The 72,089-nt window shown below is 43.8% G+C and overlaps 3 long non-coding RNA genes across 6 annotated transcripts; 1 reads left to right on the top strand and 2 right to left on the bottom strand.

The window, feature by feature from the left end:
• Nucleotides 1-3,217: 3,217 nt before the first annotated feature.
• LOC123369274 lies at nt 3,218-12,561 on the bottom strand. Its single transcript, XR_006578974.1, has 4 exons — nt 12,428-12,561; nt 4,114-4,270; nt 3,832-3,939; nt 3,218-3,742 (listed from the first exon to the last, which is right to left on the bottom strand). It is a non-coding gene; the product is annotated as an uncharacterized LOC123369274 (long non-coding RNA).
• A 4,911-nt stretch (nt 12,562-17,472) lies between these two features.
• Nucleotides 17,473-36,352, bottom strand: LOC123369275. Of its 3 annotated transcripts, XR_006578976.1 has the most exons (4): nt 36,272-36,352; nt 21,732-21,850; nt 20,123-20,207; nt 17,473-17,978 (listed from the first exon to the last, which is right to left on the bottom strand). It is a non-coding gene; the product is annotated as an uncharacterized LOC123369275 (long non-coding RNA). The 3 variants fall into 3 exon arrangements; XR_006578977.1 differs by lacking the exon at nt 36,272-36,352 and having other exon boundaries at nt 17,473-19,830; nt 21,732-21,964; XR_006578975.1 differs by lacking the exon at nt 36,272-36,352 and having other exon boundaries at nt 21,732-21,964.
• LOC123369276 lies at nt 26,385-69,034 on the top strand. Of its 2 annotated transcripts, none has more exons than XR_006578979.1 (3): nt 26,385-27,157; nt 44,100-44,257; nt 68,485-69,034. It is a non-coding gene; the product is annotated as an uncharacterized LOC123369276 (long non-coding RNA). The 2 variants fall into 2 exon arrangements; XR_006578978.1 differs by lacking the exon at nt 68,485-69,034 and adding an exon at nt 51,039-51,284.
• Nucleotides 69,035-72,089: the final 3,055 nt, after the last annotated feature.

Genomic DNA, 72,089 nt, shown 5'->3' with positions numbered 1-72,089 from the left:
TGACCCCCTTCTGTACCCCAACCCCCTGCCCCAGCCCAGACCCTCCTCCCACACCCCAAGCTCCTCATCCCCAGCTACGTTGCGTCGCAGGCATAAACAATTTTCTTCAACTGCGTGACCAGAAAAAAAAGTTTGAAAACCACTGCCTTATAGTAATAGACTCAAAGAGCTCAATCTATTTGGCTTAGCACAGAGAAGGTCTAGGGGTGACTTGATTACAGTCTATCTATAAGTATCTACATTGGGAACAAATATTTAATAACGGGCTCTTCAGTCTGGCAGAGAAAGGTATAACACGATCCAATTCCTAGAAGTTGAAGCTAGACAAATTCAAACTGGAAATAAGGTGTACATTTGTAACGGAGTGAGTAATTAACCATTGAAACAATTTGCCAAGGGTTGGGGTGGATGCCCCATGACTTGAAAATTTCAGATCAAGATTGGATGTTTTTCTAAAAGAGATGCTCTAGGAATTATTTTGAGGAAGTTCTATGGCCTCTGTTATACAGGAAGTCAGACTAGATGATTCCAATGGTTCCTTCTGGCATTTGAATCAGAGAATTATAGAATCACAGGGTTAGAAGGGGCTGCAAGGAACATCTAGTCTAACCCCCTGCCAAGATGCAGGATTTGTTGTGTCTGAAACATCCAAGACGGATGACTATGTAGCCTCCATTTATAAATCTATAGCTGTACAGTTAATTAATATAAAGTGTGTCATCCACTGGCATGTAAAAATATGTAGCACAGATGAGAAGTGTTGTAATACACTTCAAATATCTTCCTGATTGTAGCTCTTTAGTCTCCTGCCAGAAGTGACCTCCCACACCCAGCTTTCAGACCTGTGTGCTCGGAAGAGATTCCCTGATTCTACCCACCAAGTCCCCTACTTCAAGTCCCTCCCTAAAACCTGTTTCTTCCTAAAGTTTTTACTATGTGAGTCTCTTCCCCATTAATATCTATTCACCATTCCTTAAATGAATTGGGATCCTATGTTTTACCTTCTCTGTGTCAGACACTAAGTGCTTTTGGGGTGGGACAATGTGTCTTAGAAGTGCTGTGTGCACTTATAGCATTGTATATTTTCCATTAGTTACTAGTAATAATCAATAATTCATTATTCTTCCTTGAACCGCTTTCACATTTCCCTTCAGACCCTGTATTGTATTAGAAATTGTTCCAGTTGATGGTTACCAATGTTATTCCAGCTTCCCAGCTGGTGGAAGTCAATGTATCTCCATTGAAGATAACAGAGCTACGCCAGTTTGCATGACAGAAGCTGCAGTTTGAGACAAAGTCAAATTCCTGCCAATGATAAGCTGTAAAGCAAAATCAAGTGTTTCTGCCGTAGAAATGTCTATGAATACCAAGAAGATTGTTAGAAATCAGTAGAGTGGGTACAGGAAATACAGTAATTGGACAATAACAAAGGATCAAACAAAACAGGAAGCCACCTTAAAAAGAAAATAAAAAAAAAATCAGCAAAGTGACTGTGGCTACAGAATTAAATTCAGTGTTTGAAGAATCAGAGCATAGGAGTCCTAGAGAAGTTCTATTGCAAAGACAACAGAACCAGTGATTGATCAAAACCAGAATCCAGAATCCCTACCTCTTCAAATTTAAGCTTCAAAGTAAACTTACTCAGAATTGGTTCTAGGTCAGATCTAAAGTAGATCCTTTCCCCCCGATCAGATCTGAAATCTAAAGCTCATGGGGAAATGTTTTAGCAAAACATTTTTTCATCAAATCCAAAACTGCTCACAGGGAAGTTCTGATGAATTTCCCAATTCAAAAAAGTTGATTTTTTTTGACATTTTCTAAACCAAAAAAAATCAAAAATTCATTTCAAAATAATTTTTTGTTTAAAAATTTAGGTTCAATGATAGCAAAACATGCTCCCCCCCAAAAAAACATGAAAAGGCCAAAATCAAAATGAAATATTTTAAAATTATTTAAACTAAATGTTCAGGTTGATCTGAGCCAAACAAAATTTTGAATGTTTGGTTTGTGAAAATGTTTGAGATTTTGATTTTTCATCTCCATTCAGAATAGGAACAGTTTTCTTAAACTTTTTTTAAAAATTAAGAATGGGAAAATAATTCCCTACCCACCTCTACTGAAATCTTTTGAGAAGAGTGGTAAATCATGAGATTTCTGCCAAAAATGGCAGAAATTTTATTAAAAAACCTGCAGCTGATTGCATGATACTGCGATCATTTTTAGGAGGGCAGAAATCTTGCAAGATCAGTTGTTCTTACAAAGTTACCACCATTTGAGGGATTTCAGCAGTAGTGAATCCAGCCTGAAACCCCTGCCTAAGTCAATTCCAGATCCAAATACCACTTCTCTACTTGCATCTATACACAATCTACACTTAGCAATGTGATTTGTGACAAAGTTAAGACATGATCCTGGTCACAACCCAGTTGTAATGGAAGTTTTGCCATTGACTAAAATAGGAGCAGAATCAGACCCTTAAGCAGAAGACTAGCTAATATGACTTCAGTTTAGGTTTATAGCCATCTGTCAACCAGCTGACAACAGAAAATGACTTCTGGTCCATGTGAGGCAGTGCAGGAGCCCAGTGAGATTTTTCTTTCATCTGGCCAGGATTAAGTATTTTGTTTTTCTCTTTTGCATGTGTTATTGGGAACAAAATGCCACCAAGGGACTGTTATTATTTCATGTAAGGATATAAAAGAATTTCCAGAGCTTCAGTGGATCCTCAGCTGAGGGTATTAGAAACTGCACTGTGCTCAAAAAGGGGTGATAACCTCACTGCCAACTTCCAGGCACAGAGTGAAGTCATCCAGCTGTCTCTCTCCAAGGAGGAAGATAAAGCTGCAGATCACTCCAGAGGTGGGAGGTGGAATTCAGAGAAGAAATAGTGAATATGAATGGGAAATATTAGCTGATTCAGAGTATGTTTATTACAGAATCAGGGAAATCAGGGAGGGAAAAATATTGTATTAGGTCAATTTATCCATCCCTGCAACCCATGTAGGAGTCCTTCCCTACATTGTGTACTTCAAACTAGCTTTAACCTTTGGAGGATCCAGAATGAAGGTCACAGCTCAATCCAGAACAAATGTGCTCTCTTTCCCTCTCCACAGCAGCAGAGGCCTCGTCTTACCTTCCTAATCAACCTACCATCTCTCCTTCACCCCCCTGTGAGAGCCACAACTGGGTCTCCCCTTCCAGGCCAAAAGAAAGGTCAAGAACTAGTAGGGCAGACCACCTGGGGAATGCAGACTGGAGGTTCAGTAAGCGTGGTTCTTATTCCAGGCAAGAATCCTGCCCTTCTCCCTGCTGCCAGAAACCCTGCTTTTACTTCCCAATACCTGCTTCTACATTCACTTAGCAATAGGTAGTAACCCAATGTTATCTACCTGGGATCTATCTGGTTTCCTGAGGACAAAGGCCCACGAACAATATGACAAGAAGGTCTTACATTCAGCAGCAAGGTCCCTGGGCTCTGCAGCTTTCCAGCACAACAGGCTGGAAAATGTGTTGCAGCTCCATGTAAATTGAAAAAAAAAATGGAGAAATGTAATGAATTAAATATGGAAATGAATAATACACTCAGCAGAGTGTCCGCTGTGTCATGTTGAGATTCAATTCATTTTACGCTGTTTCCACATGATCAGTTTTCAGTATGCTGCAGATTTATGTCTTGGGAATGCAGATCTGCATCGTAGAAGTTGTCAGGGAGGAAACTGGAGGTTTAGCCGTCTGGTAGGACCTGGGGAGGCATTGGAGACAGTTTGGAATCTGGGAAAATCACATTAGCTGGCAATTTCTGCTAAAGTGATCAGTGTTACCAATGCTCACATTCAAACTGTCAGCTTTAGGTGTTAGACTTACTATCCCATTGTACTGAAGGGTGCGGGAGGTGAGCTCAGACCTTTCAGAGTTATTGTCCCAGTCTCTCTGCAGACTCTGGAAGATAATGTGGGATCAGTTTTAAAAAATGAAAGCATAGGTTCTAGAGCTGAATTATGCAGAGTGGGATGGATTCTGCAGCAAATGGTACTGCCTCAGGATTGTGGAAAACATTGGGTCCCAGGCCTGAAGGTAATAACTGTCTGTCATAATGGGGATTCCAACACCCACCTTAAACTCCTTTTGACCATCCCAGGTAATTCCATTCCTCCTTAAGGGCTGTTCCGCGGAGGAGTTGAATTCAGCAGGAGTTGTGGCTGTTCACCATCTCTCGGGATCAAATCCTTAGCGCCTTTGCTGATATCCATGGCAAAATTCTTACTGGTTTCTGTGCAAGGACATGGTAACAGGAGTGCTAGAACAATTTCTATAGTGGGGGTGCTGAGAACCGTTGAACCAAATGTATATGATGGAAACCACTTCAAGCCAGAGGATGCAGCAGCACCCCTAGTTTTACCATGTATGCAAGGTCATTGATGTTGATAGCTGGAATTTTCAAAGGAGACTAAGAGAGTTAGTCAAATCCCATTGAAACTCAAAGAGCCTAACTCCTGTGTGGCTTTGAAAATCCCTTCAAATATTTGTAAGTATAATCTTCCCTCTACCCCTAAATCCATGAAAGGAGCTTTACTTACTTATAAAGTACCCCCACTGCATGGTGTGAAACCCTTAGTTAGGGGCAGAGATGGAAGGGGAAACCCCCTGAAGCAGGACATTGGGTAGGCTGACTATTAAGTGTGACTTTTTCCTCAGGGGTGGACAGCAGGGTGAATCCTGCCCTGCAGATGGGAGACTTCCCAGAAAAGGGGTCTCCCGTCTGAGTGGGTCTTTCTTAGGGAGAATGGAGCCTTTGATTAGCAGCAGGTGTTGCAGGTTGCTATTGGGGAGATGTATGGAGGAAGCTTTCACATAACCCGTCTGCACTATACCACGCCCTACCCAGTGCTATCAGTCTTTTAGCGCCTTCCCAGCCTTCATTCCACACTGACCTCCAATCTCTGACGTATATGCAAGTTATCTGTATAACAACAGCATGTCTCATGGTTTATATGCCTTGTCCTTTGATAGCCACCTCCTTGCCCTGTTTTGATTGTCCTCTCTTGATGTGTTATGTCTAATTTAGATTATAAGAGTCCGGGGACATGGTTCTGTAATTTTTATAATTGAGAATGGAATGTCATGAGCCTCTCAGCAGTGTTTATTATTTATACCACACCATAGGCTTTGCATTCCAAAAACTCAGGCCACAGATTTTTAAAAGGGAGTGTCAAGGCGGCCTTGAATACATATCTGAGCAGATGGAAATCAGTGCATGACGTCACTGTGACAGTGAGCCGTTGCACTTGTAGCAACTATCTTCCAGTCTGTCATTACAGCACTCCATCATGCAAAAGCAGGCTCCCTGTATCCTGGGACACCAGCTAACATAAAACCCATCACAGCAAGAGGCTTCTTCCACACTGAACAAAACAAACTGTATATTTTGTCATTCATTGCTCAGTCAGATTCTTGTGGAGAAGCTCTGGGATGACTAAAGCTTAACCATCCTCTGTTGGTTTCTATGGAGATGAGGGTCCCCATGTGGGGATCCACTAGTGAGAACTCTGAGGGCAGAGGCCTGTCCCCTAAGTGCAGGAGTGGGACCAGAAGTCTGCATAGGCTAGCAAGATGTTAGATGTTAACATCAAATATGCAAATCCAGACCTTACGTCATTGACATAAAATCTCCAGATTTCTGAGATTTCAGCCTTGACCATCCTGCCACAGAGTTACCCCATCTCATCTCCAGGAGGAAAACCAATGGCAACATGTGAGCACTCGCAACAGGGCTTAGCTTTTTAGGTGCACGATGAGCATCCAAATCCTTCATCTAACTTCTTAAAAGCATGCAATAACCGCAGCACAGCCATGGACGTGACTTGTTTGTCAGCCATCTTTACTCAGCTGTCTCCTATGCACACTCACCGCTAGGTGGCAATATAACACCATGCATGTCATATATTCCACTTTGGCAGAGAAGTCCCATGCTAGTCTCTCTGCTGCCAAGAATTGTGCCCTGAATCCAATCCAGGCTGGAACACAAACTCAGTTCATGTTCATGGGGTCCAGAGAGTCTGCAGACAATACTCTTTCAGGGTGGTGCCAAGTCTCTGTCACCAGGACACAGAAATCCAGGTCTCCTTGTCATCCCAGGGCTATTCTCAGAGTCCATTCTAGGTGACCCTTGTAGACATCCATATGATAATGTCACGCATGACTGCTGCAGAGAGGTGCCAGGGCTGAGCAACAGCAGTCCTCTTTCCAGGGTAGCCATTTTCCCTAGGATCTGATCCTGACAGCCTTACTCACACTGAGCAGCACCTTCCTTGGCAAATAATAGTCTGACTGAAGGAAACAGGACTTTGTGGAGTGAGGCACTACCTCAGCATGAGTAATGGGGTCATAAAATGCCAGCTTTAGATTGCACATGCTTTACATTAATGTAAGAGGAGTGGGGGAGGATGGTGGTTGAATATGGGATGTTGCCATCAATGGGTTGCTTTTCTCCATTTAAATCCAGCAACCAAAGAAATAAGAGCCAATGAGATATATAACTTTAGGCTTCTTCTACAATATGGGCTGGAATTTTGTGACTTATCCCCAGATTTCAATACCTCCTCCACGGCGTCTCTTCTGTCTTTTACAATAAAGATTTGCTTGCCAACTTCTTTGATGGGGGACAATGAGCCAAAAAGGGGCTGGAAGGCACTGTGCAATGCTGTGCTGTATTTTGGGAAGTCCTCCTTGATAATCTGTGTCCCCCTTCAATCTATTCATCTTTGTGGGGTTCCCCCACTGACGTTTTGTGTGCTTGCTTGAGGTACCTTTCTCAAAAGTCTAGTGCAATCTAGCATGGTAGTGTGTGAAGGGAGTGCCAATTCCTTTAATTAGTCAGGCTAGGTTCATGATGTAAGAGTGAAGGGTGGTTGTTGTTATGAAGGAGTTCTGTCTTCTTCTGGAGCATTGGGTATTGGTCATGTCTGGAAGCAGGACATCAGCTTAGATGGACCCAACAATCCAATCTGGTATGGTAAATTTTAAGATCTTTGAAGCCTCTGAGGCGATTTCCAAACCACAAATTATTTCCAGAAACTGGGACGCTCTGGTGAACAAGAGGAGGGAAAGCCAGCACATGGCAAGCTTGACACAGAAGAAAAATCCTTTGCAATGAAGTCATTGCAGAGAAAGTAAACTGCTCTCAAGCCCTTTTACCAGAAGAGTTTGAATCCAGAGCTCCCTGAATAGGCAATTACATGCAACAGATACTGTATGGACTGAAAGGGTATTAAGCGGGAGTTGTCCATGGGAAGGTCTGAGGCCTTCCACTGAAACCTGTGTGTGAGGGAGGGAGAGGAGGAGGGGAAGGAGAGAGGGAGAGAGAGAGATATTGACAGATTGAGATTGATTCACTGGGAGGATCAGTCCATGTAGCCCCTGTTCCAGAGCCAGGTTAAAGGAAGAGTGGAGTTTTTCACAGAAAATAGAGTCAAACCATTGCTTTATCAGATTTGCCGTTCACTAAACTTTGCTTAACTTGTGCAACAATTCCTGGCTCCTCTGTCTGGCCTTCACCTTTGAATAGTACTGATTAGCTGGTACCTAGCCTGGCATATGAGCTGCATCCCTGTTAGATCTTTCTCTTTTTTTATCTAATGGAGTTGGCTATTTTAACCCTTTGTTTGAGAAATCCACTCCTCTGGTCATGTGGGAGACTCCTCTGAAGTTTCTAAAATAGACAGTCTTTTTAAGGTGGGGAGGAAAGAGAAGGAGACTGCAGATCCTCCAGAGTTTAGCCTTAACGCTTCAGTTATTGGTGTTGCTAACGATTTGTGTTATAAGTAGCATCTTGAAGGCCACCCCAAGCAAGATCCATTATGGTAAGTGCAAGACAAGCACAAATAAGGAGAGACAGCTCCTACCCTGAAGAACTTACCAGCACAATAGACAAGACTGAGAGAGTGTGTGGGGGGAGGGGCAAAATAGAGGCATACAGAGAGGTGAAGTGACTTGGCTAAGGTTATCCAGCATGCCAATGACAGCTCTGCAAATAGAGCCCTTGTTGTGCAAATATAATCTATGTTTCCAATGCAGTGCCCTACCCAGGGGTCACACTGCCTCTAGCTTTTTATGAGAGTGTGCAAACCATTGGCTTTTGATTCACAAATTGGTTAGTGCCTATTAAATTAAAGAACCAAGAACTTTGTTACACAGAGTTAAGATTTGCGCTGTGGTACTTCATGCCCTTCCAGAATGCGAAGAATGGCAAAACATAATGGTCTGAAGACCAGGAAATGAAGAGTTAAGGTATCACACATTTAAACCTCTGCAGACTAGGAACATGCCACCCCTGCAATGCCTCCTTAACTCTGCCCTCTTTGAGCGCTGCCCCAACGTGCCAGCAACACACTTTGTAGCACTCTGTCTTCACAGAACTCTGGGAAAAGAGCATATGAGAACTGTAGGACAAAGCCTAACATCTTCTCTTTGCTATGGCAAAAAGCGGGTTTAGGTGAAGTGTAGCAAACAGGAGCTACCTATACTTGTCCTGCACTCAAACACTGAGCCAATTCTATACAAACCACTGCAGGCTTACTAAATGTCATCACTCTTTCACCTTCACTCTTGCCCTAAGGAGTCCTGCTGAGACATTGCCTTCACTTACTCCTCCCTAAACCCTGGAGACCAGTGTCCTATGGGCCACCAGATGGCCAACAATCCCCATGGCAAAAAAACAAACAAACCCTTGAGCACTTCTGTGGCTACAACCTACAAAAGACAGTGCTGAAGTGAGGCATAATCAATGCCTCAAGGTACATGGGGACCTCTCATTACCTCACAGTGATAGCTCTGCCAAGTTGCTCCAACCAATCCCTCCACCAGTCAGTACAGTGACATCTAACAGTGAACGCAGCTGAAGTACATGCAGATAAATGCTGCAATTCAACTCCGTAGATCATATCAAGCAATAACACATTCTATTACTGCTTCCTCGTACGTCCTTATTATAGATTCATAGCCAGAAGGGACCGATAGGTCATCTAGTCCAACCTCCTGTGTGATACAGGCCATAGAATTTCATCTAGTTTCTGTTGTATTGAGCTGAATACCTTGTGGTTAGCTAAAGAATCTTCCGGAAAGACATGACTTGTATTCTTGTCCAAAATCCATCATTTTGAATCCATTTATAAAATGCTGGATTCTTGTTTTGTGGGTGAATGAGGTGGGCTGTATCTGAGGAATCCCTTCCTAAGCAACCCCAAATTTGTATTACTAACACTACCCCCATGAGGCATAGCAAAATTCAGGTCAATCCAAAGAAGCATACAGATTTTAGAGCTCTTAGAAGCGTCCACCTTTAAATTGAAAGCAATGGTCAATTGTAACTCAGGTGGAGTTTGTGCATGTTCATGCTGGTGGCATATGGATTAATTTAACTGAACTTCCCTTTCATTTTAGTGGAAGGTGGTTTCTTCAGGTCATGGTTTGGGGTCCATTGTGAAGCAGACTGTGCAGAAGACCAGGAACAAAAGACCATGGAAACTGAACTCCCCTATCATTACTTGGAGAGAAGGTAATCCCTCTAGGGCAGGGTATAAAAATTCTCTCTAGTGGGTGTGGAAAGGAGACCCATATTATGTCTGCCTCTCTCATGCTTTTATCTAGCATGTGAATAAATACGTTTATCTCGCTGGTCCTCGTAGTTCTTCACTCAGCAATCTATTCACCACTCAACCTCCTCCGCAAAAAGTAATCAATAAATAACTATACTAGTGATTCTGATTAAATAATGCAGGGATTGCATTAGTCTGTATACCCAGCGATAGCCTTCATAGGCATTTTCAGTAAGCGGCCACATGGGGCATCAGGGCTGAAAGGACACTCACATCTCAGTGCCTCCCAGGAGAATAAACTTCTTGTTAAGGCCTGGATTGTGACTTGGGAGACCTGGGGTCAGTTCACAGCTTGGCCACACACTTCTTGTGTGCCCTTGGGGCAGTCATTTAATTTCTCTGTGCCTCAGTTCCCCATCTGTAAAAGGAGAATACCAGTCCTTCTGCCTGTCTTGTTTGATTCTATTGTAAGCTCTTTGGGGCAGTGACTGTCTCTCACTTCGTATATGTACAGTGCCTGACAATTGAATCCTGATCTCAGATGGGACCTCTAGGTGCTATCGTATTAAAAAGAATATTTGATCATTGTTCTGCCCCCTTAAACCAGCAGTTATGGATGTGAAAAATCCGCCTTTTCCTGATGCACCATACCTCAATGCTAGCTTTTGTTTTTCATTAAATAGTTAGTGTGATTTGGCTAGTCAGGGAATTCGTGCTCTCATGTTACCCAACAAAGCTTCCTATTAAAGCTGGCTGAAAAATTCATAATGAATAAATTATTTGACCAATGTTTCCCTTTTCCTGTGCACAAAGTGTGAGGAATTTCCCAAATGTGTTCATTGTTCAAAGTTGTTTGTTGAGTCAGTCATCCAAACAAATTGCAGCCTGTGGTTTACTGTCAAACTGAGCACTAGAATTAGCAGTTCAATGTGATTGGGTGCATAAGTCACATGATATTGTTTCCATTTCCTAATTGGATGACTGGAACTTCTTAAAAAGGAACTTTTTAATAAGTGGCAAGTAACAAAGAACAAACAATGGATAGTGAATAGCTTCCTCATGCATGAATATTATCCAGATGTGAATAGAGATATTTCTATAATGAACAACATCTCCACAAATATTTGTGTGAACAGAGACTGAACTTCTAAACACTGAAGGAAAGATGAACAGCAAGTGGCAAAACTATGGCTGAATAAAATCATTTGCAGAATCATTTACCCATCTGCCCCTCATCATAGTAGCTCTGTACCTCACAGTCATTAATGGATTTTATCCTCCCAACATTCCTGTGAGGTAGGGAGGCATTATCCCTATTTTGCAAGGGGGGAACTGCAGCACAGGCAAGACTAAATTACTTGCCCAAGATAATGGAGGGAGACTGTGTCTAAACCTGGAACTGAACTTGGGTCTCAAGGTCCGGTCCAGCAGCCTGTCCTCTAGACCACCTTTCCTGTCCCCCCTGAATACAGTTTCCCATTATTTCAGCATCTCTGCCTCATACTAACATGATTCCTTTTGGGGACACAAGGTCTGTTTCCATTGTGAACAGTACACCAAAGCATCAGTGGCCATTTGACCAACCAGCAAAGACCTTCTCTGATATTTTGGGGGGTGGCTTAGCATTTCTTGCTTTTCATTGTGGTCTCCACCAAACAACTAAAATGCTAAACTCCCTTTGCACATGTTACATTTGTACAAAATGTTTCTCTTAAGCCTATCCTTATTAGGGCAATACAGCTAATGGAAGTTGTTCCCCTAGAAGGAACAGAGATTGATTGATCAATCTACCTACCCAGTTATTATTTAAAAGGTACCTACCACCTTCATATCTGAGAGCCTTCACACCAGATCCTCAGTTGGTGTAAATTAGCATTGCACAATTGACTTGAGTGAACCTATGCTGATTTAAACCAGCAGAGAACCTGACCCTTAGTATTTAAGAAGTGCCAGGACTAGAGAGAGAAAACCTAAGAGGCTGCCTCCAGATCTTAGGCTCAGAGACTCATACATTTTAAAACAAGAAGGGACCATTATGGTAATATAATATGATCTTTTGCAAAAGACAAGTCATAGAATTTCTAATAGTAATTCCTGCCACCATCCCCATAACTTGTGGTTGAATTGGAGCAGATGCTAAGGCATCATGCAGTAGATACAAAAGGCCAACAGGTGGGCATGTGGAGTGTGTTGAGGGCAGGGCAGTGGGAAGGGGGAGGCTGAGTGGTACAGACTGAGTGGCACAGAGCTTTGCTGCAGATTGGGATTTGGTTTTCAACATGTCTCCCTCTATTTTTGGCAAGAAATGTCAGTGTGAGTGGATGCCGGAAACCCTGATCATTCCTCTGTGCAAGTCTGGATATGTTCAGTTTATTCTTGCCAAGCTTGCTGAATGAAAATGACTATCACACGACCCTCCCTACCATCCCCGGACAACAATTTGGCACCCAGCCTCTTACAATAACGCAGCAGCATACTCAAACGCTACCTGGGGGTGGGGGGCATTTTCTTTTGATCAACCCTCCCTATTGCCCAAATTGATTCTGTGTAGAAATAATTGTTTATTTTCCAGCCCTGGGTAAATTCGGTGCTGCTGAAAAGGGCTGGAAAGTAAAGTCCTTTATCCATTGATCAGGTACAGTATGGGCAGCTCTACATTACCCCATTCCTCTAACATCATAGAGGGACCAGCTCTAGGTATGAGAGTAGTTCAGATTCTATGGTCAAATCCATTCCTGGACTCTCTGCCACAAGCTACAGCAGAATTAACTGATTCAAGGAAGATCAGATAAGTTCCCTCCATTCTGCCTTGCTGACTCCAGCAGGCCCCCTACCTCTGCTGAAGTTCAGCTTGGGCCTCCGTTAGACCTGACAGTCTCTTCTGTGCTGGCTAGTATCCTCAGCGTTTACCAGTTCCAGGGCTGCTTCAGTCTCATGAATTCACTCTGGGGCACCTCTGACCCTGGAATGCTCTATAAAGCACAAAGCCATGATCACAGTGCCATTATATAAATCCACGTCTTGAATGCTGCCTGTAGTTCTCGTTGCTCTATCTCAACAAAGATATATTAAAATTGGAAAAATGCAGTGAAGGGCAACACACACGGTTGGGAATATGGAACAGTTTCCATGTGAGGAGAGAGTAAAAAGACTGGGACTAGTCAGCTTGGAAAAGAGATGACTAAGTGGGATATGATGGAGATCTATAAAACCACGAATGGTGTGGAGGAAGTGAATAAGGAAGTGTTATTTACTCCTTCACATAAAAACAAATAACAGGGGTCACCTGATGACATTAATTGGCAACAGTTTTAAAACAAACGTAAGGAAATACTTCTTCACACAATGCATAGTCAAGCTGTGGAACTCATTGCTGGGGATGTTGTGAAGGCCAAAAGCATAATTTGGTTCAAAAAAGAATTAGATAAATTTATGAAGCATAGATCCATGAGTGGCTATTAGCCAAGATAGTCAGGGATGCACCCTCATGCTCTGGGTGTCCCTAAACCTCTGACTGCCAGAAGCTGGGACTAGATGACTGGGGATGGATCACTCAATAAATTGCCCTGTTCTGTTCATTCTCTCTGAAGCACCTGGTACCAGCCACTGCTGGAAGATGGTATACTGAACGAGATGGACCATTGGTCTGACCCAGTATGGCCATTCTTATGCTTTTATGAAACTATGACTTAGGACACTGCTTGTCAGAAGCTGTATTCTGATTGGTGAGTTAGCTCTTTCTGATGATGTCACACTCATGCAACAACTCTCAATGGTGCACAACAGGGACTTCATCACTGAACACCCCGGTCTATGTCTGACCGTAGCTTTGTCCAGAGTGGAATATCATCTGGTGGGGTGTGTGTGTGTGTGTTTGAAGGGCTTAGAGCAATGGTTCCCAAACTGGGGTTCATGAACCCCTGGGGGGTTTGCAAAATATTACGGGGGGTTCTTGGGAAAAAATTCACTAGTGGCAGACAGAGCTGTCCCTAGGGACCCCAGCACAGGAGCCCCTGGACTTCCAAGAGCTAAGCAGATTAAAGCAAGCCTCTCTATCACACTGAGGAGATTTAAACTTCAAGACTCCTTATAAGAAATGGAAAGGGAGGTGGATATTTTTTGCTGTTTTTAAAATTAAATAGGCAGATAGTATTGTTTTTAAAATATTATGAAGAACAAGTTTAAGCTTTATGTTGTTTGCCTGGCCTGCTCAAGACCTGAATGCTTCTGTAGGAGGAACTCTTCGAGTTGGCTTCTTAAATACCTTCATACTGTCTCACATCTCATACTCCTTGATGAAACATAGGAGCCTTGTCTTATAACAGGCTTATTCAAAGTGACACAAGCTACAAAAGTGAGATCTTGGAAGAGTGTTGCCATTTTCATAATGTAATAAAAATACTGTAATGATAAATAATAATAATAAATAGTGTGTAATAAGCATGTCATAAAAACAAATTTTATATTTCCAAGATCACTGCTTTTATAATTTATACTCAGATAAAGGAGAAAATCCCTGGAAATATTCATTTTTAGGAGGGGGTTCGCGAGACTTGACATTTTAACAGGTTGTTAAAGTTTGGGAACCACTGGCTTAGAGTAACAGAGAGAGACTTGGAAATTGGGGAAAGTGAGATAGGAGAATGAGAGGTGTGTAGGAGGGAGTAGGAATTCTTTGGATTGGGAAGAGGAAGATAAGTAGATGTTCAAAAAACTGGTGACCTTAGATGTACTTTTGGCTGCTTATCCAAACAGAAGTAAAACTCTCTAACTAGTGCTGGTAGAAAAACGGATAAAATTTTCATGAAAATGTCATCCCTTTTTTTCCATCTAATTTCAAATGTCGCTGACATTTTGAATTTCAATTTTCAACTTGTAGCTGTAGCTTTTTGAAAAAATGGTGAAAATTTTCATGATAATTTTATTGGTTTTCCATTGAAATTTAGAAATGATTAATTTTGAAAATTTCACCAAATCCTATTCTGAACTTTTGTTTGTTCCATATATCTATTTTACCACTTGAGGTATAGTGAATTCATTAGACAAAATGCCATGTCTCTCTAGCCCTAAAGAACACTATCTGCTCTTCCTTCTACTTTGCATCATACAGATCCATCTGGGACCTCCAAGATCCGTTAGAACTAGGCAAGTAGAACATTTACCGCACCTAGGTGGAAGAGAAGGGTTTGACTAACTGGTAGTTGCCAAATGGCCCAACCAGTTGTAGAAAACTAATTGTTAAATATCATGTCCTCTATACCTGAGATCCACAGCCCTCTGAATTTAATGGAAGTCTTTCCACTGGCTTCAGTGGGGTTTGGATTAGGCTCTGAAATATGTATATAATTAAAAATGCCAACTGATGGGGAAGAAGAGGCGAAAGTACAGATTGGTGGTGCTTATATTTTATTTGTTTAATGTTTCCTGCATTTTGCCAACTGAGAAGAGGAACCTGGCTGCTGATCTGCAACCACGAAGGGTAATTAATCTCAGCTCTGGCTGGTTTAAATTCTGGCCAGATGAACAGGGGAAAGATTATACATAGTTCTTAATACTGGGCACTCCCCAAACCAGCCAATAGAAATGGGTCTACTGCTACCTAGCTGAGCTTTGCCTGGAATAAGAGGAGCAAGATGACCCTCGATATTTTGCCAACTTCCTGCCTGCAGAAAAACTCAATTTGCTGAATTGGAACCTTTTCTACACCATTATTGCAGTGTTTTGTCAAAAGGTCTTAGCACTTTCCCATTACTTCACATTTTTATGTTAATGATACCTCTGGCCTTTTTGGAAGTTTCTGATGGACAAATGTGTTGGTCTTATTAGCAGACTTCTGCCCCCTTTTTTGTGAAGGACATCTTCATTAGAGAACTGCATGTGATGGAAATCAGCACGTTTTATGCAATTATGTGACAAACCCATTGAATAATTTTATAAGAAAGGTCTTACACTCAATTCTGGATATCACTTGACTCTCCCCTGTCCCACTGCCTACCCTTTGATTCCTCACCCCCAGTGACAAATGCCTAAACTTTAATAGATGCAATTTACAATTGTCTCCTTGAGCGTAATAAATTTCTCCATCACACCCTGAACAAATATGCTTTTTTATTTGTTCTTCTGAACCTTCTGTTGAACAATCAGTTCTCTCCCAACTGCCATGTTTCTATTTGAATCAAAGACAGATTCTTGTGAAAATAGGGGGGTGGGGAGGGAGGTTGTTTGTTTGTTTGTTCGTTTGTTCTTTTTTTTATTTCCTAGAAATGCTGAGATTTGGCTGCCCCTGAGGACTTTCCTACTGGAGTAGGTTTTAAAGGCAAAGCTGGGTGGCCCATTCATTTTCAACTTTAACTGCTTCATTGTTGGCACAGCAAATCTACCCCTCCCTGCACCCCACCCTCGGCGAGGGGGAAAAAAAAGTCCTATGCATCTCTCACTGTATTTGGCACACCGGGCCTGAACTAGTAACTTAGGTACAAGTGATCATCATTTGATAAAAAGTGCAAGCAAAATAAAGTCCAGACGAGTAATATATATTCTTGGCACTTTAAAAGGGCCAATTTCACAGAACTGTGAAAATAATTATCATCCAAATCATCTGGGAGGAAGAAATTCATCAGAAAAAAAGTGAATGATAATTGGGAATTGTTTAAGAACACTTTACTAGATGACCAAAAAGCAACAATAAAGGAAGAAGGCCGTATTGGTTAAAAAACTGACCTGGTTTAGAGAGGAAGGGTTTGTCTACACTACCGCGTGGGTCAATCTAAGCTATGCAAGTTCAGCTATGTGAATAGCGTAGCTAAAGTCGACGTACTTAGCGCTACTTACTGCAATGTCTTCAGTGCGGTAAGTCGACAGCTGACGCGCTCCTGTCGACTCCACTTGCGCTTCTTGTTCTGGTGGAGTACCGGAGTCAATAGGAGAGTGCTCAGCAGTCGAGTATAGACGCGATAAATCGACCCCCACTGGATCAATCGCTGCCCACCGATCCGGAAGGTAGTGTAGACAAGCCCGAAGTAAAGGCAGCTATAAAAAATTAAAAAATAATATATATAACAAATGGAAGAAAAGGAAAGTTGATACTAATGAATATAAATCAAAAGATAGGAGTTGTAGAAAATTGATAAAGGAAGCAAAGAGATAAAGGAGAAATCTATGCCCAGCAAAGTTCAGGATAGTAAGAAGAATTTTTTTTAAGTATATTAGGTAAAAAAAAATCCTGAAAATAGTCTTGGTGCATTACTAGATGGAAATGGTAGAATTATCAATAATAATGCAGAAAAGGCAGAAATGTACAATAAATATTTCTGTTCTGTATTTTGGAAGAAAAACAGATGATATGTCATATATGATAACACTCTTTCCATTCCACTTGATATCACAAAAGAATGTTAAACAGCAGCTACCTAAGTTAGACATTAAAAAATCAGCAGGTTTCGATAACTTACATCCAATGTTTTCGAAGAGCTCCCTTGACCATTAATGTTGTTTTTCAACTAGTCTTGGAACACTAGGGTAGATCCAAAAGACCGGCAAAAGCTAATGTTGTGCCAATTTTAAAAAAGGTAAATGGGATGACCTGGTAATTATAGGCCTGTCAGTCTGATATTGATCCTGGGCAATATAATGGAGCAGCTGATACAGGACTCATTTAATAAAGAATTAAAGGAGGGTAATATAATTAAAGTCAATCAGCATGGGTTTTTGGAAACTAGACCCTGTCAAACTAATATGATATCTTTTTTTGATGAGATTACAAGTTTGGTTGACAAAGGTAAGAGTTGTTGATGTAATAGACTTCTGTAAGGCACTTGACTTTGTACCACAGGACACTTTGATTACAAAACAATAATGATATAAAATTAAAATGGCACACAATAAATGGATTTTAACCTGACTAACAGATAGTTATCAAAATGTACCTGTAAATGGGACTCATCAGCAAACAGGTATGTTTCTAGTGGGGTCTCACAGGAATTGGTCTTGGCCCTATGCTCTTTAACATATTTATTAATAACCTGGAAGAAAACAAATAATGAAGCGGAATGGTCATTGATCTGGATCGCTTGGTACATTGGGCACAAGCAAACACTATGTGTTTTAATACAGCTAAATGTAAATGTACACATATAGGAACAAAGAAGGTAGGCTATACTTACATGTTGCGGGACTCTATCCTGGGAAGCAGTGACTCTGAAAAAGATTTGGGGATTGTGGTGGATAATCAGCTGAACATGACCTCCCAGTGTGATGCTGTGGCCAAAAGTCTTATGCAATCTTTGGATAAAGAGGGGAATCTTGAGTAGAAGTAAAGAGGTTATTTTACCTCTGTATTTGACACTTGTGCGATGGCTGCTGGCATATCATGTCCAGTTCTGGTTTCTACAATTCAAGAAGGATGTTAATAAATTGGAGAGGGTTCAGTGAAAAGCCCCAAGAACGATTACATGATTAGAAAAGATACTTTATATGATAGACTCAAGAAGCTGGAAGCTGAAGCTAGACGAATTCAGACTAGAAACAAGGCATACATTTTTAATAGTGAGAATAATTAATGATGATATGTCATTGAGTAGTTGCTCTTGTTCATGCTTCTTTGTTTCTCCTGCAACAGTAACCCCAAAAAAACCAAACAAAACCAAAAAAACAACCCACGGTATTCTCACAGTTTTTCATAGTGTGGACCATATCTTAGCAGACAGAATGTCTTATGGATACCTCCCTCCCACTTGCAATCATGTAGCATCTCCATGTGTACAGCATATCCCTTTATATATTAGGGCTAGTCAAGAATTATTCCATGTAATGTTTTTTTTTACTGGAGAATACCAATTCATCCAAATCAAAGCTGCAGGAAAGGGGCAGTTGTGACAAATTTCCTATTTGAAAAAAATGTTGTTTTTTTAAAAGGTTCAAAATTGTTGAATGTTTCAACATATTCTAAGCTAAAAGATTCTGGGGTTTGGATCAAAGAGACTTTTTGGTTTAAAATTTAAGTTAATTTATATTTTTAAAAATGTGTTTTAAAAAAAATTTAAAAAAGGTAAAATTGAAACAATATGTTTCAGTTGACCTGCCCCAAATTTTTTCTCAGATTTTCAGTTAGTGAAAATTTGAAGATTGAACGTTTTCTTCCCAGTTCAGGATGGAAAACATTTTTGAAAGCCAACAGTGTTGCCAACTCTTCTAATTTCATCCCAAGTCTCATGATATTTGGTGTTTTTCTTAAAGCCTCAATTCCTGGAACAAGGTTATTACTTGAACATCTCAGCTTTATTTAAAAAAAAAATTCTAGCCCTTCTGGGTGCAGAACAAAGCTTGATGAAAACCCTAAACATTATGACATTAGGAGGAAAATAAAAAGGATCCTATTCTGGCATATATTTTATAATGTAATTTAGGAGGTGGTAACATGGAAGAGAATTAGAACTATGTGATGATCACCTGGTCTCAGCAGACCATCAGTGGCTCACAGATTTCCCTGGGGGCATTACTGATATACGATATTGTAGAGAGCGTGGGCTGAATGGCAGCAGTTGTTTCTCCATCTATGGGAGAGTTCTGCCACCCCAAGTTTCCCTCCTTTAAGGGCGTCTTGTATGAGACTGGCAGCAGAAGTATCTCTCCTGAGACCAAGACGTGCTGTACACGTTTGCAGTGATGTTTGCGTTGGTGAGATATGCAGTCTAGAAACCTTAACTCAGCGTTAACAAAGTTTTGAGGTGAGGTGCGGGAGGGAATATATAAATTCAAAGAGTAAAAAGAACATGTAAGATTTATCATAACAGATCAGACTAATGGTCTGATAGCCCGGTGTCTTTAGCAGCGGCCAGTACCTAATGTGTCTGACAAGGGTTAACGTTAGAACTGTCTAGAAGATGACAATTCCATTTTGCGGCAGCTCTGGACCTTTCTTTTCATTCCACATTGAAATGAAGCCAAGACCTTTTGAATATTTTCATGAAAAGCAGAATTGTGTCATAATGTTTGGTTTTGGTTTGAAACTTGAGTTTTTCGATTCGTGAAGAGAGGTAGTGATGTGTCTCTTTTTCTAGCTTTGTGTTAGGACACCAGTCTGGGTGTTGGAAGACCCAGGTTAAGAGCAGTTTTTTTTTTCATTCCAGATGACTGAATGAAGCAGGGCAGAGATTTAAACCTGGGTCTCCCACATCTCAGGCCAGTGCAACTGGACTATAAAGCCTCAGGCTCACACTCCCTCTTCCTCCAAAACAACCTGCCGGAGGAAAACGTCATAGAAATCGATAGATCGCCACACAAAATTGCATGTAATGACAAAATGATGTTCCAACCAGCCCTAGTTAAAACTCCTCCATTTCCCACCTACTTCCTTTATCAACTCCTGCTCACACCCAACATACTCCTGTGGTCTGATTCCTCCCCCACAATATATCAGCCCTTTGGTTGAGTTCCCTGACCTGGATTGCTAGTAAGTCCCCATTCTCTGTTCCTCTCTTTATCTCCTCCCCTCCCCTGCCCCTTTTCCTCTTCCCAGAAGGGATCCCTACCTTTGTTGATATTCCAGTTGCAGGACCTCAGCAGATGAGGCCCAGGCTGGCTGCAGTGGCACATCAAGTACACTATGGTGTGAACCTAGTGATGCCACAAAGATGAGATTTGAAGACAGCATCTAGCCCAGGAAATCATGAATGTTAACAGGGCTTTGGGGGGTCAGAATGCACCTTGGATCAAGTATCTAAACCTTTAAATAGGTGCAAGTGCAGTATAAGGGTTGGGTTGAAATTCCATTTCTTATTTTTGCCCAAATTGCTCTCCAGTGCTCATAGATGCATAGGTGAAAAGTTTGTACATTTAGCCACTGCATCAACTGGCCTGCTTGTAAGAGCCATTTTGGGAAAATTATCAATGGCTATTTGTAAACTTTTCATTGAACTATACAATCAGCTTTCTCCCTTTATGTACATTAACCCCTGTTCTCACTCTCCGTTCTTGATGTTAGAGGAAGCACAGAACTGCCTTGCAGTCTTGTGAAGCATAAGACATTTCAGCAGATGGCACCCTTTCTATACACATTTATACCTATCCAGGTGTGTGTGTCTAACTGTGGTAAAGGTCACATTTCAGCATCATTCGGTGACAGGCCATGATTTTTAACCTGATTTTAATTAGACCGCTAACTTCCACTGCCAAAGAGAATAACATTAAACCCCAAAGCAAAATAAAAGTGTGATTGACCCAGCCCTTTAGCAACACAATGAAGTGAACTGCAGTCTCTCATACTGGTCTATTTTACTATGTCTGTTAAGGATGGGCAAACTGGAAATGGAAAGCATAGACTAAAGCTGCACAAAAAAAACCCCTTTTTGTTCTTTTTTTTTAATTATCCAAAAGTCTTTAAACCACTTTCAGGTTCAAGTTCCAGATGTAGGCTGGGTAGAATGGAGGTCAGATCTTGGTTTTACTCCGGGGTATATACAGTTAACAGAGATGCTGGAGTAGTTCTTACAGGTACTGCAACAGCATCATATATTCAGGAAGTCATCTGGAAGTGGATGGGGGCAGCCAGCACCAGGCCGAGGAGGGAAAGCAGGCTCAGCTCCAGATGTCAATGAACCTTGGTTGCTTTATGGTTTGCTCCAGGTGAAACGGATAGTTTTGGCTGAGTTTTGCTTTGCATTTTTGGAGTTTGGTTTTAAAACTAGAGATAAGCTGAACCAAAACCAAGGATCCAAGTTTCATGCCTCTTTAATGGGGAAAACCAGTCTCCTGGATCCAAATACTTCAAACTGGAGGGTTCAAAATTTTTAGTGACTCAAAAATACCTTCCAAACAAGCTACCATGTAATTTGCAAGAATAACCAGAGGTTATGAGGAAATACTAAGAAAATAAACAAGAGTTTGGAAAGGGATATAAACCTTCATGCTTCAGGGCATAAGTTCAACTCTAACTTGTGGGGCTTAGGAGGAAACTGTCCTTGGGGGCAGGTCACCCCATAACTGCCAAGTGAAGGGCTTCTTACACTTTCCTGTGAATCAGCTGGTACTGGCCAGGGTCAGAATCAGTCAGAACACTGGACTAGATGAAGCTCAGGTCTGATCCACTATGGCAAGTCCCAGGTTCCCATGTAACATATGTGCATTAGGTTCCCAACTTACTGCATGCTCATATTATTAGCACCTTTCTCCTCCCTTTGCATGCCCCCTCTGTGTTGTCATCTCCATATACTGTTCTTGTTTACACTATATTGTAAACTATGAACTCCTGGGGCATGGACCTATACAGGGAATAAATAATAACATAAAATAAGTCATCGTCATAAATAATAATAATAATAAATACTGTAATGATACACCATTAATACATTCAGTTAGTAATAAACTTTCCCCAAACTTTCAGGTATTTAGAATGAGTTTTTGGATTCAGACCATTATACACTTTTGTGCTGAAAACTCGAATCCCAAACCTAGATCAGGATCAAGGGATTTGGCTGGGGATCATCCATACTTAAAAAACCATAGTGGGTATGGGGTTTGGAAGCCATCCCATTAAGAATGATTGAAACCCAAGAAATTGTTTGTAGGAATTCCAGCAGAGCAGAACCACCAAGTTTCCAACAGCTCTAATGCCTTTGAGGCAGCCTAGCCATTTACTTCTTGTGTCACAGCAGCGTGGTTAGGCTCAGGGTGGAGAACAGCTCTGTAACCCCAACTGCATTGTGGATTCTTTCAGCCTCTATGAAAACCTCACTGGTCCTTGACCTATTTTGCCTTCTCAAAGCCTTTTAAAAATATCGTATGTATAGTTATTTTTCTTGTTCTCTATCTATACCATGTCTGTATACTTTATATTTGGGAGCCTTCACTCTTGGGCACTGTTTGTGAATAAATCTACTTGTTGGTCTCATAACCTTTTGGCATCTAGTGTCCCCACCAAATTATCACGCAAATGACTTGCCAAAAACATCTCTGCCCATAGCCCCTCTTTAAGCCACCTTTGTGTTTCCTTTATTCTGGGGCAATGCATGGGCCTGCCTAGCCTCTAGTGTAAGTTAGTCTCAGGTATCCTCTAAATGATGCTCTGCATCCCATGAGCCCCTGTTGGCCCTAGGAAGCAAAGAATGGATGAACTGCATGGCTCTCTGGCCATGTCCCCAATGCCAGAAGCTGGGCTAGTGTAGGGAGCTTGTGCGAGCACTTCACCAGTTGCGGTGGGGGATCCTCAGTGCAGGGGTTTTTCTTAAGTGGCTGTTTCTGCCTCATTTAAGGCCTCTTTACGCTGTGGCTCCTCTCTCTGCACCCTCTCCTCAGGAAACTCTACTTTTTCTTTTCTTCCTACAAATCCAGGTCCTGACTGCTACCACGTGGATTCTGATCATGAGAGGTGCATCTGGCTATGCTTGCTATCTTCTGGTGCAGGTCGCAGGCTTCGTAGTAGCTTGCCACCAGAGGCCAAGAGCAACGCTGCACTGTTTGAGCCAGGGCTCTGCTTTGGCCAGACCTCTGTTTTGACAACTGTGTACAACCAACAGTATTTCATTTCTTTACAGAGTACCATTTACAGAGCAACTAGCTCCATCTTTCTTTCCATCCTGGAGTAGGCATGCACCCTGAATAATATCCTGTAAGCCAGGGCATTAAGTAGCTCCCAGAAGTTCAGTATCCCACAGGGTAGGGTGACCAGACAGCAAGTGTGAAAAATCGGGACAGGGGGTGGGGGGTAATAGGAGCCCATATAAAAAAAGCCCCAAATATCGGGACTGTCCCTATAAAATCGGGACATCTGGTCACCCTACCACAGGGGCACACTATCTGCTATAGACCCTGCCACTTCCCACAAACTTGCCCATCAAGCCTTTTGTTTCCCTCCACCCCTCCCCCAGTCTGCTTTTCCTCTGGGAATTCGCCATTGCAATTGTCTCTGTGGCACCTGGGTATGTCACACCATCTTTTGGGGAGCTATATGGCCATCATACTTCTTACAAAGGCCAGCTTTTGAGTTTCTCTGCTGTACATTTCTTTAGGCTAAGAGCATTGTCCAGTGTCTTTAATTTGCCAAACTGTCACCATTGCTCCCTCTAGCCTGCTCCATCCCTGTACTCTTGATAGTCACTCCTTCTGTGGTCACTTTTTCTGCACCATCTAGCTTACATGCATTACTAGATCTATCTCCTTGGATGTCAAGTTATAGTTATCAAGGAAAGATGTACAAAACAGACTTCGCCTCTGTGCTTCACTCCCTGGGAGCAGAATAATGTTATGGTATGTGTCTGTCTTGTACTTCCCTATCTGGCAAATTCCCTTTTGGTCAACTTTCTATGTGCGCATTTGCATTTTGTCACAAAACCTTTAGGAGTCTTGCTCGCCATTGGCTTGGCAGCACTGGCTGACTTTATCTTCAGCTAATGCTTCCTTGCCTATGTCCAGGCTTCAAAAAGCCAGAGCTCTATCAGCTTTTCATATTCTGTTATATGAGCTGGAATATTGCTCCCTGACCCTGACCCATTTATTAAAGAGCTTTGCCAAGCAGTAAAGCTTGTCAGAAAATGTACCCGTTCCCCCACCCCCATGGAAAATTTTGACAAAAATTAAAAAAAAGTTTGTTTTCATAGACATTTTCATCAGAAAAGTTCAACTTTTCATCAGAAAACCAAAACTTTTATCAGAAAATCAACAATGTTTTGGTTGTGGGACAAAAACTTAAAAAAAACTTTAAAAATTTCAAGGAAGGCAGATACTGTCTGCAAAAAAAAAATCATTTGCCCCAACAACTAATTTTCCAGCAAAAAAAGTTTCAACAGAGACTTTGTGACTAGCCCTAGCAAGTGGCTCAATTCTTCTCTGGGGATTTCTGTGTTGCTAATCCCAGCACTACCACTGGACGGTCTTTGTGTTGGTGTCACTATTCTTGGCAGGATTACCTCCTAGACAACTTTGTGCTTTCAGCTCATCTAGGAGTGTGATGGGACGCACTCCCATCCCACTTGTGCAAAAGCTAACTAGCATGCCTTCACTCAGGCAGCGTCAATTAGGCACACCAGCAGAACATGTAGGGTGACCAGATGTCCCAATTTTATAGGGACAGTCCCGATTTTTGGGTCTTTTTCTTATATAGGCTCCTATTACCCCCCACGCCCTATCCCGATTTTTCACATTTGCTATCTGGTCACCCTAAGAACATGGTCCACCTGGAGAAGTGAGACTGGCCACAGAAAGTGAGGGGGAAGGGGAGTTTTCCCAGGAGAAGGGAAGCTGCCAGGGACTGCTAGTGAGCTCCAGTAGCAAGGGGAGCTCAGCCTGAGGCAGCTGCTAACCTTTTACTTCAACCCCTTCGGTCTGGGGTAGATTGACACTACGAGCTCAATATAAGCAAAGGCCTTGGAGGGCTGCTTCCAGCCAGCACCCTGCTGTGGGTCTTGGGAAGTGCCACCAGGGGCACGAGACAAGGGGACTGTAAATTGGGCTCTGAAAAGGTCTAGGAGTGACCTGAACTTCTGCCAGGAACAGTCAGATTGCCCAGGAGTAAGGGGTCCCATAGGGGCCCAGGGGCAAAAGACTCAAAAATACTATGGCTGAGCCAGAGCTGAGGATCAGCAAGATACTCCTTGTATCATGTGGCCATCTTAACATTCCTGCCTTCTGCACCATTCCGAGCGTGATATGGTGTGAAACACATCACTCCACTATTCCGTGCTTGGATGCTGGTGTTGTCCCCTGTCACCCTCTCAGATATAGTGAGGCAGCACTAATTATTGTCCTTGGCTATCAGCCAAGTCACCAGAAGTTCCTTTATCACCATGTCAGCTGATCTCAAGTCACCTGTGCCTCTCATATCCTTCTCCTATCACCTCTCAGCCTCCTTCCACCTCCTTTCTGTCTTATCCTTGTGAGAGTTGCCTTTTTATTCTGACTAAGTCCCTTGGGTGACCGATTATCAATGGCGGTCTTCAAGGATTATTTCTGAAGGTACATAGAATCATAGAATATCAGGGTTGGAAGGGACCTCAGGAGGTCATCTAGTCCAACCCCCTGCTCAAAGCAGGACCAATTCCCAACTAAATCATCCCAGCCAGGGCTTTGTCAAGCCTGACCTTAAAAACCTCTAAGGAAGGAGATTCCATCACTTCCCTAGGTAACCCATTCCAGTGCTTCACCACCCTCCTAGTGAAAAAGTTTTTCCTAATATCCAACCTAAACCTCCCTCACTGCAACTTTATGCCATTACTTCTTGTTCTGTCATCAGGTACCACTGAGGACAGTCTAGATCCATCCTCTTTGGAACCCCCTTTCAGGTAGTTGAAAGCAGCTATCAAATCCCCCCTCACTCTTCTCTTCCACAGACTAAACAATCCCAACTCCCTCAGCCTCTCCTCATAAGTCATAGGAGCAGGAGGGAATGTTACGACTTGGGTTCTTCTTTCTCTCCAGCACAAAGACTGCTGTTTTCCTCTTCAGGGCTGGAGTATAGGGGTATTGTCACCTCAGACCTTTGGTTAGACTGTTTCATTCTTCAATTGGCAATCACTGATTTTACTTGGGGCATGGCCTTGGTTAGTCTTTAGTCTGAGTGCATCATTGCTAGCCCCTCCAAAAGATGCATCCCATTCTTGACAAAGTCCTTCATTGCTATTGCTGTTGCAGAGTGCTCAGAAGCCTCAGAGGAACTGAAAGGCTTCAGAAGCTTGGAAGTCTGGCTGAGAGTGGACAGAGAAAGATGATCTCTGGGAGGGAGGGAGGGAGGCAGAGAAAGAGAGCTCCATAGCCAATCAGGATCAGGGCTTCATTGTGCTAGGTGCTGTTTGTGCACAGTCAGGAGACAGCCCTTACCCTGATGATCTTACAATGTAAAGAGTCAGGACAGACTAAGGAAGTATTATTATCCCCATTTGACAGATGGGGAACTGAGGAAGTTGCCCAAGTTCAGACAGGCAATCAGTGCAGAGCCAAGACTTGAATGCAGGTTTCCAGTCCTGTGCCTTAAACAATAGACCATCCTTCCGCGTCAATCCAAGCTCATTTCATAGTGCCATGTGGTCCCCAAGAAAGCCTTCGGCATTTGTTACCATTTCAAATACAAAGATCTAGTGCAGGGCTTTGTTTTTATCCAGGCAGCGGCGTCCATCTAGCCCAAGGGGTGAGGCATTATATTGCTTCATGCTCATTAGACAGCGCCCAGTTGTGAACGTGTGAGGAGGTGGAGGATCAGATAAAGCCTGGAAACGTGCCATATGTGGGACACGCTCAGGAAGCCCCTGGGATCACTGGAATTAAGCTTTAACATATTCTGAGCAAATATTGTCCTAGCCTGGTTCTGAGAATTCTCTGTGTGCCTTTTCTTGTGGAATCAGAGGCATGGAGCGGGCACCCAGCCAGGTGCTCTGGCTCAATACGCTGGGGCTTGGCAGCAGGCTCTTTTCAAGGATTTGGACCTATGGCTTTAGCACCCAGTATCCTCTTCTGAATTGGTCTCCAAATGTAATCCATTCATTTAATAACAACATGGCCTCTTCACAAGCTGCTGCCACTGCAAGGAAGACCTTGAAAGCCACGTTCCTGAAAAACAACACTTCTCATAGGTGTTCCAGGTAAGAGATTACCCCCTTCCTTCCACACACACTCTTTTGGATTTGTTTTGACACCCCAACGTGCAAAACTTAAAGGAAAAAAGTGCCTTTTCCCTGCTGCTGAGCTGTATGTGTTTGCTGCAGTCTGCCCACTCTATGGCATCACCATTGTCCCAGGGTGCCTGAGCCTGTTCGCGCTCCATCTCTGCTGGCCTATGGAAGATATAATGGCTCAGAAGTGGCTTAGCTCCCGGAGCTGAACTCATAGGGACAGACTGAGCATTGCAAAGGAGTGGGAATTAAGGTGTCTCTCTCTCCCTGCATGCACACACACTCATAATGAATAACACTGCCAGAGAGGGCCTCTTCACCAGCTCCTCACTGGAACCCCTACTGCAGGGGTAACTTCAAGATGGAGTGGGGGGTATAGTGAAGGTAGAAGGGGGATGGATTAAGGGCAGAGGAGGTGTGACCGGGGCAGTCTAGTGCCCAGGTGATTGTTGGTTGCAGCAACAAAGAAGGGAGGGTAGTTATGAGCACAAGTTAGGGGAGCCTAGCCTGTGCCAGTGTCTGATCCAGCCCCTGGCTGCTGCTGAATAGAGAAAGCGCAAAGCCTTCTATCTCGGTCCATGCACTGGCCATAATGCTATGCAACTCATGGATCAGTATGTGTTATCTGTCCCTGATCCACAGAGAATGGGACTCTATTAAAGCTCTCAGCAAAAGAGGCTGTCTCCTTAGCTGAAGCCATAGATGCATGTTTTTTTAGCCCTGGAGGTCCACAGTTCAATTCCTGGTGTCTGCCATAGGAAGATTTTCCTCTCCACTCCCTCTCCATGTCTTGGAGGCACTCAGCTACTGCATCATCTCCTTCCTCCTGCCTCTTCACTGGCTGGTGACATGGGGACGACTCAGGTGGTAGAATATGAAGTGAGACCAGCAGGAGGAGCAGGTGACCGACTGGGGAGTTTCTAGAGTTCTAAGCCTTTCCTTCAATAGGTGGAGCAGCACTGGCAACTGCTGGACCAAGCTGGCAACTGCTTGTCCAAGCTGGACAATCCCTTTCTGCCTCCTTGTGCAGGAAGATTTCTTCTCTCACTGATTCTCCCTGTCTTTCAGGGGGGAAAAAGAAGCTGGGGTTCTAAGTCTTCTCCAATCAGGACATCTTTTACATAAAGGATCTGCTTCCTGCCAGCACCTCTTTCACATATAGCTGAGATCTGGCCGGGCCCCATCTCCCACTTGGCAAGGTGGGAAGGGCAGGGCAGTTGTGACCTCCAGGCAGAGAACATCTGTTTCCCTCTCATATATTTTCATTCACTGTTCTCCTGCTCCTTCTGTTTCTTTCTATGGCTGTGTGGAATCAGATCATCACAACAAAATTAAACCTTTGAAAATAGATTTGTTTAATTTCAGTTTTGAAAAACTGGTCCAAAATGTCATTTTGGTTGGGTGCCATCTGTTTGCTGCTGTTGTCTGAAAAAGGGTGTCTTATTATGTCAAATTGGAACATTTAATTGCACATAAGATTGAAGAAGTGCTATTTTCAAGTGACTCTCTTGAAATTTAACGAAAATATATTTTGAAAATTCTTTCTGGGAAACCTGAGGGGGTTGGATTTTTTTTGCCACAAACAGATGCAAAATCTTGAAATTTGATTTGGAAACTGCCATTTGCTAAAAATGCCATTAAAATGGCCTGCAGCAGAATTGCAAGAAATAATTGTAAGGAAAGATCATGAAGGAAGAACATTGCCATGTTCACACAGCCTTACTTATTTTCCCCAAGTGAGGGTGCTTTGGTAGGTATTATTACATCATAAACAGGCTGAAGAATAGAACTGGCTGAACTCTGCAAAAATAGTGATGACCAATATCTCTTCAAATTCCAAACTCCACTTCCAGTCAGATATGTTCAGAGCCATGAATATTCACTCTTAGGAAACATTCTTCACATAAAATGGGTTTTGTTTGCAAAATGTTTGGGGAATAGTGGTTCTTTAGTCTAATGCCTCTATTCTGAGTGAATAAAGGTACTTTGTGGAGGAGGGTGACACAGGGCCAGGTATGCTGATTCCCCTTACACTCAGGGAAGCCCCAACTAGCAGTTTAGGTCTGCTCTAGGGCCCAAAGCAGAACTTTCTAGGTCTCAGAATGGAACCCCATGTGTAGAGAATATACAGTACCCTAGGAGTCTGTGGAAAGTGTCTGAGGCCGAGAACCAGAAGAGGCCATGGGAGCTGGTGGACTTGGGAGTTAATATGGCAGGCTTTGTGGATTGGTGAGTTAAGGCCAAAGAGCTTTATTTTTGAGCATGGTAGGGGGGTGGAATAGCTGTGAGAACAATTTTGCTCTAACTGGTCTAAGGAATGTGTCCAAACAGCTTTAGATATATTCTCCTGAGCATGCTAATTATATTCACTGTCTGTTCTAATTGGTCCTACATTGAGTTAATGGGGACTATTCGTTCCCATGGGATGTACGCTACAGTAATTCAGAATGGCTTGTTGATTGCAAGAAAAGCTTTGTTAATCATTGTCCCCGGTCTGTGTCCTTTCTCACAATCTCATGCAGAGTATCCAGAGGAGGAGTGGAGTTTGACATAAGTTACAGTGGCGCGCCATGGGCTGGATAACTTTCTCCCTTGGCAACAGATGAATGGCAAGGCCTTCCCAGCACAACATGGTGGGCAAAAATGGTGAGGAAGGTTGGTCTTGTGGTTAAGTTGTCGGCCTGGGCCTGGAGAGATTGAGCCTCATATTCCTGACTCTGCCCTAATCTACCTGTGTGAGCTTGGGCAAGTCACATGGAGCCAGTCAGCTACCCTGCACCCAAGAGGTGGGGTCAGGTGTTCAAAAGAACTCAGTTCCTATTCTGCCACCAAAAAAATTGGCAACATTTTCCAAAAAGTGCTGCAACTCCCTTTGTGACACTTATGGCCAGGTTTTCAGAGCTCAGCACCCAGTGCTCATTTATTTTGGTGCCTACTTGAGAAAGGGGCTCTTTTGAAAATCTGTCCCTTGATTTTTCTGTGCTTCAGTTCCCCCTCTGTAACAGGGCTAATAAATCCTTCCTTTCTCTCACATTTTGTCTGTCTTGTTCACTTAGATTGTAAGCTCTTTGGGGCAGACTGAAATTTTCTGTAGGGTAAATACAGCACTTAGTACAACAGGGCCCTGATAGTGGTGGAAATCTCTATGCCCCACTGCAATACAAATAATAATAATAAGCGCATGGAAGCAGGGAGTGGGGGTAGTGGAAGGTCCATAAGCTGATCCATGCAAAACCATCACACCTTCTACATTTTTAGCTCAAGACAAAAACAAGAAGGTTTTTTTTTTGCAAAGAACATATGTGAAAAAAAAATTTCATCCCCCATCAGCGAAACCAGTAGGAGGTGGGAATGTTTTCACATAGCTCTGTCCACTAATAGTTGTCTTCTGTGTTAACTACATGCTCCCACCAGTTGAGTCAAGTATATAAAATATCCCACTGGCATGCAGTTGAGATCCCACTGAGGGACTGTCTTCTTCTCTTGTGCTGGTTTGTCAAAGAGCAGGCAAACTGCAACTCAAGTTATTGCACGGTGGTAGTGGTAGTGTGATAAAATAAGGATTTAATCCAAGTTTTAGGTTAATATTCTCCTTAAAATGTTGAAGACTAAGGAAAGCAGAGCAGGGGAAGGGCCAGGGAAGAATTTTCAGATGTTTTCAATTACCCTAGGAAAAGAGGGAGGGCATCTGGTCTGGTTAGCGTAGGGGAATGGGAATGAGTTTGACAATACAGTGCTTACCTTGCTATTTTAGGAAAAGTTTATGTCAATGGCATGATCATTGATAATCACATTGTAGGGATACATGATCAAATAATAAACATTTTGATGGCTCTTTACATTTTAAAGACACTGTACAACTACTGGCCAATTAAGCTTCAAAATGGGCCTGATTCTCAGGTACTTGAAGGCCTCTTTATATGGCTTGGGTGGTGCAAAAGGACCTTAAATTGGGGGTAAACCTTAGTGTAGCACATTGCTATCCAAAGGCTCTGTCTGGCCATGTGTTATTACCCAGGTGTGGAAATTCCGGCATAGACCAGTGGCCTGATTTTCGGAGGTGCTGAGCTACCCATGTTTCTTTTTTCTTTCCCCACATTCTCAGCTCACCTCCTCTCATTATCCTTCTCCATCTCTTTGTCTTTCATCTATCCTTCTGTCCCTACCTCTCATTCTCCTCCCCTCCACCTTAACAACACTTAGTCCATCACGTTTCAAAGAACTATGCAAACCTTAACTAAAGAACCCTCCCAGAAGCTCGTTGAGGTGTATAGCTTATCCTCATTTTGCAACAGAAGATATGGAGACACAGAATCAAGAGACTTGCCTAAGGCCACAGAGGAGATCAGTGGCAGAGCTAGAATGAAAACTCAGGAGTATCTGGCTAAGTGCCCCAAAACCAGACCCATGCACAACACATGATAAAGCTTTGGTTATAGGATGTGGCACAAAGAACATCAGGAAGAGTTGTTACTCACTTGTGTAACCCACAAGGATTATTGCCCTCTAGTAGCAGGTCCACATAAAAGGCTAATGAGTCCATTGTAGGTGCCTATAATGGGATGTATTTCTTTAGCTCAATTAATAGAGGCTCATTCTTTTGGTGCTGAAGGTCCTGCTTTCATATTCCAGTATTAGCCCAAGAAGAGCTGGTTGCACATGCTCTTGAAAGATCAGTTTTTAAAATATTACTGTTCAGCCACAGCACTTATGTTTAAAGATACTACAATTTCAAGAGACCAATCATGGCCCCATCAGGTTTCTTTGGCTCCCTTCTCCTTGCTCCATTCTGCCTCTCTCTTTACTTTCTTTCCCATCCACTTTACTCTTTCTCTCATTAACAGTCCCGCAACCACCTCACTCCATTCTCTGTCCTCCACCCCTCCTCACCAGTTGTCCCAATCAGCACAAGAGGCAGCTATGTGCCTTCTAGCCTGCTCTTATCTAGTCACAGCATGTTCCCCTAAGGGAATTTTTGGCTTGGGATTTTGTGTGTGTGTATGTTTTTATATACTTTATTTTTATCAGAGAAGGGATAGAGAGTACATAATGTTTTCAGGCCATGAGATTACATAGCAGATAAGGGAGAGGCAGATGTAATACAATCACTCTAGGCCATGAAGTTTATGTTGCTAACATCGAAAACACTTGGAATGTAACAGGTAAAATTGCTTCCAACCCCTATGCAAGCACCTGATTTGTGTCAACAGATCCAGATCCAAGTTGAGATTTCAGTGTTAATGTGCTGGCAGCTAGAGGTAAAATCCGTGGCTTTCCCTCAATTTCTGTTCCTCGCCTGCTTTCTTATTTCACTTGTCCTCCATTCTTTTCTGATTCTTCTCCATCTGCTGCTACTCCTCTCTTCACCTTTTATCTCTCCATCTCTGATTTGAAGGTATGGTTCTGTGCTTGGATTCTCAACCTCTCAACTCAATTGTAATTTCCTCAGGGCAAGAATTTACTTGACATCTATAAAGTGCCATGCATGCCTATGGTGCTATAAAAATAGTAATACTATAGCAAAAATAGTATGCCCATGTTGAGGCCAAGAACTTTGCTAGATTCAAAAAGGGACTGAACATTTATATGGGTAACAGAAATATCCAGATTTATGTAGTTAATGCTAACAATATTTTTAGAAAGAGATTTAAAAAAAATCCTCTCATGCACAGGATTTAAGACCATCTCTACCTATTAGAGATTAGGATTATTCCACATCTGCCCAGTGTAGTGGCTTCGTCAACCTTCCTGTGAAGCAGCTGGTGCTGGCCAGCATCAGAGACAGGTTATTGGACTAGCTGGACCATGGGTCTGATGCAGTGTGGCCATTCTGATGTTTCTATATTCCTAGAAATAATGTGCTTACATCTGCGACAGAATTCTGTGAGTTTAAGTTTTATCCCAGGCCTCCAGGAAGTGGGCAGAGCAGCAGAGGTTCAACATGTTCTCAAGGGTTAAGGATTACTGTGTTTCCCAAATATTGTGAGATGACACATAAAATGGGACATTCCAGAGTACTCCAAACATGGTGTGCAGAGTAGCAGACATTCCCCAAACATGATATCAAACCAATACAACGTCATCTCTCATTGTGTTGTTAAGATTGCTTTGCTTTGTGAAGCAAAATCATGATGGTGTGAGGATGAGTTTGTTTTCTTGTGACAAACATAAAAATGGCCCTTACTACTTCCCATCATCTAAACTAAGTTAATATTCTTCTAAGCATGCCAGATTTTATAGTGGCTCTGACAGGACCTGATCCAGTGCCCCTTGAAGCCCTTTTGATCAGGCTGACAAGGAGAAATTGTGGTTCTACTCCACCAATATCCATCAAATGCAGTGATCAAATCTGATTGGTGTAGTAGAGATAAAGTCGCTGTAACCAAATAATGTCACAGGATCAATGTGTCTCAGTTGAAAAATATTGTCTTATCTCAGGCTCTAGCTTTTATCTAGCATCAGGAAACTGTGATCTTGGAATGACAATGTTCTTGACCCCTTAGACATTCTCTCTCTCAAATAGGCAATGTGTATTTTCCAGTCACCAAACTGGTTGATTTGCATGACATTTAAAATATATTGTATATACGAGGCATCGGCGTATTCTGTCATAAATATGTATTAACACAACCAGAAATTACATTTAGTGACAAGCATAGGTTTCATCACACCACACCCTGCCCACCAGAAACCTTAAGAGCACAGAAATATGAAGTTAAGGGGGAAATCTCTAGCATTTTTTGCTTGCCGCCTTCACATCGCCTACAATGCTATTAATAATACACTCCTGCCCTCCATAAGGCATTCACATCCAAATTGTTCACTCATACAAAATCTTAATGGTGAATTTATAGATTCAAAACATATTGTGCCACATTAGGAGTCAGCACATTCTATAATAAATTATGTTAAAAAATGAAATTAAAAGAACAGTAAGGTTGCAAAGACGTGCGCTCCAGAGTTAGGAAATACCAGACTTAAGGTTGCTCCCTTCTGTGTATGCATTATGATACAGTCTTTAATTACACGATTACATACTATTTTTTCCACAGGACTCCTGTCTTATTTAGCGAATGAGTAGTTATTCAAGATTTTTTTTTTATACTCTATATGCAGAATATAGCCCCAGGCCTTATTTTCTATACACTGGCCAAACGCTGCACGGAATTATTCATTTCCTTTTGAGCATTTCTATGGTGCGCTCACCAAACTATCAGAATACATCACAAGCACTGACACAAACATTAATTAATTTATCCTCACAACATATCTGGGAGATTAGCTGTTATAATTATCCCCACTTTACAGCTGGAGAACTGAGGCACAGAGAGATTAAGGCAAAAATTGTCAGACGTTTCTACAAATTTCGTGTGCCCAATTTGAGACATGCAGGCTTTGATTTTTCAGAACACTTCCCTTTTCAATAGCACTTTCTACGTTCCAAGAACAGCTCCCACTGACTTCAGTTACAGGTGAGCATGGTCAGCACCACTGAAAATCTAACCCTATGTATTCCGGGCACACACCAGTTGAGGCACACATGCTTAGTGGCCATGGACAAGCTTAATTCTGGCATCTCTTGTCTTCTGAGTGCTTGACCTTGAAGTCTTAATGTTCTTTTAATGTAGCTTTTTATACAATTTAGTTTAATGTAATGTGCAGTATGCACAGTTAAAAATCACAAATGAGCAGGAAGTTAAGGTTCCAACAGCAAGGTTAATTTAACCACACCACAAATCCTGTATTCTTAGAGTATATGAGAAAATAAAACAATGTGTATTAAGCTATATATTTAACCAGAAAAAAATATGTATACAAAATACTACAGCACTAGTCAAGTAACACCATGTTGGCCTCTTAGTGTTTGCATTCCCTGACTTCTCATGATTTTAACCGGGGGTGGGGTGGGGGAGCAGAGTGGACCCCTTTTGGACATTCATGTGTCCTAGGGACTGAGGGCCAGGAAAATCCATGAGACCCTTATAGAACTTCCTCTGCATATTTCCTTCAGGGGGCATCACTTGTCCACCTCTCCTTACAGAAGTATTAAGGGGCCCAGGTCACAAACCCTGTCAAATCCTCAGCATACACTGGGGTTTAGATCATCTGCTGAGACTCTCCATGCCCCTGCATGGTCCTGTTCCCATTGTGGCTCTGCTGTCCCATTGGAGTGCTCCTTGGCCTCTAAGATCACCCATTTAAAGGAGTTCCCTGGTGCACAAGGTGCCCTGAAGAAAAGTTAATACAGCTTCAAGTTATCCAGAACAAAAGTTCACCTTCTGGCAGAGACTGAGTCAGGAAAATGTCAGCCTAAAAGGTGAATCTAGCAAAGGAGCGTGTGAATTCAAAGAGTTATAGTCAGAGTGACCAACACCAGCTATAATACTTAATCAGTTCAATGAATAAGGAACCTAGCCTGAGCTCTGGGCATCTTATATCAGTTAACACACACAGCGACAATCTTTTACATTTTCACTATACTAATTCAGTCCTTCCAAATCCAATCACACAACTCTTCAGTTAGACAATGTGCCTCTATCCCCCCTCGTCCAGGAAAACTGAAAGACTGCACCTATACCCATCTCCAACATACAACCCTCGTCTTCTGTCTACAAACCCCTGGCTTCTCCAAATGCCTGTGAAAAAAGAGGCTTTACAGTGTGCCTGAAAGGTCATCTATATGGTCATGTTCTATATGTTTTCCGTCTGTAAAGAGAACATGGAAAGCGCCATGATTATATTCAGCGTTGTGAATGGGGTTCCAGCCAGGTGCTGCTGAACCTCAGGAGTTATTTGCACGGCATCTGCACTGCAAACATAGATATTCATGCTTCCCCAGCCTTGCTGGCACTGAGAGCCTTTCCACTGACTTCGATGTCTTTGGATTGGGCCCATGGCAAGTCCAACTTCCCTCACCACACCTGCAGCATGAGCCCTGCCTTTTGCCGCAACATGAGACCTACCTCACCCATGATGCAAGACCTGCCTCCTCCTCCAGCATAAGTCCCACTTTCCCCCCCTCACCCGCAGCAGGAGCCCCGCCTCCGCACCTTCATATTGTGATTCCCACCTCTCTGATCTCACCTGTGCTCACTTGCAACACCGACAGCTTCGCACCAGCAGCAAAAGCTCCAACTTCCCCACTGAGAAGATTTTTCCTTTCAGTCTGCTGCTATATTGACTGAGCTCTCAGGGACAGCATCGAGCATACAGAGAGTGTCTAATCTGGAGAATGTCCTCTGACATCACTATGATCAATATTCCATGGGGATAATTACACTATCCTACCTTTAAGACCTTGGAGGCCCCCAGATCAGATGAAAGGGACAGGGAGTGCAAACTCTTATTATTTACTACTGCTATTAATGGAGTGGGAGGTGGGTGATACAGCAGAGCTTCTCATGCCAACAGCAGCCTACTTTAACTACCCCAATTCACTCACCTATGGTGCTTGTGAGTCTTCTGCTACAGTTGTGTTTCATACAGAAAGTGAATGTTTTGCAGCATAGTCTGTTCCAATGTCTACTGTCCTTTCTCTTCCCACATCCTCACCCCGGTGTTGATTTGTTCAGCTGCAGAAAAAAATCAGGTTCAAAGGTCACAGAAAGGACAGTGAAGCCAAGGTCTCACAACAGGCCTATCTCCCTATCTCTGCACTGTGTAACAGCCTGGAGGAGACCTTCTCGTTTGCTTAAACAGTGATACTGTCTCAGAGGTCAAGCCCCCAAGCCCATGCCCCAGCTGCCTGGGGCACTTGGGTATTAACTGGAGAAACCAATGGGTTGCCTTGAATATAATCAGTGCATTATTAATGAAAATACTATTACATTCAGAGAGGAAAATATCTATTTGAGCAAGGACTAACAAAACATGACACTCTTTGGTACAGTGAGTAGTTACTCTGCTCAAGAGAGGGATGGACCTGGAATAGTATGTACAGGTCTGTACTGGCAGAGCCCCGTAAGGAGGCCCAGAGCTGGAGATGGAGGGGTGCTGCAGGTCAGCGTTGAGGTCTAAGGGGGTATTTGTTTTTGCATGCCTCTCTTGGCCGCGGGGTAACACCAGCACCATAATATCTTGAGAAATAAATTCCCTTCAGTGAGGTGGTCAGAGAAAGAGTTGATCTGTTAAGATGGCCAGCCTGTGATAGGTGCACAAGAAAGATGGAATGAGAACACGAGAAAGAGGAAAGGGGGTAAGCTAGCGGAAAGAAAGAATGAAAAACGGAGATAAGAGGGAGATTAAGAAAAAGTGACAGGGAGATACATCTTGAGAGAAAAATAAATATCTAACTGCCCTTTCCCCATAAACGATAGTATTTGAGTACCTTTCATGCATCCTGTGAGAAAGAGCTATTGTTCCCATTTGATGGGGCCGGAGTTAAGGGGTAGCAAGCTGGGCGTTTGCCTGGGGCCCATATCACAGGGAGCCCTGTGAAGCTAAGTTGCTTAGGCTTTGGCTTCAGCCCCGGGTGGCGGGGCCCAGGGTCCCGGGCTTCAGCCCTGTGCAGCGGGGCTTCGGCTTTCTGCCCTGGGCATCAGTGAGTCTAATGCTGGTCCTGCTTGGGGGACCCCGTGAAACCTACTCATGGCAACCCAGTGGGCCCCAAGCTCCTGGTTGAGAATTTTTGTACTAGTCCGCTGGAGTATCTGACTGGGCTCCTTGTGGTTGGCTCCTCCCAAAACTAAAAGGCCTGGCTGGACAGCAGGTTTGCTCTTTATGGGTCCTGGGAACCCGCAGTGAAATCAAATCTTTCCCCTTCTCCTCTTCCCAGTGCTGGGACTGTCAAAGCTGGCACATTTTTTAGTCTGAGTATCTCCTCATGGTTTAAGGAGCTGGGATGATGTAGGCACAGGTTATACTGTCTTATTCTAACTCTTTGATTTCACTGCTCCTCTGTTTAGTCACTCGTACCAAAGAGAGAATGTAAGCTTTCTGGGCAGGGACTCTCTCTCACTGAGTCTGTAGAGTGCCTAGCACAATGGGGCCCCGAACTTAGCGGGGGCCTGTAACAATCATTTGCATTATGCTATTGTTATTTGTTCATTATTATGTTCAGTTAGGCATAGGAGAAACTGATAGATCTTTCCAGAGTAAATAACACTGGAGTGGATACAAGTGCCAGAAAACAGATGGCTTCTTGTTGCTACAGAGGATGCAAAGCTTCCCTCTCCCCAATACTCCCTAGCATAGTAGCTTGACGGGGTAGCAGAAACGCTTTCATTTGGGCTAATCTGTGTTTGAGAGCTGTGTTCTTTTTATCCTCTTTCTAATTTTAACCCACAAGGAAAACATAGAACTCTGAGCCCAAAACACACAGTCCAAAGTCTGGCAGACAAAGATAGGCCTGCCATTTCAGGAACTGTATAAACAGTAATGTATAACTGTATACAAATGCCTCTCCCTACCCCAAAACCTTTGAGCATTCTGCAGGTGCCCAATTCAGCAGGCTGTTGCACACCCGCATGTCGAATGGCTCCCATGGAAGAGGAGGCTGCTCAGCACATCATTGGTTTGAGCCCTATCTCTGCATTCACTCACTTTGATTCAACTCCGCTTCCTGTTATTCATTTACTCTCTTTGCACCAACAGAAAAAAAACTCAGGACATGTTCTGCTGTAGCCCCTGCTCGGGCAAAGTTCCTATTAAAGTCACAGACGAAGGACTCGGGCTGGGCTGGTTGCTAGACAGTCTGACACCAGAAGCACAGTGTGGAGTAGTAATAATGGGTGACTCTTAAAGCTGGGCTAGAACCATGTTGGAGCAGTGGCTTCCAACCCTGGCTGCTGCTAATCCCAGCTGGCATGGGACCAGTGGGAAGGCCCGAAAACTTCAGCACCCTAGGTATATGCTGCCTACTTGTAAACCCAGCCCTGACTGCAGGATTTAGCATTTGGACAGGATACGAGAAGAAAAACAAATAAACAGCCAGCCAATAATCAACTACAAAGTCTAGCTTTTCAAGTCAGCACCAATGTTTTTAGGAAGTTCAGTGGTAAACATCAGCAGCGAATGTGATTTTGCAGATTGCTGTGGTAAATTACTTCTCATCATCATCAACAATAATATCTTACATCCATGCTGTATCTCAAAGGATATCGCAGCAGCATACACACTTGATATAGATACCACACAGGTGACAGTGTCCTCCATCTGATGAATTGTTCCTCTGGCTGCCTCACCTGCATTCTGCCTACCTCTCCCTCCCCAGCAGCATGACTGTTAACATTTCCAATGTCTCCCTCTTCAGCTGCTTCAAACAGCTGCCATTTTTCAAAATCAACCTGCCACGGAAATGTTCCCTTTTCCCATCTTGGTTCTCTCCAAATTACAGTCACCCATACATTTAGCTGGATGAAAGTCAGTCCAGGGCAATGGGAAGTTTTGCACCTGATTTTCAGTGGTTCTAAGAACAGTTGCCACTGAAGTCAGCCCCCTTTCCTCTGCTATGCTCACAGCACAGAAGAGAAGTGGTGACATCAATTCTAAGGGCACTGATGCAGCTGCACTGATGTAGAATGTCTGGTGAACGCGCGCTATGCCGACGAGAGAGTGCTCTCCTGTCAGCATAATTATTCCACCTCGGTGAGAAGCGGAAGGTATGTCAGAGGGAGAGTGTCTCCTGCCAATATAGTACCAGTGTGGACAGCGTGAAACTTGTGGTGCTCAGGGCAGGGGGGAATGCTTAACCGGTAGTGTAGAGCTGCCCTAAATCACAGGAGGGTGGGGTCACCCCTTAACTGGAGCAATCCTTCCTGGGCTGTAGGGCCAGAAGACACCAACAGCATGGTGCAAAGTGGCTGCACTGGGGAATCTGATCCTTTGTCAAGAGCCTGGTGTTAGCTCTTATGGTTTGTCCTGATTTGGGGTTTCTTACCATTAGCTGTACTATTTAGTTCACCATTGTCCCAAAGACAAGAGTGCTGCCAACAATGCTTCCTGCAGCAACTGGATTTTCCTGTAAGGTCTCCCATAAAGTTACCAATGAGACTTGCTCATGTAAGTTGACCAGATCACCTGCCAAGGTGCTAGGGCTGGGAGCCACATAGTAGCAGACATATGTCTAAGAGCTAGGTTTGTATTGCAATAGTCTCTTCAAACAACCCAAGTGTATTAGTATTAAAAAAGGACTCTATGGTATGCTTCTGCATGGTGTTTGAGCTGATATTTGTTACATATTAGGAAAGTGATGAGGGTAGGAATGGCTGATTCACTGACCGAAAAAATGCCAAGCCATCTGTCAGCTGAGTTCAACGGTGGGTGAGCAGGAGGGTTGAAACTGGTCAGCTCTACCTTCCTTCACAAAGTCAAGTTGGCATCTTTGGCGAAAGTTTCATATTTGTGATCAGAGAAGCGACTAAACACTCTCCACATCTACTCCCTCTGCACCTCTTGAGTAACATGAAAACTGCTCCAAATACTGCAAAAACAGGTTTTCATTCAAGTCACTACTCCAGAGCCCATGTAACTCTAGAAGGGGGAGCTGTGTGCCATTCTGCTTTCCTCATCAACAAAGCTACTAGCTAAGTCCTGATCTTGGCACTTTCACTGTGGGGGATGACTTCAGAGCAGAAGGGGTGGTTAAAAGAGAATGAATAAAATAAGAACCACGCTGTGCCTTTGCTCAGAATATAAACTAAACCCAAACTCAATCATTTGCAAAGTTCCATCCAAGTTTGCAGACTCAAAAAGTTTCATATAGTTTGGAAACATTTGGAAATACATTCAGGCTTCTGAGTTACATACATGGCTGGAAGGAACCTATCTTATCTTTCCAATACCAGGTGAAACTTGCAGTGCTGACAGCTAGAAAAACCTTGGTTCAACCTATAAACACTGAGCAACTTTGATACTAGACAGAAATCATAGAAGGGGAGTAGTCTGACATGGAACACAGAGTAGTCATGCTTAGAGACCCTTTACTGACCATAACCTCACTCCATAAGGGATTCTCTAAAAGTATGTCAGCCACAAGGTGGTTTCTGTGGGGAAAGGTTGTTCCAAGTCTGTGAAAACCTGGAAGAAATCCCAGCTGGAGTAAACTGGTGAAGCTCCATTGACGACAATAGAGTTACATTGATTTATGCTGGCTGAGGAACTGGCCCCCATTTTTGCCAGTGCTGTTTCCCATGATTGCTTCTTGGTCACCCAAGTGGGAGCATGAAGGGGCCCGTGTCTAACAAAGAGACTGGTGGAAATATTGTCAAGCTGTGCCACATGTTGAGAGAGCGAGGCATTGTCTACTGGAGATGGGTTCTGCTGACTTCCTATCTCAGGTCTAATGTTTCTCTTATGGCCTTGGGCAAGCCACTAATCCTCTCTGCCTCAAAAATGGAGATAACACCACCGATGCCACAGGAGAGTTGGGAAGATTAGTGTTTCTAGAGCACTTTGAAGAGGAAAAGTGTCAACCACCGGTACCCCTTACAAAAAATGATTCTACTGGACAGAATCTCCATGTCCTGCACAAAGTTCACATTTTCCCAAATCACAGCCCAAAACCACCTGCCATAATTTCAAATATTTGCTACATGGGTCACAGCGACTACATCCATAGTTACAGTAGATAGGTTAATTCGCTTTTTAAGGGCTAAAAAAGCCTCATGCTGCAATACATAAGCCAGTCACTTATGGGAGTTTGAAGGAAGCTTTCCCTGTAGGCAGCTTTATCCCATAACTAACCACCAACCGGCTTCTAGCTCCTTGTTCTAAAGCACCTGGTACTGGCCACTGTCAGAGGCAGAATATTGACTAGCTGGACCATGTGTCCAACCCAATCTGGCAATTCCTATGTTCCTATAACTACGAGAAATAATGATGAGGGCAGAGCACCTTGCTGGTGTTGCTTTAATACTAAGGCGTATACCAAGGCTGGCCAAGTAACCCTGTAGCTAACAAACTGAAGTGTCCAATGAAGGCTTGGGTTTGATTCCAACCCCTTGCCTCTTGCACTCTGGGTTAGCAGGTACTACAAGTGTCCTCACAGGAGCAACTTGTATTGCTCTGCAGTGCCTCTGCAAAGCGTGATGGTGATGGGCTCTGAAAGAAGTTCCACACATTCCATAGCCAAGGCAGGTCACATTAAGGAAGTGACGACATGATGGGGAAAGGGAACTCTGTGGTGGACTCATACACAAAAAGAAAATATATGGATAACTTTTCCTAAGGTCAGACACTTGTAGCTCAGACAGGTGGGCCAGAGGGAATCTCCTGGGAGAGCTGTTCTTTGTCACCCACAAACATCCTGGTTGGAGGCTCAGCTTTGGGAATGCACAGAATATGCCCATACAGTGAGTCCAGCCACTTAATAAGGATTTTCACCAGTTGGTTACATTCTCTGGCCACCCACTGGAAGGCATAACAGCAACAAATGCCAGAGCATCCATTAGAAATTTGTTATCTGTCCCCTCCCCTCAGCTGACTGGAGTTTAGACAACTGAATATGAGATAGAATGTGCTGAGTGGTAACTTTCTCAAAACCACAGTGCAAGTTGCCACCATTGGCTCTTTCTGCCCTGCCTGACAAAACAAAACAACGAAAACATTTTCAATCATTTCCCTTTGCCCGCAGGTAAATTAGCCAACCAAGCCTGGTGTCTGAGCCAACTCTCAGCTGGATAATTTAATTACATTCTTCCTACATCAATTACCCCCGTGGATGTGTCATTCTTCTGTACTTCCTGTTATGTAGTCAGTAGATTTGCTGTGCACAGTTAAACAGCAGTAACATTCCCATTCAGTGCACATCAGTGATAGCTGAGGAGATGATGTACATTGCATGTACATAGCACATATACAATAGGACATATACGTGCACACGCAGCTGTATCTATCCAGATCTAAACTTGGGAAAGTCCATATCTTGGGTTTTGGTTTGGCCTCATATAGAGAAATAGGCCAGTTGTGAAGTCTAGCTCAGAGAGTTTTAGTTTGGCTCTATCTATTTGTCTATCACGAGTGATAAAAAAAGCTCTTACTGGCATAACTTCAGGATGGGCGCAATATTCGTGAGTGTTGAAGCCAGGGGTGGTTTCTGCAGGACATGCCAAATGAATGCCAATATGATCATATTACCACACTCCACCATCAGATATAGCGTCTCTGTCACATGCTTCAGAAAAACTGTTTTAGGGATCTTAAAAAATATAATGGACTTATCTTGTGTATCCCTGTAAGCACATGTGCATTAGTTACCAGCAGTCCCACTGTACAGGGCTCGTGTGGGCGGGAGGGGAAGGCGGTTTTAAAGTGCATTATCTTGGGTTTTTCTAGGGTGTATCCCTTTGGGGAAGTGAGACTATCCCCTTTCAAATGGCATAAAGCACTTGCTTCTTGCCATGATTTGGGATTCTCCTATATCACACCAGTCCTCTGCCGTGTTTTCAGCCCCTGTGTCTGTTGCAGCCTGATTAAAGTTAGGGTATCCATTAGGCTGCTCTAACATGGTGCATGGGTGCTGGCTTGCACGGGGTGGCAGCAGCAGGATCCAGGAGGTACAATGAAGTGCTTTAAAGCACCTTTGCTTAGCACCGCTGGGGTTAGCCATAGACGAGGGTCCGATCCAAAGTCTTTAGTCTAAGGATAGCTTCCCCCGATCCTAAAACAGTGTGACCACAGTTTCCCCCAAACCATGAAACCCCCCTGCACCACGCCAAGTGCTGTAACTGTCTGTAAGTGTTCCTGATGCTAAAACTGAGGGTTCAAAACAGAGCCCCCTGGAAAATGACTCTCCTCTGGCTCATTAACTCTTGAAAAGACTTTAACCAGCCCCGGCCTTCCAAAAATAATTCAACTACACTGAGACAAGAAAGAGGCTGTTAAGTTACAGAGAACTTAGCCACATCCCTAATCATTGTCCATCCTCATTAATGGTTAAGCTCGCTTTCCTTAATCGTTTGTTGTTTCCCTGCAGATGGGAGCTGTTTGAATAAGAACCACCACCTTCTCCCTGAAAAAGCTGTTTGTGTCTCTCTGCAGCTATAGGCAAGCAGCCTGTTAAAGCAGCACCTGAAGGATCCTCTGAGTGGCACATCCTCCCTCTCTAAGATCTATTATATGGCTTGTGGATAGGTGAGTTCAGAAGCATTTTCAGTGCATATGAGGGGAAAGGGCTATGGACACTGGCTAGAAATATGTATAGTGTGGGACGAGCTGTGTAGGTCAGGGAAACTTGATAAGTGATGCCCCTGCTATTTTAGTCCTGGGCCTCATGCAGTCCTGCCAATGTACCCACATCCTAAGTCTTCAGCACCCCTTTTATTTCAACCCTGGGCACCTACAGCTCCACTAACAGATATCAATCCAAACTGCTATCTCTCCTGCAATTCCAGTCCTAAGCCCCACATAGATCTGTTAAGATATCACAGTCCAAACCTGCTATTGCAGGCCTGTTCCTTTAGTCTTGGGCCCTGATTGGACCCTAGCACCAGCCTGGAACTCTACATGTGCATTAGGGTCTAGTGATATGCCACCAGTTGCAGTGCTGTGGCCCTGATCTGCTATTGCAGAGTTAGTCCTCTACTGGACCCAGACTGCTGATAGTGGCAAATTTGCCAAACTGAGTGTTAGTTTTTCTATTACAGTCAAATGTTCAGTGAGGGCTAAGTTCAGTCCAGAAGCTCACTGTCACTTCTCATTAATAATCATGAAGTTATATTTGAACTAGGGATGTGTGAACCTTCTCAGATAGAGTAAGATCTGCATTCAACCTTAACCTGAAACTTGAACCGCTCTGAACTTGACCCTTCTTTCAAGTTTGAAAAGTTCAGTTAACATTTAAAAAAAAAAAACTTTCACATTCCTCTGCCCTCTTTGGGACTTGACTGGAGGTAAGAGCACTGAAATACCCTGAGGAATGCTGCCTTGCAGTATTTCTGACCCTGCTGAAACCAGTATTTCTGACCCTGCTTAACTCTGTTAAGATTTCCAGCTTGATCTCTAGGCCGAAGAAGTTCAGACAAGGTTCAAATAAAGATCTAGAGTCGGATCCTCAGCTGGGATAAGTCAAAGTCACTCCATTGATTTCAATGGAGCTATATCAATTTGTACCAGCTGAGGATCTGGCCTCTAAAGTATTGGTTGCTCAACTACACCAAACTGCTGAAGCTTTTGAAATCCATTCATTACAGTATTTCGCATTAATTGAATGTTAACAGGGTGCTCAGCACTAAACAAAAATATCAGATAGGGACCCAAGGAATTTACAGTCTAGTCCAGAGTTACACATCCCAACTGGTTTTGGCTACCTGAACTTGTGTGCTAAAAAACCAAAAAGTAATTCTACACTAGGGCCTGAATTTTCAACAGATCTTCCTACTCATGGTCAGGACCAGGTTTTCAGGAAAGCACAGCTCCTGGTTAGCCACCAAAACAAGCAGCCAGGTTGTCAAAAGGTCTCAGCATGCTGGGTGCTGCGGTCTTTGGAAAACCTGGCCATAGATGCCCCAATAAGAGCCGCTAGGTGCTGAGCGCATCTAGAAAGCTAACTCTGATTTAGATTCTGGATAGGGTATGAGCTCTCAAAAATCTGGCCCCAGCTGTGGCCCTGAGCTCTTGTGGAAATCTGTTCTTAACCTACTGTGCTAGTAATAGTAACCAGCTTTATGATTTCTTTTTTTCCTTTTTTTCCTCCTTCTATTTTATCAGACAAGAACTGATTCAGGATTCCCTTGATTCCACCTTGGCTTATGTGAATTAGTGCAGAGAAATGATGGGTCATTCTGATTTTCCTGTATGCAAAGGAACGAGACTTGCTCTGCATTAATCCCCAGTGTAGATGTGGCTAGGTTGATGGCAGAATGAGTCCTTCCACCTAACTACTGCCGCTCAGGGAGACGGATTATCTACAGCAATGGAAAAACCCTATCCGTCTACACTACAGGACAACTACAGTGCCACTGTAGTGCAGTTTAGTGATTGGGGCATGAGTCAGGACTCCTGTGTTCTTTTCCCTAGTGTGCCCCTGACTCACCATAAACTCTTGGGTAAATCACTTAACTAGCCCCTTCATATGCTGCCATTCTGTCTTGCCTTGAGAACCACCTTATACTCTAAGGATAGCCCCACGGATGGAATAAGGTAGGTCTAACAGTAGCAGAATTGACGCTATAGAAGTGTCAAGTCTCCTCAGAGGACCCTCAAAACAAAACAATTATCCATTATACAGAGAGATACTGTACATTCTATAGAAAATTAAAAACAGCCTACGATGTTTCAGACAACTAGGACTTCTTGAATGGATTCCACCTTCCTAGAGATTAGAGTCTCTTGTGCTACAGACGAAAAAAATACAGAAGGAAAATCCCAGTTTGAACATCTGTTAATGAAAGAATATTTCATCAAATGTAAAAACAAGAATACTAGTACCTCCAGCTAATTCTCACAAACACATTCCCATGATGCCACAGTGCTCATTGGCAAGCTCCATTATAAAGATTATACCTCGATGGAAGGAGATCATTTTAATTTCAGTCAGGCTATTGTGGGCTGGTATTTGCTTATAGCAGTGTGGACAAATACCCAGGGACTGATATAGCACTTAACAGCATCCTATGCAGAGGGCCTGATTCTCTTCTCACTTACACCAGTTTTGTACTCTAGCATATATCTATTGACTGCAGTGGAGTTACACCTGATTATTTACTCTTTAGCAAAAGAGAGGAGAGAGAAGCCCTGTACCAGTTCTGATTTAAAAATCTATTTTATTTCTTCTACAACATTAGTCACAATAGAATGGTATCTTTTCCTACCCATCTACCCATTGCTTTTGATTTCCTTTCTGGTAGAGGGTTCTTCTCTCACTGAGATCCCCTCAGGATATAGAAGCTTCACTTTCATCTTAGACTTCGCTTCCCCTGCTCCCAGAATGCAATGGGAATAGGGTGACCAGATGTCCCGATTTTATAGGGACAGTTCCAATTGTAGGGTCTTTTTTTTATATAGGCTCCAATTACCCTCCACCCTCGTCTTGATTTTTCACATTTGCTGTCTGGTCACCCTAAATGGGAAGGAAGTTAGTGAGCACCTCTGGGATATTTACTCATAAATTCTCCAAACCTCAAGACTTCAGCATCAAAATCTATGGAGCAATGACCCTGAACTCACGATATCACTGACTTGGCTATGCTTTAGATAAACTATACAAAATTCTTATAAACTTACTAATCTGAAGAACCAATGACCTAAAAATGTAACATTTGCCCAAGTGCATTTTTCTTTATCTAGCTGTGTTTTCTTATTTGCATAAACTGAAGAATGCAGTGGCACTGGGAGGTCTATGATGGAAGTTCTGTGTCTAATGAAATTAATTTGGACTATACTGCACCTGTGGATAGGGCACCGGACTGGGGCACTGAGCTGCTGGGTGACTTTGGCCAGGTCACGTCACCTCTGTGGGCTTGTGTTTCTCCTTCCACTCTTTGTCTGTTTAACCTCTTCAGGGCAGGGATTGTTTCTCATTCTGTGTTTGCACAATGTGTAGCATGATGGGATCCCTGTCAGAGCTGGGACCTGCAGGCACTACTGTAATAAATCATAATAATTAATAAGCTTTTAATAGAAAGTTAAATACTTGTTTTTTAATGCTTAAAAACAAGTTAAATGCCCTATGTAAATTAACAGCCCATCATTGTTACTTTAGCACACCGGTGCTGGGGCACTGATTGCTTCTCCCTCTGCCTTGGCTTCACAGAATGCCTTATCTACCCCACCCCATGTATCTTGGCATGTTCCTCACAGCTGCCCAGCTGTGGAGTGAGAGGAATGGGAAGCATCTGCCAGATAATGGGAGTGTTTGTTTAGAGGTGATGAAGAAGGTTCCAGTCAAATTCCTCCCCTCTTGAATGTCTGGACAGATAACACTGCTTCAGAGGAAGGTTTAAGAGCAGGCCCGTCCTCCTGGAAATCTCTTAAAAACACTCAGTTTAGAAACAATTCAGAGCTTCGGGACTGGAAATCTCAGGGATTATGAACAGGCTTTCCTCTGTAGACCAGGGGGTTGATTTCAGCCAAGAAATCTTAAAGTTAGAGCCTGTTGCCATTGAAATCAATGGTAATCTTGCAGTTGATTTCAGCAGCAGCAAGATTGGGCCCTAAATGTATAGTATTTTAACGGGCCTGATTCTGAGAGGTGCTGAACTGTATCAACTCATATGGCCTTTGTTGGAAATTGAAGGAGTTGTGCATCTCCTAGGAGACACACGTCACCTTCTAGGACTGGTAGGTATGTATCTCAGAACTGAACATAGAGCCTGAATTACCCAATAGACAATTGCTTCTCTTCCAGAGTGTGGGCACATTAGCATGGTGATACTGGGGGCTTACACAGTTACTGCCCATATTATATCGGCTCTGTGGATAAACAAAGAATTTCAGTCAGTCTGCTGTGCTGTGTCAGTCTGGTGCCTGTCACCTACACTCATTTCCAAAAAGTTTTCAAGAATCCTTCAACAATTAAAATACTTGTCTAGAGCTAAAGAACCACTCTCCACCCTTTAGGGGTGATGATTAACTGGGCAGCATACGTTCTATGGGAAGCTCCTCTTCCAGAGCTTCCCATCTTTGTTTTTTGGGGACACTTCCCAGCCAAAAAAATAGGGAAAGCTAAAACCACTGAGGGGTGGAACCTCAGCTGGTGATTATCAGTGCAGCTACACTGGAGACAATGGATCTCTGCTGATTTATACCAGGGACCCAATCCAAAGCCCACTTAAGTCAAAAAGAGTCTTTCCATTTGTCTTCAAGGGGTTTTAGATCAGGCCCCGGCTGAGGATCTGGCTCTGAAGTTATTGCGTCATTCACCCTTTTTCTCCCCTACTCAAAGCTTCACCCCCAAATGGCTTATCAATAGGCACATGTGTCCAGAATCCATGCAACAGCACGTTCCCTCTCATCCAGCTCTTGCTGGGGGCATGTAATTCTGTGTGATCCTGCAGTGACACTGGGATACAATGAGAGGCAGCATCACTCACTGGAAAGGTACACAATTCTACAGCAATGGTTGCTATAGAAATGTTATGGTAAAGCGGTGGATATTGGACCATTACTATAGAATGCTGGAAGAGTTTTCATAAGGGCAAAAGCCCAGCCATTCTTCTGGCCTTGGTGTGCATCCTGAGGGAAAATAATAAAGCACAGCAGCTGAACCTTCTTTATATACGGCTTCAAACAATTCCAGCCAAGCTGGGATATTTTTCTCAAGGGGTGAAATTCACCCCATCTAGTGAGCCAGCGCAAGACCTAAGTGTAACACACACACCGTCTGGGTGTGGTGTTCTGTCCCATCTAGTGGCACCAAGACCACTTAGAGAAACAGATTAAATGAGTCTGCTCTATAGCCTTAGCTAACAGCCGGTTGGCTTTTAGCTCATGCGGTAGAGGCTCATGCATAAACTCCAGAGGCCCCAGGTTCAATCCCACCTGCCTATGATTACATATGCACTGCTTAAGTCCTATAAAAGCCCTATTTTAAGGACTTAAGTGGTATGTAGCCCTCTGTACAGGGGTAAATTTCAACCTTTGGGAAAAGTATCCCAACTTAGCTGGAATTGTTTGAAGCAGCTTGGAAAGAAGCTGTGGTTTATTTGTTTGTTTGTTTTTTGACAAAAATTGAAAGATGCCTTGTCTGCAGCCATAGAAGTAGATAACTAGAAGAGATGGAAAAACTAATAAGCCATCCACTAGAGGCCAATGTAGGATTGTTCCATACAATGTGTTTCTTCGGTGCTTTGTCCAGTGCCATCTCAAATGTGTCAGTCAAATGTGCCATCTCAAATGTGTCAGCCACGGCTTCCCATGGAAAGACCTTTCGATCAGGTGTCTATAGAGTGTGGGAGAAGCTTAGCCCACCTCCTCAGATTATTTTCAGCCAAGAAGCCGCCTTTCCTGTTTACAGCTGGGAAAACTGCTGCACAGAGAAGTTAAAGGCAACATTTTCAAACATTTGGGTGGGAGCCATTCAGGTGGCTGCCTGGAGACTCAAATGGGAGTTGGATGCCATGTGGGGTTTCCAAAGCTGGAGTTTGGCTCTGCCCAAGTTGCCTGAACATCCAGTGGCTTGTGAACATGAGTGGGGTTGTGGTGTAGCCCCAACCACATTTTCCAAACCACCTGGGGGCATTCAGGTGCTAATGGTCACTGATATCTAGCAATATGCATTGCAAACACAAACATCAAGGGGACCATCCAGGAAAGGAGATAACTCATACCCCCTGCAACTATAAGTGTTGGGTCACACATCAGCAGAAGATGAATAGGTTCTGAGGTGGGGGAAAGTGTATGTGCTGTACTGAAATAGACAGAGTGGAATTCAGACTATGTTCAGATGCTGGGTTAACTAGAGTGAGGTTCTGTTTGCGCACTGAAATTAAGGGTGTTTACAGCCCTGTGTTTTGTCATCCAATACAATTTACTGCACACCGGAGACCATGACTATGTAAAATAGAATGAGGGTCACTGGCTGCACATTAAAAAGAAAAAAAACTTGTTTTGAAAAGATCGCAGGTTGTGGTTCACCATCTGCTCCTTTCCCGCGGCAGTCACTAATGCCTGGAGACCGCAGCAGACTATACAGTTGCCAGGGTCTGAAGGGCAAAAATTCCTGCATGTCAGTCTCTGAATTCCTCCATCCGATTCCTGTGTTTTCACAAAGACGTGGCCTGCTGCTGGGTGACCTGGAAGAAGCGATGTAATGCTTTGTCAGCACACCCGGCTCGCTGCAGAAGCTAAGGACCAACTTGTCCTATTAATCATTTAAAAAGTGGAGAGGAAAAAATAAAAAATAAAAGCATAGTTCTGGCTAATTGTAGAAAAAATGAGGTCAGAGTTCATTTCTCTCTCTTCTGCTGCTTCACAGTTCACTGACTGACAAGGAAAGCGAGATAACAAGAGAGGGGAGAGACATTTCATGGAAGACCCTCCATCCCTCACAAGGGAGTTTTGGATGGAGTTCAGGACTCTGGCATAGAGGGGGAATCCTGCAGATCCCCTGTGTTGGGCTTCATAGTCCCAGGATGTTCAAAAGAGAATTCTGCATGTCCCCTGTGTGAGGATTCAGAGCTTTGGAATTGGTGGGTCTTGGGATACTATGGAACTGTACTCATTGGTGTTACATCAGTATTGTCTAATGTTGCCACCTCTGAGGTACAAAGAAACAGAACATCTGGGATGACCTTGAGTCCATAAAACTGGAGAGCTGGCAGTGTGTACTGAGCATCTGTAGAGGAAAACCTGGGCAAGTGGCATCCCTAGTATTGTCCACAATTATTTCTTGTGGGGGAGTCTGGTATGGAAACAACTGTGAGCTCCCCATAGCCAGTAATCCAATAGCATTCTCACTAGTTACCTTTGAAGGCCATACAAGATGGGTTCTCAGCCTGTGATTTGCACCTGGCCTCCCTTTCTTTATGGCTAAGGGGAAGAAAGGGAGCTGTCCTGGACCTCCTTTCTATTGTAACACGGGTCACAATATGGAAAAGGGTGAGATGTATTCACCGCTTTACAGCATTCCCTACCATGATTTCTGGTATGGGAGGCAACCAGTGAAGTATCTATGAGCTCATTGTAGCCAGTGCCCCAGAGTCATTAATGCAATGGAATCCTCCTGGGCATTTGTTATACTAACTTCTGCTGGGGAAACTCTCCCACTGCCAGCGTGTGAAATAAAATACAGCATAGGCGGCTCTGACATTCAAGCTGGGTTTCTGAGGAGTGTTCTGTTCACGAGGCCCACACAGCACAACCAGAATAGTAGTAATAAGGGCTTGCCCCAATCTGACTAGTTACATGCTAACCCTAGCCTGAAATTACAGAGCTGCAGAGCAAGGTAAATGTGCTAAGTCTGACTTGAGGGGCAGTGCAAACAAACAAAAAACAGGCTAATGTTTGTGTACCTGTTGCCAACTCTTAGGATTTTGTCATGAGTCTCGTGATAATTATTGTGTTCCTTAAAGCCCATGGAATCAAGTGGATGCGTGATGATTCCAGCCTTCATTCTTAAAGAAAAAGTAAGTGTCTAGCCCTCATGGTTGTGGAGAGAGCTTCAAAATGTGACCTCAGTGCACCCTACAGGCTCAAAAAGCAGAAGGCAAATAAAAAGAACACCAACTCTATTATCTTGACATGATCTCATGATTTGAAAGACAATCTCATGATTTTTGGTGAGCCTGACTCATGTTTTTTGAACATTTAGGGCTGGCAATACTGAAAGCATCTCTTTCAGAAGGACACCCAGTTGTTGATTTAAATCTAGAGATGCTGACTGGGGGAGAGAGGGCAGGGTATGTGGTGACCACCGGGAGAGTGGGAATATAGCTAGCCCCTCCCACGCGATTTCCCAGGGGTGATGGCCATGTCATATCAGCAGCATTGAACACCATTTCTAGACTCAGATCGTACAGCAATGATATCACAATACTCAGTGTGGTGAATGTACTAATAAAGGATCTCCTAAGGCAGCCTTTCTCGAAGGCTAGGCCTGGCTGTCAGACCCTGCTCAGTGTCTGGGTGGGGCCCGAGTTTCTTGTTTTAGTTTTTTAGCTGCACTCATGAAAATAAGAAAATGCCTGAGTGTCACATTCCTCTATGCACTAAAGAACCAAGCTCCTCTAGCTGGGGCTGTAGCAGATTTACATCCTCTGTGGATCGGGCACAGATTGGGACCTGTAACTCACACTCCCCCAGTGCGTTTCACATAGATTTTGCCCAGAGCGCTATGGTTGGGGAGAAACTTGAAAAGCACATGTATGGCTCTAGCCAGAGCTATCAGTGTTACATTCCCACAAGCCTCAGATTCACCAAACATATGCATGCATTCCTGCGCCCGCTACCTCTTATGGACCCCACAAAGTGGGGGGTAATATTTTTATAAGTGCAGTTCTGAGTATGTGCACAGAAAATTTGAGTTGGTGCCTTATTGAAATGTCTTGGGATAGATCAAGAGGGCACAGATGAGCAGAGTAAAGATTAACAGAGAGCCAGACAGGCTAGAACCATGATCTGGCAGAGAAAGAGAGGGTGAGCCAAAGGGCACACAAATCCATTTGCCCTAGCAGTTTCCTGTGCCAATGATTAGCTACATAGGGCTTTATATCTAGCAAAGGAAGGAAAGAAGGGTAGGATCTGGCTCTCGGTTGGTATCTTTGAATATGATGAACATAGAGTCAACTTTTATAAGAGCCAAAGTAGACCAGTGAAGAAACAACCCACTACCAGTGAGCAGTTGTTTATGATCTTGTTTGCACAACAATATCCCTCTAATTGTATCGTCTCAGAGTCTATTGAAGCAGGAAAATACAGTCAGTGCTTCCACGTTCCCCTCTCAAATGTCTGCAGGTGATTTCAATCACCACGCAGTTCTGATACCTTCTCTCCACATGGCTGTTTGGATCCACTTTCCGGACAACAACAGTAATTCTATGACTTGTGTTACTGAGGAGCTCAGAACAGATGAGCATAGCAGTCCCTTAAAAATCTATGACTCTGTGTTCATGCTGCATACAGGGTTACTTTGTTTAGCAGAAGCTCATTATAAGATGGTGCCTAAAGCAAGTACAAAAATATGATGCTGCAAGGTTTTTTTTTTCTTCCAAGGCCGAAGTGGGAAGTCAAGATGGCAGAGTTCATGGGGAGATTGTGAAGAGAGAGTCAGTCACCAATTCTCCCTTTGACTTTCTGTGGCTTGAAAGAATAGGGACATCTCTTTCCTTAGCACAGCACAGATCCTAATCAACATTTCCAGCAGAGTGGAAGCATGAAAGGATGAGCAGGCAGGTGCCCGGATGCTGAATAGATAAGAACTCCCCACCAATTCCACCAAGCTCCAAAACATAATCGTCAGCCCAAATCACTAACTAGCTAATATATTGTATTGCAGCTAAAAGTCACAGAGAGGAGCACATAAATATTTATGATGCGAGAATGGATCATCAGGAAATAAACATCACCAAGGGCTCAACTTCACCCACTCCCCTTTATGCTCCCTGCTCAGCCCTTTTCATTCTGTCTGTTTCAGGCCCATTTTTGTTCTGCTGTTGCTATTGAAGTGATAACATTTCATTTCTCTTGTTTTGGCTGGGACATCAATAAAAACCTCTCTCGGCTTAGACAAGACAGAGGGGGAAAGAAAATAGTCTTGTTTTCAGTAAGATGAGAGCTGTGCATCAGTCATTTGGCCATTTGTACAAGGCTTTCTGGCTTTGTAATAGACAGTTTCCCTGGAGGGAGTGATTGGGATGGGGGAGAAAAGGAGAGTGTTGGAAGGTAGCCTGAGGATAACAGGCGTTATAAAGAGGATTTTTTTTTTCCTGATGCTTTTGTTTGTTTTACTACAGAGGCTCAGTGGAGCTGGCCAGCAGCCTCACGCAGCAGGTGGTGCCTGGAAATGCAAGGGGAGAAAAATTCCTACTAAATGGAAGGATTATTTGACACCACTGCCTTTCGCAATGTTTTCCTTTTGTTTCCGACAAACTCCAAAGCCCCTTGGGCATCATGATCAAGGCTGTAGCTAGACTTTTCTGGAGTGGGGGAGAAGGAGACGTGGTGGTGTCCCAAGCATGCCAGAGAGTTGGGTGACAGGCCTAGAATTCTGGAAATAATGTTGCAGAGATTTCAAAGGCACAGGTGAAGGGCAGAAGGAGAAAAAAGACTTCTGTCTTGGCTTCTTTGTGGCTATTTTACAACCCTTTCTTCTAGAGCTGGCCCTGAACTGGAAGTCCCAATCCAAGCCTCCTCAAAAGTTGGAGAAGTTTGGAGCCAGAGCCACATAGACATTTCATGGTGTTTGGCCCATTTCTACTCTCTTTTCTTCCCCGGGTTATCTGGAGGCTGAGGAGAAAGGATGGTCCTGTGGTTATGGCTTTAACAGGGGATGCAGGATCAATTCCCTGTTGAACCATAGTCTTCCGGTGTGACTTTTGGCAAGTCACTTAGCTTTTCTGTGAATCAGTTCCCCATCTAGGGATAATACCACTTCCCTAACTCACGGGGGTGTTGTGAGGATAAATCTATCTAAGATTGTGAGGCACTCAGATATTACAGTAAGAATACCTGCCTCATAATAGGAGGTATCCAGGGAGAAATTCTCTTAGACAGGAACAGTCTTCCAATAGACACTGAGAAGTCAGATCAGATCTCATGCACCAAAGAGGCTCCCCCAGGAGATGGGGATACCATAGTAAGCTGTAGACAGGCTGTAGCACTAGAGGATTCCATCTTCATAGACAGACTGTAAAAGTAACAGTATCCGTGTATGGGGTGATGAAGAATATGATTTGGTGACTGGATGCCAAGGTGAAGGATCTTACTAGATATCAAGATCAACTTCTGCTGAGTGCTGTAGAGAAGTCTGTGTTCATCATACGTGATATTGGAAAGTGTGGAAAGAGGTCCTAGAAGCTAAATTTAGATTACTAGGACAAAGACTTCAGTCCAGGCTTTTTATGGTAGGTTTTCTGAACTGCTTCAGTTCCATGCACATAGCTAAATAGGGGAACTTCAAGGCCTGTGGATAAGAAAATAGAGTAAAGAGGAGGGAATTAAGTTAATTGGAAAGTGGGGAACTTTTGGAGAAGGCAAATCCTTTACTGGTAACTTCTGAGGGATGGCAGATCCTACAGGATCCTCTGTTCTCTTTGGAGAAGGCAGATCCTCCATATTAACCAAACAGGAGCTAGGACTCTGGTGCAGAAGATCAACAAGGTTTAGGGGGATTATGTACATGAGGAACTGGGAGAGGCTGATGGGCCCTGAGGAGCACTTAGATCAGGCTAAGACATCTGCTGGAGTTGTCAATAATACAAAGGTAACTATGTACCCAGGACAGGGCAGTAATCATAGCTGAACTGCAGGAAGGGCAAGCTGAGATCCCAGAAGTCCATTTCAACAAAATAACAGTTTGTCTCCTAAAGGAGTTCAATCAAAAAAGGCACATGGCCAAAAATACAAATGTTAAGGCTGAGATTTTCAAAACTGCCAAGGGGACTTGGATGCCCAATTTTAATTAACATTAATTCTACCTTAAATGTCCATGTACCAGTAAAATCATCTTAAAAGTAAAAATTAGAGAACTAGAATGCCTGGCAGTGGAAGAAGACCTTGCGGCATTAAAATTGAAACATGGTAGAATAAAAAGAATCAGCAACATCAACAAGAAACTGTATTAACTGGGTATAAAGTATATAAGGAGGGCAGATTGAGTCATGCAGTTCAAACAGAAGCAGTCTACCTAAAATATTCCTTAAAATCTAATGAGATAAAATTTCTGACTGGAGAGGATCATTCAGTCGAAGCCATATTGAACAACAAGTTGATTAATAAAGATAACTGTGTAGACGTAATAGATTTTTGTAAGGCATTTGCCATAATATCACCTAACATTCTGATTTTCAAATTATGCACATCAGTAAAGCATATGTCAAAAGGACTAAGAACTTTGGCTGAGGGATCTCAGAAAGTAATTGTTAATGGGGGTGTTTCTAGTGGGGTTCGGCAGCAATCAGTACTTAGCCGGGTGCTATTCAACCTTTTCATCAATGATCTGGAAGTAAATGTAAAATCACTGCTGATGCAATTTGTGGATGACACAAAGTTTGGCAGAATGGTAATAATGATAAGAACAGGGCAGTCACACAGAGTGATCTGGGTCCCTTGGTAAACTGGGCCTATTCAAATAAAATGCATTTTAATACAGCGAAAAGGAAAGTTTTATACCTCCAGGAATAAAGAATGCAGGCCATGCCTGCAGAGTGGTGGACTGCATCCTGGAATGCAATGACTCTGGAAAAGGATTTAAGGGTCATAGTGAACAAGCAACTCAGTATGAGCTCTCAGTATGATGGTGTGGTGAAAAGGGCTAATGCAATGTTTTAATGTATAAGAAGGGGAGTAATGAATAGGAGCAGGGTGGTGATTTTTTTCTCTGTATATGGCATTGGTGAGACAAAGACTGGAATATCATCTAGTTCTGGTGTCCACATTTTAAAAAGGATGTTGAAAAATTGGAGAGGGTGTAGAAAAGAGCCACAAAAATTATTTGAGAGCTGGACAAAATGCTTTACAGTGAAAGTCGTAAGTAGAGTTCCAGCAAAGAGCAAATCAAAAAGATTGAGCTGTGACTTGATTACAGTGTAAAAGTACCTTAATGAGGAGAAAATATAGGGTACTAAGGATCTCTTTAATCTAGTGGACAAAGGCATAACAAGAACCAGTGGCTGGAAGCTGAAGGTGGACAAATTAGAAATTAGGCATACATTATAACAGTGAGGGTGATTGACCTCAGGAACAAACTGCCAAAGGAAGTGGTGAATTATCAATCTCTTGATGTCTTCAATAAGTGGGTGAAATTTAATGGTCTCAGATTATGATATACAAGGGGTCAGACTAGATGATCTATTGGTTCCTTCTGGCCTTAAACTCGATGAATCTATGAATGAATCTATGAAATCCTAAACCCTAAGAATACAAACATACTCATAGGGTGTTATACTTCTGGCCTCCAGATCGGGGAAAAGATATTGAATGTGCATTGCAAAGGTAGATCAAAGAGGCAGCTAAATCTAAGCAGTAATAAAAGATGACTGCAGTAATTTACACATAAAATGGTCATATGTCATGTCAGGGCAAGGTTCAGAGAAGTGATTTCTCAGCATTTTAAATGAATACATTTGGAATGGATATTTCCAGAACACACGAGAGGAGAGGCTGCTCTTGGCTTAGTCTTAAGTACCACAGAAGTTAGTTCAAAAAGTGACTGTAGTTAAGCCACTAGGTAATAGTGACTACAACATACTTAAGCTGAACGACCTGGCCATAAAAACTTGCACTGTGGCATTCAAGTTTAGCAAAGGTTTTTGTTTTGAGGTATAAAACATAAAAACAAAAAAGGGAAGCTAGTCATAAGTGAGGAAATTAAAATCCGTAGACTCAGCATGAAGGCAACTTAACCATAGCCTAACCGAGTCACATAAAACACGCACATCCCCAAACAAAAAAAGGAAGCAGGAAGGCAAGAAAAAAAAGCAATGGAAGTGATTCTGCTCTTGAGAATTGGCGTTAGTAATACTTTGCAAAGGCCCCCATCGACTTCAGTAAGGGTCTAGTGGACTTGGGTTCTAGTCCCAGCGCTGAACTGACCTGCTGCCTGACCTTAGACAAATCAGTTCATTTACTGGGGGGAAGGATAACTCAGTGGTTTGAGCATTGGCCTGCTAAACCCACGGTTGTGAGTTTAATCCTTGAGGGGGGCCACTTAGGGATCTGGGGCAAAAATTGGTCCTGCTAGTGAAGGCAGGGGGCTGGACTCAACAACCTTTTGAGGTCCCTTCCAGTTCTAGGAGATTGGTATATCTCCAATTATTCTATTCTATTTCTTTATTTCCCCTCCCTCTCTTTGTCTGTCTTGTTTCTTTAGATTGTAAACTCTTTGGGGCAAGGTCTGTCTCGCACTCTGTGTTTGTCCTGTGCCTAACATAATGGAGTTCTGATCTTGGTTGGGGCCTGCAGGCATTCCTGTAATACAAACAAATAATAACCATGGAATAAGGTACTATTCAGTGTGAATAAGGGTATCAGAATCTGGCTCAGTAAGTATGTTTACTTGAACTATTTTGAAAAGCTATTGGATCCAAACAAGTATCCTTCAGTTCATAGAAATTCAGCCCAACAGAAACCAATGAAAAAAGAACATATGCTGGCTAAATTCTCCAGAAAAGCCTTCTCATTATATAATAGCTAATCCCAGTATACCATGAAAGCTACTGCATTTTATTACACAAAGCACACAGATATTATAATGTCACCATGGATGCCACGCAACATTGGGCGGAATGACAAATATGGCAATGTCACAGACCCAAACATAATGGCAGTGACAGCGGAACTAATGTACAGGCAATTATTCTTACATTATTCAGCACTTTCAATTGCTTTTCTTTTTAAATGGCAACATGATGTAATAATATATAAATACTGTAAGGGAGGGTTTATTTATAGTTGTCCTTAGTGATAACAATGAAAATATTAATGCATTTTCCCCACACTATCTTCATTGACAGCAGTAGGACAATCAGTTTTTAAGGTAAGAAATGCATTCAAGCCAATCAGCTCCAATGCATTAAAAAGAAGAGGTGTAAATGTAGGATAAGGAGTGGGGTTTTTAACATGTGAACAAAAAGAAAATAGGGGTCAAGGCAAGAGGCCACATCCAATGGAAGAAGAAAGTTAGCATGCTGAGTGTAAAGATACCAGCCACCTTTCAACCAGGAGACCTTCTTCTGTTAATGGGAAGTTTTAGCTGAGAAAGAACTATTCAGGTGAGTGAGAGTTCGTAGCACCAGACTGTTAGGTAACTCTGTGCTATTGATCAGAGAAAGCCACTTAGCTTTTCCGCAGGCCAGGACTGCATCTGAGATATGAGTGAAATGATCGCAGAGCTGGGCAAAGATGCAAAGGCAGATTCTAATCTCAGAGTAAATCTGGAGTGATTCCATTGACTTCATTAGAGTTACTCTGAATTTATAACAGCATAATTAAGTACAGCATGTGGCCCTAAAGTAAGAATACTTACAAACCACATGGTTTATAATGTATCCTTGGAGTTTCCTTTGGGAACCACATACTCAGAATGTTTCCTCTTTATGGATGTTAATATTACACTGGAGGAAAGACCCCAACATAGGTTAAAACTACACAAACACCTGACTTCGGGTAACTGCAGTCTAAGAGAGACCTGGGTACGGCCTGATCCAAGAAACCACTTGTTATGGCCCATAAGGGCTGCTGTGTATTTGTTTGTAAAGAGAACACAGCCTTTCCTTCTCCCTCACCACTGTAATTATGTGTAATCTTCAAAGCAATTCCTCCCTCGTTCTGACACTTCTGGAACTCAGTGAAAGTGGGAGAAACCAGGGCGAACAATGTGTCCTTTGCCCTGGCTGCTTACAATAAAATCAAATCTCACTATTGTAAGATGCTGAAATCACTTGTAAAATATAGATGTCCCTGTCCATGGGAGGAGCTGCCTTTAGCATGAAGGGACAAAGCACTGAAGGCCCCAAAGGAGCTGATTTCAATATAAGTGAGGATCCTAAATGGAAGCTAGGAGCCCCACTTCTTTTGAGCATTCAGCCCAAAGTGGCAAAGACCGTGTTTAGGATAAACAGTGTTGAACAGTTTGATTCTGTGCTGTGCCCATGGCTCACTCTGCAGTCTGTGCTGCTTCTTGGAATTGGAATCCCACAAGCCCTAGCAAAATAATCCTCAATCTACCCCCGAAAGGACTCCCTTTGGGAGACTGAACTGGAATTTATCTGCATCCTCACCATTCCTGCGACCACCTCTTCCAGACTTTTCATTTACAGGCATTCATGTCTTTAATGGGAGGTGAGTTTGCCCAGCAGTGTACCTCCCAGGATTGGGCTGACGATTTAGGCCATGTCTACACTTACAAGCTTTCAGCAGCACAGCTGTATTGATACAGCTGTGCTGCTGTCAGAGCTCTTGTGCTGCCATGTTATGCCGATGGAGCTCCCGTCTACATAAAACAAGCCAGCTCAAGCAGTGGGGGTAGCCATGGCGGCGGAGAGCATCTCCCACCGACATACTGCTTTGGACACAAGCACTTATGCCAGCAAACCTTATGTCGCTCAAGAGTGTGTTTTTTCACACCCCTGAGCGACAAAAGTTTTGCCAACATAAGTGTTAATATAGACATGGTCTTAGTTATCTATTAACGTTTCCCTCTTCTTAGAGGGATATTCAAATTGCCCCTCAAGTTCAGGTAAATATTTAAAAAGCTGCCTATATAACTCTGTCATGTCAGATGTATGAAAGCAAAGACAGGAGGAGTTCTTATCTTGCCAAGCAGTGTCCTTTCTTCTTTTAACTCTTTCAGAAGAATAACTATTTTAGACACATGGGCATCACCATTGTGCTGAGTAAGAAGGGCTTTGGACAGAACATAAGAATGGCCCTTCTGGGTCAGACCAAGGGTCCATCTAGCCCAGTATCTGGTCTTCCAACAGTGGTTAATGACAGGTGCCCCAGAGGGAATTAACAGAACAGGTAATCATCAAGTGATCCATCCCCTGTCGCTCATTCCCAGCTCCTGGCAAACAGAGGCTAGGAAAAATGTGTGACTATTTCAAGGTAATTAGCAGCATTTTGGTCCCAGCACCAGAAAAAAAAATCAGCTTTTGCTTGTTACTGATTGCTTTTTTCGGTTACAGGGGCCGTTGTTTGTTTTAATGACAGGAAAAGAGAGCTGTCAGAAGACATTTGCATAGTGCAAATGCGGTCACAAATAAGGGAATGTGTATGTTATTTAGCAATTAATGGGGCAATGGTGAGTATGTAACTAGGAGAACAAAATTGTTTCCTGGAATATGGTGAAAATCTGATTCCCTCCCCCCTCCACGTGCAACTGAAGGCTCAGCGAGGCAGGCAATTGCAAACACAAAAACCTGCTTGCTTCCTATTTGCACCAGGCTCTTGAAATGATCTCATGAAACTTTCCTGTTTGTTTATTTTTATTCCTGCCTGCTTAAGATGCATTCTTTGAAAATATAGCCGATACGTCTGTTTGTGTAGACTGTGCTTCTGGTGAGTTAGACCAGGGGTTTGTGTTCATTTGGGAAAAGGAAAAGAATCCTGGCCATCAGAAATGTTTACTATAGCAGGAAATGAATTCACTACTCGAGGGTTCCAGTGGATATAAAACAAAAATTAATACAGGAGCCTCATATAAACGCACTTGGTATTGTTTCCTCCACAAACAGCCCCATACGTGACAAAGCTCAGAGAGAGAGAGAGAGGTAGTTTTATTGGGTTAGGGAGGGGAAAGTTAATTGTGTTTGAGGGGTGGGGGTTCTTCATGGTGGTAAGGCTGAATAAAATTCTGTCGTCTTTCTCCTTCCTCCCGTTCCAAAACTTCACTGAGAAATATCACTAGGCAAAATCATTTCAAGCTGTCACCATTACACAATCTAAATTTTATTTCTTCATTAATGCATTACAGAGGAAGAAAAAAAAACAATGAGAGCATTGCTCTGGAATGTGTGTTTATTGAGCACAAAATGATATGTTTACTGAAAAAGCAGTTGCTGCCGGGTTACCCAGTGGGAGAAAGCTTTCTCTTTCCACACTATCCTGATATCCTGGTGTCACTCTGATCCGGAGCGTTTCACTCCCTAGATGGAACGATTCTGCCCTCCCTTGCACCTCTTTGGTTATGATCCGTGTTACAATAGCCATGCCCTGTTCTGAAGGGGAGGTCATCTCTTATTGTGCAATGGGACGGTGAAGAAATAAGCAAGGATGTTCAATGGAAACCTGACCCTGGGCCAACTGAAGTTGATGGGAGTCTTTCCATGGACTTTGCATCAGGCCCTCAAGAAATAGAGACTAAAGGAAAGAAAGGTCAAAATATCCTGATGTGGGGAAACTAGTGAGTCAGATGACAGAGAAATAGGGCTGAATCCTTGCCCCTTTGAAGCTAATGGCAAAACTCTCAGTGGCCTGGGATTTTCCCTTTAGGTGGAAAAAGACAGAATGAAAAGTATGAAACATATGCATGCAGAGAAAGACGGTGTGTGTCGTGATGGTGAGAGACAGACAAATAAATAGATCAGCTGAAGGAAGAGAAAGAAATAGATGGAGGCAGACATGTACCGACAGAGAGAGTAAGAGCAATAAATGCTTATACAGAGAAAGAGAGGCTAAATACAACTCTTTGGTGATGGAACCCTTCATCCCAAGAGCCCCGGAAGAGCCTAAGGGTATGGCTACCCTTAGTATGATATAGCAGTGATGCTACAGCACATCGTTGTAGACACTACCTACACAGGCCAATGGGGGCTGCTGGAAGCAGTGTGGGCCCAGGGATATGCTGGCCACTGCTTCCTGCAGCCCCCAGTGGCCTGGAGCAGCAAACCACGGCCAGTGGGAGCTGCGATCAGCCGAATCTGTGGACACGGCAGGTAAACAAACTGGCCTGGCCCACCAGAGGGCTTACCCTGGTGGGCCACATGCCAAAGGTTGCCAATCCTTGACCTACACCGACAGGAGGGATTCTCCTGTCGCTTTAGGTAATCCACCTCCCCAAGAGATGGTAGCTAGGTGGACCGAAGAATTTGTCCATTGACTTAGCACTGTCTACACTAGGGTTCAAGTCAGTGTAGCTACATCACTCAGAGGCGTGGCTTTTTCACACCCATGAGCGATGTGGCAATACAGATGTAAATTCCTAGCGTAGACCAGGCCTATGGCTGACTGACGTCAGGCCACAAGACCCATCCTTTTGCACAAGTCTTCCCTCGGTGACGGGGCGGAGGAATGGCTCGGGAACATTGCTCATGGATAAACCACAATAAAACCTTCCCATAAGTAACAGCTACTGGAACCAGGACTGATGGAGAGTAAATTTCCTTTGAGGTCAAAATAATGACATTCTTAATGTAGTTCTTGATGGCCTGGGTCTGATGGGCACATTATAAATGCAGCATCAGGCAGGTAGATGAGAGGTAAAAGGAAGGAAGGATGTATGCATTAGGTAGATAAATAAAGAAGAGGAGGGGCCTGGTTCACTGCTGCATTACCCCAGGTTCAGCATAAAGCCAGACTAACCTAGTGGTAAATCGGGGCCAAAGCAAATGAGGGAGAGAGAGAGAGAGAGAGAGAGAGAAAGATGTGGATAGATAAATATATACTCTAAAGCAAGTCTCACTTAGGGCTGGTCTTCACTGAAAAGTTAGGTCAACCCAGCTACATTGCTCAGGGATGTGAAAAATACAGTAGTTAAGTGCTGTGGATAAACTGACCTTCCTCCTGGTGTAGACCGCGCTAGGTCAATGGAAGAATTATTTTGTCAATTTAACTACCGTCTCTTGGGGAGGTGAACTAACTACAGTGATGAGAGAACCCTGCCCCTCACTGTAGTGCAGTGGTTCCTAAACTTGCTCTGTCACTTGCGCAGGAAAAGCCCTGGCGGGCCGGGCTAGTATGTTTACCTGCCGCGTCCGCAAGTTCGGCCGATCATGGATCCCAGCGGCAGCGGTTTGCTGCTCCAGGCCAATGGGAGCTGCTGGAAATGGCACAGGTCAAGGGATGTACTGGTCTCCACTTCCAGCAGCTCCCATTGGCCTGGAGCAGTAAACCGCGGCCACTGTGAGCCGCGATCGGCCAAACCTGCGGACGCGGCAGGTAAACAAACTGGCCTGGCCCACCAGGGGCTTTCCCTGCGCAAGCAGCAGAACAAGTTTGGGAACCACTGGTGTAGTGTTTTACCTGTAAACAGAGCCTCACACGTCTACACTACAGCTTATGTTGGCATAACTTATGTTGCTCGGAGGTGTGAATATATCACCCTCTCGAGCAATGTAAGTTACACAGACATAAGCGCTTGTGTGGATAGTGCTCTGCCTTCGGGAGAGCTTCTCCCACCAACATAGCTTCTGCCTCTCACAGAAGTGGTTTTATTGTGCAGACTAGAGGGCCACTAAAGAATCAAGTCTTCTAGTCAATGTGAAGCACTACTATAATGATAGGGCTCTGTGTGTGTGTGTGCTTGCGCATACTGTGGCAGAGCTCCAACCTTGTCCCCATGGATCCCACGCTTCTAGGTGGTTATGCTAGCCTCAGAGGCTCACTGCAACCCTCCACGTAGCCCTTCTCTCTCTAAGGCCAGGGTTACAGTCTACTGAGCCCTTTTCATCATAAGCCAGCAAGGAGGTTGGTGAGAGAACTCCCAGTCTCTCTGTTGTCTCTAGGGGCTTGTTTCAGAACAGTTTAGCCTCCTGTCCTGACAGGGGCCTGACTTCCCCTTCCAGGCAGTGTTTCTGTAGTGATGGGTTGAGGGGAACCCGGGCCCAGGGGCGGCTCCAGGCAAGCACATGCCTGGGGCGGCAAGCCATGGGGGGCGCTCTGCCAGTCACCGCGAGGGCGGCAGGCAGGTTGCCTTCGGCAGCATGCCTGCGGAGGGTCCGCTGGTCCCGCGGCTTCGGCAAACCTCCTGCAAGCATGCCGCCAAATCCGCAGGACCGGGGACCTCCCACAGGCAAGCTGCCAAAGGCAGCCTGCCTGCCGTGCTTGGGGAAGCAAAATACCTAGAGCCGCCCCTGCCCAGGCCCACCCTCTACTCTGGGTTCTGGCCCAGGGACTCTAATGGTAGCAGCTGTTGGCAGCCAACCTTTCACTGCCGGAGTTGCTACATATCCCTGGGCCCCTTCCCCACAGCTCTCCTGCTTCTCCCTTCTTCACCCTTACCTTAGGGCTCACTTACCAATGGTTTGAGGGTGTCTTCATTAACCAGCCCTTCAGCTGCACTTCTCCTCTGGCTCCCTAGCTCTTCTCTGCCTGACTGGAGTGAGCCCTTTTATAGTATCAGAGGGGCCTTAATTAGAATCAGGTGGTCATATTAGCTTAATGGCCTCACCTGACTCTTTGCAGGTTAATTGGAGTTAGCTGTTCTCATTAGCCTGGAGCAGCCCCCGCTCAGGTCAGTCAGGGAACAGAAAATTGTTAATCCAGTGGCCAGTATATCTGCCTTCTGCTACTCTGCTGTTCCCAACTGGCCTGGGTCTATCACAATACATATACAAGCATATATACACACACTATCACAGGCCAATAACTACAAAGGAAACAAATGTGTTTTCTTATTATTACACCAAGATCCAGGCAGCAAAAACAGTCTGCTGTATAATTAAGGAGGTTTTTGCTCAGGATGGCTGCCAAACAGACATCTGCATTGGCTACTACATTGCCTAGTGTGGATTCCACCACAGCTCTCTAGTGAGTCCTCACCAGCCAATCAGAACATAGCTTGTCAGCTCCCCAACCAACCTAAACAAAACTTCAGTGTTTTCTGTTCATTCCTTCATCCTTTAAAGAAAAATAACACAGGCACAGAGAGAGAGAGAGACAATGCTTCCTGCCATTCCTAACTGGTACAGCATATTAGTCTAATGAAGGGATACCGCTGCTCATGCATCACTCACAATGCTGCCAAAACAAGGAACAAACAGTCCCTACACATTTGGATGGAACTGCTTGATCCGAACTTTTCAGAGGCTTATAATATGAAAATTCTTGAAAGGAAACATTCTTTCCCCCCTGCTACCTCCCTGCTGTTTATGAAGCTATGGCAGATGTGACTAGAACAATGAAAGAGGAAAGGGCCATAAATAGTTCTGGCAATCGCAGCAGATCTACCTCCACGAAAAAGCAGCTGGGCAGGTAGTAACACTGCTGGCTTGCAGTTCTACTAGGCCCCAACATTGACACAGGGCTCCTCATGCTCTGCATAAGATTATGAAAACTGCACTCACTTTAAGCCCTTGATCCACTGAGGGGCCTACAGAAGCCTACAGCTGGCCAGGGGAAGTAAAATTGGTCTCCCATAATGGTTGCAACAGGTACTAATTAATTATCCATTTCTCTGTGATTATCTTAACCTGCTATGCACCTGGGAGATAGATAGATATAATCAAATCCAAATTAACATAAATATCTGCTCATCTGGGTTTGGTAACCTGGTACCAGCTAGGTGGTGAGTTGTGATTGCAGCTAAAGTTTGCACACATCCTATTATTTCTGTTACCTGGTCACTCCACCCTCCCATCCCAGCCTGCTTGTTTGTTTCATTCCCCTGTTGTATCTTGTCTTTTAAATTATGGAAGGGTCTGGGAGGGTCATTTTTCAACATGTTTGTACAGCACCTAGCACAATGAGGCATCAACTGGTTGGCCTCTGTGCACAATAAATAATAATAATAATTAATTGCAACTCTGAAGCAAACATCAGAATTTAGGCCAGAGTTAGTGACCTAACAAGTCATTACACCGTGAAGAATTAGCTTCTTGCTAGCACCAGATTTTGCAAATGCTAGCTGAAGCAAGAGCCACGGGCCCAGGTGATATCCAGATGATGACATGCGAGCTTCTCTCTCATTCAAATTGGGATTTTATCTGTCTAAGGTTCTTGTATGACTCCCATTACTGTAGTACCTGAGCATCTCGCAACCTTTAACATATTGATTCTCATGTCTGTGAGGTAGGGAAATGCTATGATCCCCACTTAGGGAACTGAAGAGAGAGTAAGACTCAGTCCCATTTTCATAGGTGACTTAGGCACATATAGTCAGATTTCTAAAGGTATTTAGGTGCCTAAAAAATGCAGACAGGCACCTACCGAGATTTTTAAAAGCATCATGGTGCCTAACACCATTTGATTTCATTCATCTAATTACGAGCCTGATATGACCTTCAGCCCATCAACTTCAGCTCATCTACACATTATCCCCTTCTCCCACAAGTCCCTTCATTCTTACTCCCAAGCCTTCCCTTCTGCCTGGGAGAAAACTCCCAGTTAATATCTGTACAGTCCGGCCTCCCCCCCACCATTTTCTCCAAGTCCCTCCTTAAAACTCACTTCTGCCATAATGCATACAGAAAACTGCCCTCCAATAACAGGTAGGCTGTTGAGTACTCTGATTACAGCTAATGACTGGCTACAAATTGTTCACACCGTTATTTGGTGCTAAAACATCTTGTTATTTTTGTTATTCTTCCCTTTCGCCCATTCACTTGTTTGTTTCTTCTACCTATTATGTCTTGGCTTGAGAGTGTAAGCTTTTTGGCCGAGGAATGGTCATTTACAATAAATATGAGCCATCTGTACACTCGAATTGTTATCTACTATACAAACAGTAAGATGCTGACTGAAACTATTAATATTTATATTCATAATTAATTTCAGGTGCAAAAAATATAGTCACAGGTACTTAAGGGTGCGAAACTGCTCACAAGAACTAGAGGCCAATGTGAGCCCCCCTGAAAACTTTTCCTTTATGTCTATATAGAGGCTATTACAGACTCATAGTTGTAATTAGATAGTTAAAAGTGAAAGGTAGTTAATACGGCAAGCCATATTTTGGGCCCCTTTGTAAGTACAATAATTTTAGTATGTGGAACTCATTGCCACAAGATATCACTGAGACCAAGAACTTAGCAGGGTTCAATAAAGGTTTGGACATTCATATGGATAACAAGAATGTCCAGAGTTGCAATAGTAAGGTTTATAAACAAAAATGTGAGTTATGGAAGAGATGTAAATCCTCCTGCTTCAGGACATTAATTCTGCCTATGAGGGGCTGGGAGAAAATTTTCTGTGTGGGTAGGTTAGCTCATCACTATCTGCTTCAGGGTTTATTGCACCTGCTTCAGAAGTATCTGGTGCTGATCACTGTCAAAGAGAAAATACTGGACTAAGAGGACCACTGGCAATTCCTATATTTCTTTGACCTTTCTTAGGTTTGTTCTCAGGACAGAGGAGAATTCCTTTGGGAAGTCTAAATGAAATCTGATGTCATGTCTGAAGCCTGGAATTTAAAGCAATCACCGTTTTGGCCAAGTCTTTGCCCACTTATAGCACAAACAAGGTTGGTTTGTACATGCTCAGATGTGGTCTGCACATATTCCATTATGAGTACTAGTATCTGAAGTGTGTTTGAGCATATTGGGTTGAGAAATCCAGAAAGTGAATAATGTTTGACTCCCTTAGCCTTTTCAAGCTCTGTGAACTGATCCTAGAAAAGATGAGAATCCCTGTCAGGCACCTGAGACCACTGGAACAATCACAAGTACCTAGCGGAGATTGTAATCTAGTCCCGGCAGTCAAAAACAAAGTGCCAACACAGAAGCCTAGAGAAGCTATTCCCTCGATTTCTGCTTTATGCTCAGTTGCTTGTCAGTCTCCTGGAAGGATTGTAACATGCTGCTAACAGCACTGGCTGCATCAGTGAAAAATTCAATGTACTACGGAGAGGGTCATTGGGGTATTGCTGACACTAGGGCCTGCGTTGTCTCACCACCTTTCCAAGGGGTCTCATGTAGCTATTGAAGAGGAGGGGACAGAGGTTAGATCTCCGTGGGACTCTACCTGTGAGGGCCTTTGTGGAGAAGGAGCATTCTGTGGGGCCTTCTGGAGAGGAATGACTGGTGCAGATGGAGTGCTGTGCTGTCTACCCCAGCTCTGTCCCGTGAACAGGTCGGTAGCATCCTATGGTTGGCTCTGTTGAAAGCTACGTGGAGAATTTTCAGAAGTCCCTTAAGGTTCATCTACACAGCAATAAAAAAACCCACTGTAGCAAGTTGCAGAGGCTGGGTCAACTGACTTGTGCTTGCATGGCTGCTGCTATGGAGCTAAAGACAGCAATGCAGGTATTCAGACTCAGGATGGAGCCTGGGCTCCAAGACCCTTCTCTTCTCACTGAATTTCAGAGCCTGGTCTCCAGTCCAAGCCCAAAGGTCTACACTGCTATTTTTAGCCCTGCAGCATGAGCATGAATCAGTTGACTCAGGCTCTGAAATTCATTGCTGCAAGGTTTTTGTTTGTTTGTTTGTTTTCTGTGTAGCTGTACCCTTAGTTACTTAGGCCTTGTCTACACTACAGGACTATTTCGAATCTACTTAATTCGAATTTGTGGATTCGACCTTATGAAGTCGAATTTGTGTATCCATACTAAATACACTAATTCGAACTTCTGAGTCCACATTAACGGGGCCGGCGTCGACTTTCGAAGCGGTGCACTGTGGGAAGCTATCCCACAGTTCCCGCAGTCCCCGCTGCCCATTGGAATGCTGGGTAGAGCCCCCAATGCCTGCTGGGGGAAAAAAATGTGTCGAGGGTGGTTTTGGGTAACTGTCGTCATTGAACCGTCAATCACGCCCTCACTCCCTCCCTCCCTGAAAGCGCCTGCGGGCAATCTGTTCGTGCACTTTTCTGGTCAGTGACAGCGTGGACGCCACAGCACTGCAAGCATGGAGCCCGCTGCGATCCTCGCCGTTTTCTCCTCCTCGCACTTTATCGTCCACCTCTTCCACATTCAGCTGCTGAGAAATTGGGCTACTTTTCAATGGTTCTGCAAGCACTGGGGGACCATAGGGGACGTTTTACCAACATGAACGTCGTATGGCCGGGCAAGGTTCCTGATGCGTGTGTTCTCAGGAACTGTGGGCTGCTCAGACGCCTGCTGGAAGGTAGTTTCTTCCCGTACCACGAAATAACTGTTGTGGATGTGCATTTGCCTATAGTGATCCTCGGTGACCCAGCCTGCCCGCTAATGCACTTGCTCATGAAGCCCTATACAGGCGCCTGGGACAGCGACAAGGAACTCTTTAAATACCAGCGAGCAGCGTGACCTGTGACTGTTCAGTTTCTTTACAGAGAAGCTGAACCTGCCCCTGTTTCTTTACCCAGTTACTGTTGACTCTACTCTTCGGTTAAATACCCCGTTCCCCGTTTCCTCCACTTCCAAGACACGTGTAAAAATAAAATACATGTCACACTGTTACTGAGGAGAGGTTTCTTTATTCATGACTTTTCGTTAAAGGGTCGAAACTGGAACGCAGACTGCGGTGGGTAGGGTGTGCGCTGATGTAAAGACCGCCTCTAAACTCAAGGAATGACAGGCTCCTGCTCCTACAGCGGTCCGCATTGCCGGACTGCTTGTTTCAACGGAGCCTGCCATCCCTCCTTTTTGGGATTCTGTGTGCGGGGGGCTATGTGGCCTTGTGGCGGAGGAGGACGGATACAGATTCCTCTGCTGCGTGACTCAGCGGTCCACGACAAGGACCGCTGTATAAGATCTGTACCTGCCCTCCCCCGCTAAAAAGTCACATCCCCACCGCCCACACAGAACCTGGAAACCACCTCCCATACCAACCACGGTGCCTGCTGACTGCACTGTGTGTGTTACCCGCTGCTGATCCGGCCCCCGTGTCTGTACCCTGCGAAAGGTGCCTGTCCTATGCAATTAGCAACGCACTTCCCCACGCACCCCATTCAAACACAGTCTTCAGTGAAGAAACATGACGGAAACAGTACTTAACAGCAAAGTATTTTTATTACTTAAGTACACAGTTATGGGATGGGACTGGGATTGGGACTTGTTTGAGTCCGGAAGGGAAGGACTTATGCAAACGTAGGGTATGAGAGCTTTTGGTTACTTGAGCACTCTGCTGGGGTGCAGTGACAGTATTCACGGCCCAGGGCGGGCATCCTCCTGGTTATTTGAGGTGAGGGGGGAATGTGACTTTGTGGCGGGGGAGGGCAGTTGCAGAGATACTGCCGGGGGCTCTGTCCTGCAGCGGTCCTGCAGAACATACACAAGTCGCCGGAGCGTGTCCGTTTGCTCCCTCAGTAGTACAAGCATTGCTTGAGTCGCCTGCTTGTGTTCCTCACGCCACCTCTCCTCCCATTCGCTGTGTGAGCGCTGGTACAGAGAGACTTTCTCCCTCCACTGCCTCTGCTGGTCCGCCTCGGCTAGGTAGCAGCCCACACATTCATCGAAAATCGTGTCCCTTGTCTTTTTCTTTCGCCGCCTAATCTTCGCCAGCCTCTGCGAGGTGGATGCTGTGGCAGGTCTGGAGACAGTGGAAGCTGTGAGATGGGAAACAGTTAGTTAATTCCTTGCAATGATACTTTTTTGCGAACAATTAACTGAGTCTAGGCTGTCTCTGTGAATTTTTTGTTGAGACCCCTGTGCCTGCTGTTGCACAAATCATTTGCGCGGTGGATTCTGGGTAAATGTCGCCAGTCATTCCTTCCTCCGGGAAAGCAATGGCAGACAATCATTTCGAGCACGTTTTCCATGAAATGCCCTGGCACACGCCATAGCGTGGCAACAATGGACCCTATTTTGCCTTTTGTGTATGTCACCGTATGTGTACTGGATGCCGCTGACAGAGGCGGACCAGCAGCGCTACACAGCAGCATGCTTATGCTTTTGCATGACAGCAGCGATGGTTACCAGGCATACTGCACCGTCTACCATACCATGAACTGGTAAGAAGACGGTAATAAGATGGTCATGGTTACCTGTCCTTTTGCACTGCGCCATTTGGTGCTGTCATAA

The sequence above is a fragment of the Mauremys mutica genome, chromosome 4, assembly GCF_020497125.1.
Source record: "Mauremys mutica isolate MM-2020 ecotype Southern chromosome 4, ASM2049712v1, whole genome shotgun sequence".
In the NCBI taxonomy this organism is placed as follows: Eukaryota; Metazoa; Chordata; order Testudines; family Geoemydidae; genus Mauremys; species Mauremys mutica.
Note: the sequence above shows the minus strand (reverse complement) of the source record. Positions and strands in the feature narration are given on the sequence as shown.